Source organism: Salvelinus namaycush, chromosome 35 (genome assembly GCF_016432855.1).
Source record: "Salvelinus namaycush isolate Seneca chromosome 35, SaNama_1.0, whole genome shotgun sequence".
In the NCBI taxonomy this organism is placed as follows: domain Eukaryota; kingdom Metazoa; phylum Chordata; class Actinopteri; order Salmoniformes; family Salmonidae; genus Salvelinus; species Salvelinus namaycush.
The window spans coordinates 19787459-19859547 of NC_052341.1; the positions used below are offsets into that span (position 1 = coordinate 19787459).

General features: G+C 44.1%; 2 protein-coding genes across 3 annotated transcripts in view; both read left to right on the top strand.

Annotated features, from left to right (window-relative positions):
• Positions 1 to 15055: 15055 nt before the first annotated feature.
• On the top strand, positions 15056 to 37352 carry LOC120029863 (heparan sulfate glucosamine 3-O-sulfotransferase 6-like). Its single transcript, XM_038975170.1, has 2 exons — positions 15056 to 15876; positions 36005 to 37352. Exons 1-2 carry the CDS (start codon positions 15371 to 15373, stop codon positions 36621 to 36623), a joined length of 1125 nt encoding a protein of 374 aa, XP_038831098.1. The 5' UTR covers positions 15056 to 15370; the 3' UTR covers positions 36624 to 37352.
• A 30952-nt stretch (positions 37353 to 68304) lies between these two features.
• The window catches only part of mlst8 (MTOR associated protein, LST8 homolog (S. cerevisiae)), an 8991-nt gene continuing 5206 nt past the window's right edge, over positions 68305 to 72089 (top strand). Inside the window, exons 1-5 of one of the 2 annotated variants that reach the window (XM_038974836.1) lie at positions 68305 to 68438; positions 68951 to 69107; positions 69400 to 69451; positions 69540 to 69702; positions 69799 to 69874. In XM_038974836.1, coding sequence (XP_038830764.1) covers positions 68973 to 69107; positions 69400 to 69451; positions 69540 to 69702; positions 69799 to 69874 — 426 coding nt within the window. In that variant the 5' untranslated portion in view covers positions 68305 to 68438; positions 68951 to 68972. The remainder of the gene's footprint in view (positions 68439 to 68950; positions 69108 to 69399; positions 69452 to 69539; positions 69703 to 69798; positions 69875 to 72089) is intronic. The other variant, XM_038974837.1, reaches the window with a different exon arrangement.

The window sequence follows — 72089 nt, forward strand, 5'->3', positions numbered from 1 at the left end:
TAATGTTTGATACAGAGGTAACATTCAGAGAAGTGTGAAAGTCTTAGCTACACACCAGAAAAACAGGAATATGCACTTGATGTGCTTATACTGTACTTATTACAGTACACACCGCAGCTGCTTTTGTCCAATGGGCATCATTGAGGACAGGGACACACAAATAGTCATTGACCCTAGCAGTGAGACAGCAGGTGTGTCTTGGTTATTAGTGTACATGGGACCTACGGACCTGCATACTCCATCATTCACACACACACACACACACACACACACACACACACACACACACACACACACACACACACACACACACGCATAAACGCACACATACATACAATGCCGTCGTCATGGGAGAGTTCAAGCAGTCTGTTGTCTGATTACTGCCGTTAAAAACACCTGTAAACGTTCAAACGGAAATGCCTTGTCCCATAGGGGAAGCTACACTAAGGGTATTTACACACCTGCGTGTACAGACAGATGTAGGATCTTAATTTGATTCAGTTTGCTACAGCAGGAAAATAATCTGGCAGCAACAGAAAATGTGAATTATTATGTGGATTATAATTAATGGATATTTTTGTAGGGGTTGATACATTTTTGTAAAGGAAAATCAAGCCTGAAATTTCAAAGTGGAAATTATTACTTCAGATGCCTTTTTAAACCTTAAATACACTACACGTTTTACATTTTCTGCATTGAAGGAACAGAGTGATCAAATTAAGATCCTACATCTGTATATCCACACCACCCATCCAGGGACGTGTTTATATTTGTATTTGCATTTATTATGGATCCCCATTAGCTGCTGCGGACAGTGGACAGTCTGTTGGTGATGTGAATGGGGACGTGTTCGGCCCTACTTTCTTGTAGTCCACGATCATCTCCTTTGAGCTGTGTGCTAGTAGTTCAGACAGACAGCTCGGTGCATTCAACATGTCAATACCTTTCACAAACACAAGTAGTGATGAAGTCAATCTCTCCTCCACTTTGAGCCAGGAGAGATTGACATGCATATCATTAATGTTAGCTCTCTGTGTACATCCAAGGGTCAGCCGTGCTGCCCTGTCCTGAGCCAAATGCAATTTTCCTAAGTGGCACCTGACCACACGACTGAACAGTAGTCCAGGTGCTACAAAACTAGGGCCTGTAGGACCTGCCTTGTTGATAGTGCTGTTAAGAAGGCAGAATAACGCTTTATTATGGACAGACTTCTCCTCATCTTACAGTAGCTACTGTTGTATCAATATGTTTTTACCATGACAGTTTACAATCTAGGGTTACTCCAAGCAGTTTAGTCACCCCAACTTTCTCAATTTCCACATTATTTATTACAAGATTTAGTTGAGGTTAAGTTGCTTTTAGTTTTTGAAATGTTTAGGACTAACTTATTCCTTGCCACCCATTCTGAAATTAACTGCAGCTCTTTTTAAGTGTTGCAGCCATTTCAGTCGCTGTAGTAGCTGACGTGTATAGTGTTGATGTAACGGCAGATTTCCTCCTCTTCGTCTGAAGAGGAGGTGCAGCAGGGATCGGACCAAAGCGCAGCGTGGTTAGTGTTCATCATGTTTAATAATGACAAAAAAACGTGAACACTACAAAACACCAAAACAACAAATGTGAAAAACCGAAACAGTCCTATCTGGTGCATAGACACAAAGACAGAAGACAACCACCCACAAACCCCAACACAAAACAGGCTACCTAAATATGGTTCCCAATCAGAGACAATGACTAACACCTGCCTCTGATTGAGAACCATATCAGGCCAAACATAGAAATAGGAAAACTAGACAAACAACATAAAATGCCCACTCAGCTCACGTCCTGACCAACACTAAAACAACGAAAACACAAAAGAACTATGGTCAGAACGTGACAGTACCCCCCCCCCCCCCAAGGTGCGGACTCCAGCCGCAAAACCTGAACCTACAGGGGAGGGTCTGGGTGGGCATCTGTCCGCGGTGGCGGCTCTGGCACAGGACGTGGACCCCACTCCACCATAGTCTTTGTCCGCTTTAGTGTCCTCCTTTGAGCGGCGACCCTCGCCGCCGACCCTGGCCGGGGAACCCTACTAAATGGGCCCACAGGACTGAGGGACACTTCTGGACTGAAAGACGCCTCTGGACTGAAGAAGTAGCTCCGGACTGAAGGGCAGCTCCGGACTGAGGGGCAGCTCAGGACTGAGGGGCAGCTCAGGACTGAGGGGCAGCTCAGGACTGAGGGGCATCTCAGGACTGAGGGGTAGCTCATGACTGAGAGGTAGCTCATGACTGAGACGTAGCTCATGACTGAGAGGTAGCTCATGACTGAGGGGTAGCTCAGGACTGAGGACAGCTCATGACTGAAAGGCAGCTCCGGACTGAAGGGCAGCTCCGGACTGAAGGGCAGCTCCGGACTGGCAGGCGGCTCTGGCGGCTCCTGACTGGCGGGCGGCTCTGGCGGCTCCTGACTGGCGGGCGGCTCTGGCGGCTCCTGACTGGCGGGCGGCACTGGCGGCTCCTGACTGGCGGGCGGCTCTGGCGGCTCCTGACTGGCTGGCGGCTCTGGCGGCTCCTGACTGGCGGGCGGCTCTGGCGGCTCCTGACTGGCGGGCGGCTCTGGCGGCTCCTGACTGGCGGGCGGCTCTGGCGGCTCCTGACTGGCGGACGGCTCTGGCGGCTCCTGACTGGCGGACGGCTCTGGCGGCTCCTGACTGACGGACGGCTCTAGCGGCTCCTGACTGACGGACGGCTCTAGCGGCTCAGGACAGGCGGGCGGCTCAGATGGCGCTGGACAGACGGGCGGCTCAGATGGCGCTGGACAGACGGGCGGCTCAGAATACGCTGGGCAGACGGGCAGCTCAGATGGCGCTGGGCAGACGGGCAGCTCAGACGGCGCTGGACAGACGGCAGACTCTGGCCTGCTGAGGCGCACAGTAGGCCTGGTGCGTGGTGCCGGAACTGGTGGTACCGGACTGGAGACACGCACCACTGGGCGAGTGCGGGGAGCAGGAACAGGGCACACTGGACTCTCAAGGCGCACTATAAGCCTGGTGCGTTGTACCGGCACTGGTGGTACCGGGCTGAGGGCACGCACCCCAGGGCGAGTGCGGGGAGAAGGAACAGTGCGTACAGGGCTCTGGAGACGCACAGGAAGCCTGGTGCGTGGTGTTGGCACTGGTGGTACTGGACTGGGAACACACACCACTGGGCGAGTGAGGAGAGGAGGAACAGGGTGTACTGGACTCTGGAAACGCACAGGAAGCCTGGTGCGTGGTGTTGGCAATGGTGGTACTGGGCTGGTGCGAGGAGGTGGCACCGGATAGACCGGACCGTGAAGGCGCACTGGAGCTCTTGAGCACCGAGCCTGCCCAACCCTACCTGGTTGAATGCTCCCCGTAGCCAGGCCAGTGCGGCGAGGTGGAATAGCCCGCACTGGGCTGTGCTGGCGAACCGGGGACACCATGCGTAAGGCTGGTGCCATGTACACCGGCCCGAGGAGACGCACTGGAGACCAGATGCGTTGAGCCGACTTCATGGCACCTGGCTCGATGCCCACTCTAGCCCGGCCGATACGAGGAGCTGGGATGTACCGCACCGGGCTATGCACACGTACAGGAGACACCGTGCGCTCTTCCGCATAACACGGTGTCTGCCCGTACTCTCGCTCTCCACGGTAAGCACGGGAAGTTGGCGCAGGTCTCCTACCTGACTTCGCCACACTCCCCGTGTTCCCCCCCCCAAGAAATGTTTGGGGCTGCCTCTCGGGCTTCCTACCACGCCGCCGTGCTGCCTCCATACGCCGGTATCCCTCCTCACTCCTCACGAATCCCAGGCGGGCTCCGGCACTCTCCCTGGGTCGACCGCCCACCTGTCTATCTCCTCCCAAGTAGTGTAGTCCAGATTCTGCTCCCATGTCCATAAATCCTGACTTCGCTGCTGCTGCCGCTGCTGCCCGTTACCACGCTGCTTGGTCCTTTTATGGTGGGTGGTTCTGTAACGGCAGATTTCCTCCTCTTCGTCTGAAGAGGAGGTGTAGCAGGGATCGGACCAAAGCGCAGCATGGTTAGTGTTCATCATGTTTAATAATGACAAAAAAACGTGAACACTACAAAATACCAAAACAACAAATGTGAAAAACCGAAATAGTCCTATCTGGTGCATAGACACAAAGACAGAAGACAACCACCCACAAACCCCAACACAAAACAGGCTACCTAAATATGGTTCCCAATCAGAGACAATGACTAACACCTGCCTCTGATTGAGAACCATATCAGGCCAAACATAGAAATAGGAAAACTAGACACACAACATAGAATGCCCACTCAGCTCACGTCCTGACCAACACTAAAACAACGAAAACACAAAAGAACTATGGTCAGAACGTGACAGTTGAGTCATCAGCTTACATAGACACACTGAAAGCCAGTGGCATGTTGTTAGTAAAGATTGAAAAAAGTAAGGGGCCTAGACAGCTGCCCTGGGGAATTCCTGATTCTACCTGGATTATGTTGGAGAGCCATCCATTAAAGAATGCCCTCTGTGTTCTGTTAGACAGGTAACTCTTTATCCACAATATAGTAGGGGGTGTAAAGCCATAACACATACATTTTTCCAGCAGCAGACTATAATCGATAATGTCAAAAGCCGCACTAAAGTCTAACAAAACAGCCCCCACAGTCTTTTTATCATCAATTTCTCTCAGCCAATCATCAGTCATTTGTGTAAGTGCTGTGCTTGTTGAATGTCCTTCCCTATAAACATGCTGAAAGTCTGTAATTCTGGCTTGTAATTGTTGATAGACAACAATCACTTTTTCACCTTTTCCAAACTCTTCCATGCTTGTCTTTCATAATTAGGTCAGATATACTTGGATGTGTTGTGTCAGTGTTTGTTGCTAGCATGTCATGTCTAAATTTGCTAATCTTGCCAATGAAAAAATAATTAAAGTAGTTGGCAATATCAATTGGTTTTGTAATGAATGAGCCATCTGATTCAATGAATGATGGAGTGGAGTTTGCCTTTCTGCCCAAAATGTGGTGATCCAAAGCTTTTTAATATCATTCTTTATGCCATTTATCTTTGTTTCATAGTGTTGTTTCTTCTTCTTTTTATTCAGTTTAGTCACATGATTTCTCAATTTGCAGTTGGTGGCTTTCAGTCTGAGTAGAGAAATCCTAACTGCAATTTTAGTAATTCCTACAGTCATTTTTAATCCCACTAACATGCTAAAATATTCTAGAACATTTAAAAAAATGTTTACTCCGCCAACATTTTAATTAGCAAGACAGTGGATAGAGGGGTATATATTAGATTAAATAAAGACCCCTCTATCCACATCATTCTAAGCCTGCAGGGACCCTCACCTGTCAAATGGGACAGGATCACACCACATCTGGGCTGCGTTAGCCTCCATTTCCCCCAATGGGTGGCTGGCATATAGCCACATCCATCTTCCTCCTCTGACATGCTGTATGCTGCCCCAGACAGCACCACATAGTCCCATGTAACCCGCATAGTCCCTCAAGACCACACACACTCAGCAATGCATCAAATACCATGATACAGGGGACAGGCTGTGCCTGATTAATGGTAATGGTCAATTTACAGTCAAAGAAAATAGTATTGACATATTTCAAGTCCATATAGGATTTGATATGAAGTTAGAAATCGACAACGGAACAAGATTACTTATTGCCTTTGTGTCCTTGAAGTGGATTTAATCATAGTTTTATTACAAGAAGGCTAAGTTGTCCCTTACACTGCACTCTACTACTGTGTGTGCATATAAAGACTCACACATTCAAATGAACTTATAATTGACAATATGCTTGTCATACAACAGTGTAAAGGCACCCAATGTGTTTTCACACAGAATGCATCATGCTTTGATGTGTGTAACTAAACATCTGCAGAGTACATGTAGGCCACAGTAAATATGGAGTCACTTTGCCACTTACACAGATTTGCAGGTGTTATAGCAGGTGCAGTGAAATGCTTATGTTACTAGCTTCAACAGTGCAGTAAATGTCACGCAAATACAATACAAATAATCAAAAAACCTAAACAAGATACTGTATAAAGAAATGACAAACGGGACCAATTAACAATCCAGAGTAGATATAGAGTGAGCATTTGTCCGAATCGAGAATATAAATATGTGGTGTGTATAGACCAGAATATAAATACACCCAGAATATAAATATGTGGTGTATAGACCAGAATATAAATACACCCAGAATATAAATATGTGGTGTATAGACCAGAATATAAACACACCCAGAATATAAATATGTGGTGTATAGACCAGAATATTAATACACCCAGAATATAAATATGTGGTGTGTATAGACCAGAATATAAACACACCCAGAATATAAATATGTGGTGTGTATAGACCAGAATATAAATATAAATATATAAAGAGAATGGTATGTACAGTAGTACATTATGTAGGATGAGCTATGTCGAGAATACAGTATATACATACACTGTATGTAAACAACAGTATATAAACAGAATATGAATTGACCTGCATTAAATGGCTCTGTACAGTACATGGGGCATTAGTCTCAAGGCACAGGGCAGTGTACCGGGCAGGTAGCCAGCTAGTGATGACTGTTCAACAGTCTGATGGACTGGAGATAGAAGCTGTTTTTTAGTCTCTCGGTCCCAGCTTTGATGCATCTGTGCAGTCTCTGTCTGCTAAGAAGGTAGCAGAGTGAACAGACCGTGGCTCGGGTGGCTGAGGTCCTTGATGATCTTCTTGGCCATTCTTTCACACCAAGTGGCGTAAATTTCCTGGAGGGCAGGCAGCATGCCCCAAGTGATGCGCAGTGCAGATGCCGTACCAGGCGGTGATGCAGCTCGATGGAATGCTCTCGATGGTGCATCTCTAGAGGTTTGTGAGGGTCTAACGGGCCATGGCAAATTTCTTCAGCTGCCTGAGGTTGTAGAGGCGCTGTTGCGCCTTCTTCACCAAGGTGTCGGTGTGGTGGGACCATTTCAGGTCCTCAGTGATGTGCAAGTCAAGGAACTTGAAGTTGGAGGAAGGATCAAAAGAGTTGTGTTATCTCTGGCAGAGATTGGTTGTGGTTGTGGTTGTGGTTGATCCTTCATATTAGTAACAGTCTATTTGTCTAAGGATGTTTCGTCTCTATAGGATGTGAGTTAGGGACACAGTTCACAGATCAGTTGGAGGTAATATACAACATGCACAGTATATGCTGTAGGTAATATATTATCACAATTTTTATTATATATAGAGTATACTGTATATATCCACATTCTATTCTTTATTTGCTTGGTGAACTATGCACATCCTTGGACCTGCTTGGAGTAACCCTGAACTGTAAACTATCATGGTCAAAACAAATTGATACAACAGTAGCTAAGATGGGGAGAAGTATGTCCATAATAAAGTGCAACTCTGTCTTAACAACACTATCAAAAAGGCAGGTCCTACAGGCCCTAGTTTTGTCGCACCGTGACTACTATTCAATCATGCGGTCAGGTGCCACAAAAAGGAAATTAGGAAAATTGCATTTGGCTCAGAACAGGGCAGCACGGCTGACCCTTGGATGTACACAGAGAGCTAATATTAATAACATGCATGCCAATCTCTCCTGGCTCAAAGTGGAGGAGAGATTGACTTCATCACTACTTGTATTTATGAGAGGTATTGACATGTTGAATGCACCGAGCTGTCTATCTGAACTACTGGCACACAGCTCGGACACCAATGCATACCCCAAAAGACATTCCACAAGAGGTCTCTTCACAGTCCCCAATTCCAGAACAGACTATGGGAGGCGCACAGTACTACAAAGAGCCATGACTACATGGAATTCTATTCCACATCAAGTAAATGATGCAAGCAGTACAATTAGATTTTAAAAAACTGATTAAAAAAACACCTTATGGAATAGCGGGGACTGTGAAGCAACACAAATATAGGCACAGACACATGCATACACACACACAAACACGATAACATACGCACTATACACACACATAAACATGGATTTAGTACTGTAGATATGTGGTAGTGCTGGAGTAGGGGCCTGAGGGCACACAGTGTGTTGTGAAATCTGTGTATGTATTGTAAAAAAATAAAAATAATTTGTATAACTGCCTTAATTTTGCTGGACCCCAGGAAGAGTAGCTGCTGCCTTGGATCCATAATACATACAAATACAAATAGTATTCAATGCATTCAAGACTAAATATCTGGCATTTCCAGAGTTGCTTCTGCTAGACATGTATCGCTGCCTCATCCTATCACTACTTAGAGGAAGGCTGTGGTAGTGAATGTTAGTAAACATCACCTCTGATTCCTGTCCTGTAGTGTTATCTTTCCTATGAGAGAGATAACCTTGAAACACATCAACCGAACCAGGGGAAGACTTCAAAAGAAACAATGTCCCAGACCATGGCGATGCGGGCTCTGAAACTATTTAATCAGGTTATCTCCTCCTTCCCTCTGCAGGGACCTGGAACTATGTCTGCATCCCATATGGCACCCTATTCCCTATATAGTGTCCATAGGGCTCTGGTCCAAAGTAGTGCACTATGTAGAGAATAGGGTGCCGTTTGTGGGAGTTGTACTGAGGAAAAATATATTATGTAGCTCTATTTCTGTTCTGTTCTTTGACAAGATGATGAGTCAAGCTGTTGAATAGGCTCACAATAGTTTGGTTGATGTTAAAAAATCTATTTTTTTTATCATACAACTCATAGACCCAAGGTCCTGCAGAATCAGGATCACGTAATCACATTTGAATATCAATCATAGAGATACATTTGCTCTTTTCCAAAGAAAAACATACTGACATAAATCTCAGTCTCGTTACTCATTTTTAGTTGCTTTTTTGGTTTCTAGAAGTTTCTCTGAAATGGTTAGCCACCAATGGACACTTCTGTTTATTTATGGATAAGCTGGTTTGTGATACATTCTCTTTCTCTGTGGAAGCCATCACAGACGAAGAAGAGACCAGCATGATTACAGGCCTCTCCTTATTCCATAGATGACATCATAGATCATATCATCAAGTGGTTTGGGATTCTCTCTGTATGTGTCCCACTATGCAGTAATGTATATGAAATGCATACTGTATTGTTGAGCTTAGGCTAAGTGGTCAGATTTGTTGCAGGAGGGAAACATCAGGTCAAGAACGACCCCATGTGTACATACATGCACGCACACATGCAGGCAGGCAGGTACACAAACAGCCACACACACACACACAGTATATGTGGTACACTACACACACACACACACACTTCATGTGGGTCCATATGCTGTCCACTGCAGGTTGTTACGGGTGGTCTTATCACGGTGAATTACACCTTTCAGATAACAACCTATCAAAGCTGGGCTAATTGCTTACTCCTGTAGACTAAAGGCCAGATGCTCTGTTACCTCTGAGGTTGATTTTGTATTTGACTTGTCGTCATGATTTCATCGTTCCTGGGAGTGCGTATTGTCCATATTTAGTTGTCCAAGTTTCCAAGATATGTAACTTTCAAAATACAGAAATCATCCCCGTATGATGCAAAACGCAGCATCACATGATGCAAAATGTATCATACTGGGATGATTTCTGTATTTTGAAAGTTACATATCTTGAAAACTTGCGTGCTGACAAGCAAAACATGTTGGGACTATGTCACCAATGGACTAATGATAGAAATACCAACATAGTCTTCCTGTAACTGCTGTAAATGTGCCACTCAGTCTCATTCATCTGCTTATTCCATCTAGCAGCAGCAGCAGTAGAGACGTACTTCAGGCCTCTACATTTCCAGTGGTTCTCGCCCAATGTTGTGTCTGGATCTCCAGACTGTATCACACCTGAGGGGATATCTTATCCCAATCAAAGGAATGAGGTTAGATTTCAGATTCTAGTTGTGACAAGCTGCTGACAGCACGGTATGGTGCTGGTGCAGAAAAACTCAACTTTGAATTTAAGACCACTGTGCATTCCACCCCAGTCCCTACATAGAATGTCAGTTTTATAAGGACTTAACCCAGTAATCATGGTCAAAGTATTTGTTTTAACGTGAGGCCCTGACTGTTTTCACTCAGCATAACCCAGCTGATGGCCTCAGCTAATTCTCTTTCCAAACCTAAAGGCTGATCTCAAACAGTTTACATTAAGTTATACATATTAGTTTACAGTGAGTAATGAGTACGGTGAAACAATCAGACCAGAAGTAAACGGGAACATCTCAGGGGGCAACTTCACCCCTTCTCCTTTTACTAGAGACAATGAGGGTACATAACCACAATGCAGTGCAGTAAAGCCATTAATGGTGGTTGGTCAGGCATCACCTTGGCTCTCCCAGCAGCAGCTGCCTCCACGGCCTCTTTGTCATCTTTAATAATTTCACAGGCTGATAAACATTTGTTATTATTCCCAAAATTCTCACATCTTGCAGGAATATGTTCCTGCATAGGCATGCCTGGCACTTACTTATACCCTGAAAGCTGCTCCCGTTTGAAAGCATTTTTGCGCTGCTTGCCTGCTAGCCCTGCGATAACTATACTTAGCCAGCTAACCGCAGTACTTTGCCCTGCAGTTAGGGCTGAGAGAGAGTGAGAGAACGAGAGAGAGAGAGGATGCTGGGATCTTCAGTACCTCCCCTCCATACTTAGAAGAGACTCGTTAGTTTAGAGGCAGTTTGCTCGTTTGCTATTCAGCTGTTTTGAGCAAACATGGTTGGCAAGACTGCTCTACATAACATTATAGATGAAATCTACATAGGCCTACTGTTAAAGCTGAATGAAAACAACATCTTGCAGAGATTGGAAAGACACTAAAGTTTATAGAGACACACTAAAGTTCACTTAGGTGTTACCGCAAGGATATTTCCCTCTGGTTTCGTTGTATTCAGTGCAGCCCTTGCCATCGGCACCTCAGGGGGGTGATGATATTGATTTTATGTTTTCTAAAGAGGACTGTGAGAACAGGGGAAGCTGATAGGACATGGCTGCACCTTTCAACAACTGTCTTTTCTCTGCCGGATAAACAGCCAGGGAGCAGCCAGATCTCTTCCTTCACTACAGCAGGCTCCGGTTCCTTGAAAGGGATGAGCTGTCGGGTTCAGCATGATGTGTCATGGCCCCTTTTGTCCTGTGGTTCCTGTGTATGATCCCTTATGACAGAAGGGCTCACTAGGTGTGTGTGTGTGTGCGCGCGTGTGTGATTACTGTCCCTCAGAGTGAGGCCAGCACAGACATTCCATCCAGGTGACTCAATAGGCCAGTTTCAAGAGCACCTCTTCAAGCAGATAGCCCCATGCATTGTATCTCCTGTAGTCCTGTATTGTATAGACACAATACTGTCTTTCTCCTACGGGACAACTGTACCAGCTCACTATCTGTCATCCTCTTCAAAACGGTAAACTTGAGAAGTGTTGCTCATACAGTTTCACCAGAGACAGTGAAGTGCTAAACCATTGTGTAAAGCTTTAAAGCATTGAACAAAGCTATTATGCTGAAACAGAAAAGTATTTTTCTATCACAAAAAGGAACTGGTTGGTAGTCTGCCTCCTCCTTCCCAAGCCCTGATCCATACATTCCAACTCAATGTCACTTTCAGCTTCCATGAAAGAGGATTTTGGCTCCTCATGACACGACAAGCGATAACGTTTATATTTCTGTAAACAATAACACGTCAGTATGATCATGAAACAAGTCTCTAGTTGTGTCTATCCTCTTTAAGCCCGAGGGGATCTGAGCCGAGGAGACAGTTGAAATGGATCCTCTCTTTGAAGAGCCAGGGCAGATCGTCATAGGTACTTACCCAGGACGACAGACCATAATAATCTGTTGCCAAGCTTTATACAGCCGTTTTCTTTCCCACACCTAGCACCTTACACAGGCCGGTAGGAATTCAACACGGGAGGTGTCACTGTGTGTGTGTGTGTGTGTGTGTGTGTGTGTGTGTGTGTGTGTGTGTGTGTGTGTGTGTGTGTGTGTGTGTGTGCGTGCGTGCGTGCGTGCGTGCGTGCGTGCGTGCGTGCGTGCGTGCGTGCGTGCGTGCGTGCGTGCGTGCGTGCGTGCGTGTGTGTGCGTGCGTGTGCAATACAACTGACCATAAAACATATTTTAAATTGAGTGTTATTTATCTATTTATCAGTTTGACCAAAGTAGCAGAGAGGCAAAAAACAGAGACGCGAATCCTGCTGTTTTTCAACATTCAAAACAGATCGATATGGAAGAGTAGTCAAAGAGTCAGTGAGATAAATCATTTATTTTAGCTTTAACGACTGGATCACATTGACGGGCTGCCAGGTAACAGTAACAGGTCAATCAGGGGAGAATGACTGCCCACTCGCATTGAGGATTTCCAGTTAAAGACCGACCACGGTACTGCAGGCATTGTTTCCAGAAAAACAGGATCCCCATTATAGTGAATGGGGAAATCTCGATCTTCTAGTCAATATTCGTGGATATAAAAATAAAAAAAACACAATCATGGTACCAATAATTGCTTCTATTTCACCAGATGTATGTCCTTGAACCGATTACTTTCAAATCACACACGCAGACAAAGTTATAAGGATAATTTGTGGCTAATGGCAGTCTGCAGTACCTCATTCGGCCTTAAACTTCAGCTACTCCATGAGAGGGGGCAGCACTGAGCTAGCCTGCAACGTCACTTCCTAGAGTAGCTCAAACTGCGCATGCAATGTTTCCTTTTGCCCTCAGAACAGCCTCAATTAGTCCGGGCATGGACTCTACAAGGTGTCGAAAGCGTTACACAGGGATGCTGGCCCATGTTGGCTCCAATGCTTCCTATAGTTGTACCAAGTTGGCTGGATGTCCTCTGGGTGTGGTAGACCATTCTTGATACACACAGGTATATGTGTGTATCATGTGTGTAGCTTTACACAATGTCCGGGTTTGGCCCAGGGTAGGCCGTCATTGTAAATAAGAATTTGTTCCTGACTTGCCTAGTTAAATAAAGGTTCCAACATTTTTTTTTAATAATGTCTCAATTATCTGAAGACTTAAAAATCCTTCTTTAACCTGTCTCCTCCTCTTCATCTACACTGACTGAAGTGGATTTAACAAGTGACATCAATAAGGGCTCAGCTATGATAGCTTTAACCTGGATTCACCCGGTCAGTATATTTAATGTAAAGAGCAGGTGTTCCTAATGTTTTGTCCACTCAGTGTAGATGGGCTGTCATGTAGGGACTCATTTGTCTTCCAACCAACAGGTCAAAGTCTTCACTACCTGACATCAGTGAATCCCTGACCCTATCTCCTCTTTTTGAAATCTCAAAATGATGTTGCTGAACTTTAACAACACCATTTTAGCATTGGCATGTGCTGCACCAATCAGTTAATACAATACTTCCTTTTGTCATGTCAGACTGTGTCACCAGAGGCTTGTTTTCCACTCTGCTCACATGGTAGACCCAACAACACCACAGTCTGCTGCAGATAACGGATGTGCTGATGATTAGTTCTCACACATTAATGTTAACAGTAATTGTTTTCGGGGGGCAAAATCATAAGCAAAATGTATCATACAGCTTAGTATCGGTCTCCTCTCTGAGATCTCTGCTCACTCTTTTTACATCAATGAGTTACAAAATACACTAAACATCCCTGTCTCATCTTCTATCTGAACGGGATGTATGACATTGGTAGCTGATGAAGAGAAAACTGAGTCTGAAAGGAAGCATTCAAATGAAATGGGCTGTCCAGATCAGTCTGAAATGGGTTTCCACAAGTCTGATGATATGAACTGCAGCCATGTTATCACTACAGCATGCCTCCAATACAACACCGTAGAGTTGACTGTGGACTGATGGGCTCCAGTCAGACACAAGGAGCACAGATTGAACAAGGACAGGCGAAAAATAGGAATGTTCAAGCATTATTTCTGCCCTTAAATAAACGTGTCATTAATTGCTGTTCCTTTCTTAAACATGTATCAGAGTGCGGCTTCCTTTTCCCCTCCCCTTCTAAGTTCACTAACTATCAAGTCTGCATCTTATTAACTGTGTGCGTTCAGTTTCAACCATTCTGATTGGTAATGTCTGTGGTAATATCAACTTTACTGGCCCATCCTCCAGCCTTACTCAGGTAACAGAGGAAACCCTAGCCCTTTGACTAAACGTCTTTATTGTCGTAGAGATCCAGTTTCAGGAGTCCTTTACTCCACTTGTTGTTTTCTTTACTCAGTTACTTCCTTGTCGCTTTTATCAGCAGCAGCTGGGCTGGGTTTCGAGTACTTTGATTTCCTCCAATACTTACTGCATTGTACCTGATGAAAGAATATGTAATACCACAGACTAATGTAGTCTGCAGTAATATGAAATTACTGCAGACTACGATCATCAGCATCTTGTAGTCTAGCTACACTGCCCTGACTGTAGGCTGCTGACGTGAGAAAGTTGACCTGAGAGAAACTGATGGTTGTCTGTCTGCATTTTCACCATTGTCTCTTGAAGAGGGAGAAGGTTTGTTTATACAGCATGCTGGTCAAACACAGACCTCCAGCTGACCACTGACTGCACCTGTCTGGCCCTGTTATAGCAGGAAGAGGTTAATTTGTGTGTCATGGCTGGGCAGGCTGGCTCCATAGGGTGTGTGGCCAAGGAGGGCTAGCAGACAGACAGGTGGCTCCATAGGGTATAGCCCCTTTTACAGCCCTGGGTGGGGACAGAGGGTAACCCCTACCCCACAGCCCACACATACACACTGACCACAGTAAGCCCCAAACAGAGGGCTTTAAACAACACTTCACATAGACAAATCTAGAGATTTTTTTGGCATTTAAATGGCATAACACCATATTTCCAAACAAACTGTTATTTCTTGGAAGATAACTATATATTCTTGAATTAGCCTACATAGTCATTTAAAAAGCTATTCAATCACATTATTATTTGTGATTTATCTCAGTGTGGCAGTTATTCGTGTTATTTTCAGAATCATGGCTGAAAATGTAAGGGGAGGGAATTTGACCAACAGGGCGTGCATTCACACCCAGAAGGAAAGGGGTGTGTCTGTAATCTAGTGATGGGGGCCAGAGGACTTCGCACGAGCCAAGGGAGAGGAGCAGGGAGCAAGAGGGGACAAACTCCGTTTCTCTGAGCACTGTGCACTTTGGACAAGTTGACATTGACACAGTTAGGCCTACAAATATTTATTTAAACTAGAGTTATGTGTTATGAAGTGGATGATCAACCGTATTCATGGATTTTTTTAAAGTGCGTAATGGTACGACTTCATCAAGAAGGATGTTTTTATGGGTAACTTTATAAAGAAAGACCAGGCCTAATCTTTATTTTAAAACGCATTGAATTTATCTAATTTAAAAAGGCATGTTTTCTGCGTGTTACCCTCCAGCTCAGTATAGCGACTCATGGGATGTAGCAAATGGAGAGCTGTGTTCAACTTTGGACACCTGAAGGCGCAGTCCAAACTTTCCGTCTTCCTTACCATGATCATCATTTTCACTTACTTATTTTACTGTCTCTCTGGGTACTGTGAATCCTTACCTAGACCTGTATATGACCAACAGAAAACTTTTATCAACAAAATCTTAGGCCTAAATGATGGACTGAAGCAGCAAAAGCTCGACCCGCACAAGCACAGTTCTCCCGGCTCGGTTGTTCGCGAACTCCCCGGCTTTGACAGTGTTGACTCACTCTTGCAGGGCAATGATAACGAACTGCGACCGGATAACAACATCTCTATAGCCAATAACTTCGGTAGTAAAACTTTTCCTCAGGCAATCATCATCGGAGTAAAGAAAGGAGGCACGCGCGCGCTTCTGGAGTTTCTGCGCATTCACCCGGATGTCAGAGCTGTGGGCGCCGAACCCCACTTCTTCGACAGGTTCTATGATAACGGATTGGAATGGTACAGGTGAGTAAGGGTTGTTTTGAATTTTAATTAAATCTGTTTCTTCTTGTATGCTTTAATTTACAATAGCAGTGAAAACATATTGAATATGGCCCAAAAAATGGAAAGAGATATGATTTTCTATAATAAATAGCCTAATGTTTCACTTGAATCAGTCAATGCAGATTACCTGATACCCAGGTAAAATTATGTTATTGCACTGTGACATAGGCGCTTGGTAAATCACAAGTCATAATTTAGTAATAATTCATCCCAAAATATTGTGTGAAACTGCCTGTCATCACAGCCACCAAAAGAGAACAATGTCTGTGGATTTACTGTATATCAGGTGTATATTTTGGTGCCTTATTTTTGCCATTGATCAACTCTCCTGAACAGGCTCCTATCTTCCCCTGCTTACTTCAGTGTCACTTCATTAATATCCCCTAACGCCAAATAAGGATCCTCATTCAGAGCCCCTTGGTTCGACGGGGTATTCAGTCCCCTGCCAATAAAATGCTGTTTGTTGACGTGATGTGCTGCATTTCTAAGTGTCTATCCCTGTGTGTCCCTGGGGAGCCCTCACATGTCACCCATATCACCTGGTTAGGCAGAAGGCAGGAGAGCACATAAGGATGTGACACAGAGCCAAGAAGAGGGAGAAATCAATACAGTCTGTTCATGAATATTGCAGACGATGGGTACAAATGTAAACAGCGTCAATGGAGGGATGAAAGTCTCCAAGCATACACCTATTATTTTTTACTAAAGAAATCAGGATTACACAGAAAAATGCCTATAATGATGTACAGTACTCTTTCTAAGCATTGACAGTGTAACCTACGTCTTCTGCAAGTTACCTGACTGTACTGTCTTTCACTATAATTACTATATAATGAACAAAAATATAAAACGCAACATATAAAATGTTGGTCCCATGTTTCATGAGCTGAAATAAAAGATCGCAGAAATGTTCCATACGCACAAAAAGCTTATTTCTCTCATATTTTGTGCACAACTTTGTTTACATCCCTGTTAGTGAGCATTTCTCCTTTGCCAAGATAACCCATCCACCTGACAGGTGTGGCATATCAAGAAACTGATTAAACAGCATAATCATTACACAGGTGCACCTTGTGCTGGGGACAATAAAAGGCCACTATAAAATGTGCAGTTTTGTCACACAACACAATGCCACAGATATCTGAAGTTTTGAGAGAGTATGCAATTGTGATGTCCACCAGAGCTGTTGCCAGAGAATTGAATGTTAATTTCTCTGCCATAAGCCGCCTCCAACGTTGTTTTAGAGAATTTGGCAGTACCTCACAGCCGCAGACCACGTGCAATCACGCCAGACCAGGACGTCCACATCCTACTTCTTCACCTGCGTGATCGTCTGAGACCAGCCACCCAGATAATTGATGCAAGGTTTGCACAACCAAAGAGTTTTTGCACAAACTATCAGAAACCGTCTCAGGGAAGCTCATCTGCGTGCTCTTCGTCCTCACCTGGGTCTTGACCTGGTGAGAAGAAGCCGGAGAAGAAGGCAGACGTTTTACGTGCCCCCAACCGATTGTGTTTTTTTGTTCGTTTATTTGTGTTGTTTGTAACTCATTTTTTTACTTAGTTTGTACATAATGTTAGTTTGTACATAGTTTGTACATACCATCTCTTATGACTGAAAATAACTTCTGGACATCAGGACTGCGATTACTCACCACGGACTGGCAGAATCCTTTTTTTCCTTTAACGAGTCTGATGAGCCTGACGCGATTGATATACTGCTTTCTCGGGAACAGGCCAAGATCCCCATGATTTGCGAGAAGAGGAGGCAGAGAAAAATGGGTCGGCTGGCGGGCTGCCTTCTGAGAATTCGTAGGCGATCGAATAAACCCCCACTTCCTTCCATTCTGCTAGCAAACGTGCAATCTTTGGACAATAAAATAGATGACCTACGCGGAAGATTAAACTACAGTACCAACGGGACATTCAAAACTGTAATATCTAATGCTTGACACTATCAACATACAGCTGGCTGGTTATACACTGCACCGGCAGGATAGAACAGTGGCGTCTGGTAAGACAAGGGGCTGCAGACTATGCATTTTTGTAAACAACAGCTAGTGCACGATATCTAAGGAAGTCTCAAGCTATTGCTTGACTGATGTAGAGTATCTCATGACAAGCTGTTGACTACACTATCTACCTAGAGAGTTTTCATCTGTATTTTTCGTAGCTGTTTACATACCACCACAGTCAGAGGCTGGCACTAAGACAACATTGAATGAGCTGTATCATAAGCAAACAAGAAAACGTTCACCCAGAGGCGGCACTCCTAGTAGCCGGGGACTTACACACAGAGACACATACAATGCTCTCCCTCGCCCTCCATTTGGCAAATCTGACCATAATTATATCCTCCTGATTCCTGCTTACAAGCAAAAATTGAAGCAGGAAGCACCAGTGACTAGATCAATAAAAAAGTGGTTAGATGAAGCAGATGCTAAACTACAGGACTGTTTTGCCAGAACAGACTACAATATGTCCCGGGATTCCTCCGATGGCACTGAGGAGTACACCACATCAGTCACTGGCTTCATCAATAAGTGCATCGAGGATGTTGTCCCCACAGTGACTGTACGTAAATACCCCAACCAAACGCCATGATTACAGGCAACATCTGCACTGAGCTAAAGGCTAGAGCTGACGCTTTGAAGGAGCGGGACTCTAACCCGGAAGCTTATAAGAAATCCCACTATGCCCTCCGATGAACCATCAAACAGGCAAAGCATCAATACAGGACTAAGATCGAATCATACTACACTTGCTCTGACCCTTGTTGGATGTGGCAGGGCTTGCAAACCATTACAGACTACAAAGGGAAGCACAGCCGAGAGCTGCCCAGTGACACGAGCCTACCAGACGAGCTAAATAACTTCTATGCTCGCTTCGAGGCAAATAACACTAAAACATCCATGAGAGCACCAGCTGTTCCGGAAGACTGTGTAATCACGCTCTCCGCAGCCAGTAAGACAGTAAGACCTTTAAACAGGTCAACATTCACAAGGCCGCAGGGCCAGACGGATTACCAGGACGTGTACTACGAGCATGCGCTGACCAACTGGCATGTGTCTTCACTGACATTTTGAACCTCTCCCTGTCTGAGTCTGTAATAACAACATGTTTTATGCAGACCACCATAGTGCCAGTGCCCAAGAACACTAAGGTAACCTGCCTAAATGACTATCGACCCATAGCACTCACATCGTAGCCATGAAGTGCTTTGAAAGGATGGTCATGGCTCACATCAACACCATTATCCCAGAAACCTAGACCCACTCAAATTTGCATACTGCCCCAACTGATCCACAGATGATGCAATCTCTATTGCACTCCACACTGCCCTTTCCCACCTGGACAAAAGGAACACCTCTGTGAGAATGCTATTCATTGACTACAGCTCAGCGTTCAACACCATAGTGCCCTCAAAGCTCATCATTAAGCTAAGGACCCTGGGACTAAACACCTCCCTCTGCAACTGGATCCTGTACTTCCTGACGGGCCGCCCCCAGGTGGTAAGGGTAGGTAACAACACATCTGCCACGCTGATCCTCAACACAGGGGCCCCTCAGGGGTGCGTGCTCAGTCCCCTCCTGTACTCCCTGTTCACTCATGACTGCATGGCCAGGCACGACTCCAACACCATCATTAAGTTTGCAGATGACACAACAGTGGTAAGCCTGATCAATGATGAGACAGCCTATAGGGAGGAGGTCAGAGACCTGGCCGTGTGGTGCCAGGACAGCAACCTCTCCCTCAACGTGATCAAGACAAAGGAGATGATTGTGGACTACAGGACAAAGAGGACCGAGCACGCCCCCATTCTCATCGATGGGGATGCAGGGGAGCAGGTTGAGAGCTTCAAGTTCCTTGGTGTCCACATCACCAACAAACTGTCATGGTCCAAGCACACCAAGACAGTCATGAAGAGGGCACAACAAAACCTATTCCCCCTCAAGCCAGTGAATTATATGCGTTACAACTGGATGAGTCAACAGACGTGGCGAGCCTGGCACAGCTCATGGTATATATCCGTTACGTTTATGGGGGGTCAATTAAGGAAGACATCCTCTTATGCAAACCTCTGGAAACCAGGACAACATGAGAGGATATTTTTAAAGTACTGGTGGACAGCTTTGTGACATCAAATGGACTACGTGGTCAAGATGTGTTGGTAACTGTACTGATGGCGCAAAAGCCATGACAGGGAGACATAGTGGAGTGGTAATACGCTTGCAAACAGTTGCTCCCGACACCACTTGGATACACTGCAGCATCCACCGAGAGGCTCTTGCTGCCAAGGGAATGCTTGACAGCTTGAAAGACGTATTGGACACTTCAGTGAAAATGGTTAACTTTGTCAAAGCAAGGCCCCTGAACTCTTGGGTATTTTCTGCATTATGCAATGATATGGGCAGCGACCATGTAACACTTTTACAACATACAGAAGTGAGCTGGTTATCAAGTGGCAAAGAATTGACAATTCTTTTTAAAACTGAGAGACAAGCTTAAAGTTTTCTTAACTGACCATAATTTTCACTTGTCTGACCACTTGCATGATGATGAGTTTCTCACACGACTGGCCTATCTGGGTGATGTTTTTTCTCGCCTGAATGATCTGAATCCAGGATTACAGGGACTCTCAGCAGCTAAGAAGTTGGGGCTCTATTCTGTCTGCATTAACAAGGACAACACACAGGTCTTTCCATCATTGTATGATATTTTGTGTGCAAATGAACTCAAGCTTACAGACAACGTCAAATGTAATATAGCGAAGCACCTGAGTGAGCTGGGTGCGCAATTACGCAGGTACTTTCCTGAAACGGGTGACACAAACAACTGGATTTGTTATCCCTTTCATGCCCTGCCTCCAGTCCACTTACCGATATCTGAACAAGAGAGCCTCATCGAAATTGCTAGAGGGGGTACACACCTGGAGGTTGAATGTTTGACTATAAAAAGTTTGGGAACCACTGCTCTAGATCGACACGTACGACAGCGTGTTCTAGTTCCCGCCAATATCCAGCAACTTTGCACAGTCATTGAAGAGGAGTGGGACAACATTCCAGAGGCCACAGTCAACAGCCTGATCAACTCTATGCAAAGGAGATGTGTCGCGGTGCATTGTTTTTGGATCCACGCCTCTACCTTTTTTTTAAAGGTATCTGTGACCAACAGATGCATATCTGTATTCCCAGTCATGTGAAGTCCATAGATTAGGGTTTAATGAATTTATTTCAATTGACTGATTTCTTTATATGAACTTTAACTCAGTAAAATCTTGGAAATTGTTGCATTTTGTGTTTATATTTTTATTCAGTGTAGTTTGTGAGGCCAGGCAGATGATTAGGTAGTAGCCTACATTGTGGCACTACAACAGTTACTGGCTACAGCCTTTGATGGTGTTGGGAGACCAGTGACCTTCTAACACATCTTTTAACACCGTCACAATCCATGTAGTACTTTGTTGAAGCTGCACAGCAGCTCTCTAGTCTCTCTTCTGTCTCATAAGTGTGGTTTTAGTCTTTCCTAATCTGACGACAAGCATTGTCAACACTGTGTGGATTGGCCTGCTGTAATGACAGGTCAGGCATTAGCTCAGACAGCTCACGTTGTGGAGTACCAGCTTGTCAGTGTAGGGTGAAGTTGCCCCAAGCCAAGGCTCTGATCTAAAGTCAGTATTGGGTATTTTCCACTAATGGTAAAGGTTAGGATTTGGGGAGGGAAAGCTGATCCTAGATCTGTGCCTAAGGGTGTGATGGTTTATTGGTTCTTATCTAAGACGAAGTATGTAGTGCTGTGTTGGAGTAATGAGAATAGTGTCAAAGCACCCAAATCAGTCAGTCTAATCCCTTATCATTACCAGCTCCATCATTACCAGCTAAAAACCCATTGGATATACATTCATTACTGGACTGGAACCACTCCAGGCACCATTTAAGACAGCAGCATAAAGCATTTAGACTGGACTTGAAAGTATCACTTAAACATTATGTAATTTGACAGAGCTCTTAATTTCAAAGTGTATTATTACACTGCTGAGTTTGAAAATGAACACTGTCCTCTGTCTTCAGTTAGTAACCAAATAAAACACATGGACATGTTAAAAAGAAGCATTTGGCAAATTGTTTTAGAAGAAATGCTTATATGTGGAAAAAACTTGGCCTCTCGATGCATTTGGAAATGGTTATGTGGCTTTGTGGGAGAGGACATGTTTAAAGGGTTTAGCTCTTTCTACTCTTTCTGTGTGTGTGTGTGTGTGTGTGTGTGTGTGTTTCCATTGCATGTGTGCAAGTAGCCTAAGCGTTTGAGATCCAACCCAGTCAAGTGTCACATCTCCCTCTCCCCATTCTACTCTGCGATCCACCATTAAACCACACCTTTTCATGACAGCATGAATATCCATTATATATACTGTAGATGTCATTTCCAATATTGATGTGTTAAACTAGGGTTTCCTATTGATTGAGCTGTTGGTACCTTTACCAGGGCACTGCAGGGGAGGTTCCTTAACCGCTGAATATTCAATCTTGTTGACAAGGTGTCGTTGATCCTTCAACCACCGACATTTATACCCTACACATACTGTGAAGACTTTGAAACGTGTGGGGATTGAGGGTTCTTCAGAAGTATATTTCCTTGCATAATTCAGTTTATCATTGATCCCAGTATGCAGACAGGAATGTCCAGCTCTTATTTCTTGATTCTTCCACTGCTGAATTCCCAGGCACATTTTGAAGGTTTTGAAATAGTGTTAGAGACAGAGAGAGAGAGTTCTTTGGCCCAACGAAAAGGTTTTGGGAGGGCCTTTCATGGTCAAAGTGTCTCTGAAATAAATCAAATATATAGAATTGGACTGAACAAAGGAGACTTTGTTTCCCTGACAAGGTCCACTGGTCGGCTAGTCTGTGTCATTATTTCAGGCTATGGCGGTGTAAGGTCAAAGAGAGATCTACAATACATGCATGGCATGCTTTCAAGAAACCAAAGGAATGTCTTCAAGACTGATGTCAATATGCAAAATGAAATAGGGGAAATATAACTGAATAATCAAACATGATTTGATAAATTGGGTTGGGATGGGTATGGATTTTCAATCTGGAGAAAAACCTAAACGCCCAACTCAATATTTTGACAGCTCGTCATTGGACGACCTTTCACCTTCCATATGTTATGCCCTATCCAATCAGATGATAGTTAATGAAATAAAGGGACATGTATAGGAGATGTGAAAATGATAACAATATGAGTATTTAGTATTGGACAAATGGAAAAGTCCATTGGACTTCCTTTCCAACCCTCTTAGTGTGATAGAACAAGGGACTGACTATTCCAAATCAATGTCCTCAATAGCCAGATGCCTAACCTAATTAGGTCTATATACATGATTAGCTAACTGATCATTTGCTCAGTGAATAGAACTACATGGCAATGTATTAGTTCAAAGGGACTTAGTTCAAACGGTGTTCCCTATACAGTTTACCAATTACTGCTGCATTCGCACATACTGTATATTAATATTGTTGTGGAATTGTTAAGCTCAGTGTGACAAAAAGGTATGTTTATTTTTTAACTAGCAGATGTAGGCTACTTGGATGCTCATTTACTATAATAATGTAAGACTAACCCAGAGATGTTTTCACTAGCCTTTTCTACCTTCTTTCCCCTCATTATAAACTAATCCATTTTAAACAGATAGAGCAACAGAGCAATGACAGTATTGATCCAGTAGCCTGGATTCCTGTCAGTCCGCAGGTCTCTAACATGGCTCCCAGATTACAGTGACTGATTAGGGTTCATATTTGGTGGAGTGTAAAAAATGATCCCCCACTCCGTCCCTCCCGACCTCATCCTCCCATGTCCCTGTCACAGCAAGATGAATGTCACAGCTATAACAACCTCACATAGCACTACACCTCTTTGGAATCATAATACACACCCAGTCAGCGCTGAAAACCAGAGGGAAATGTCTTCTGTTTTCTGTAAAGCTGTGATTATAAATTTGTGGACTAATGACATTTTTGTTATCAGAGACTGTAGTAGGCCTAGTCATTGTAGCGACTGTAGAATAGTGATACAAGTGTGACAGTCGAAAAGGGCAGCTTTGTTTTTGCACCAACACCAGAGCTGCTCTGCTTAGTTACACAAGGGATGAATCCCTACACTTCAAACTGTCTAAACGTATGTTAACCAGGGCCCAGTTCCAATCAGAGTCTGCTTATTTGCCCTCGTCTATCAACAAGGGCAGTGGTTGGATTATAATTCATCCAGGAGCTGTCTGGCGCATAATATTACCCAGGACCCTTTAGGTTGACCCTCTACCCACATCACCCAGCATACCATCTTCTGTTTTAGCCTGTCTGGAGAGGCTGGTGAATCATTGACAGCTCAGTGTGTATTGTTGTCTCAGCCGTGGCCTCTGCCTTCTGCCCTGCCTGACCATCTCTGTTTAATGTCTGACTGACTGACCGACTGACCGTCTGGCGGGGTGGGTGAGAGGGTAAGGAGGGCAGAAGGGTGAGGGTGAAGTGGAGAGAGCGTGAGAACGTAGACTCGCTATAGGAATCATAGGAACACACCTTTCTTTGTTATAAAAACAAATTAGTTTCCTGGACAATAGTTATGTTTAATTGTGAGGAAATGTGACTGATTAAAATGAGAACTCTGTCTGAAGGAGAACTCTGTCCTTTTCAGTTCGGAATGTGAACATTATCTAGGAAGTTCAAAAAAAGAAATCTGAAAACCAAAGAAATGCTTTCTCATATGCCGACATCGCTCTCTCGCCCTCTCTGTTGTGCTGTGTGTTTTAGAGACTCTCTCTCTCTGTTGTGCTGTGTGTTTTAGAGACTCTCTCTCTCTGTTGTGCTGTGTGTTTTAGAGACTCTCTCTCTCTGTTGTGCTGTGTGTTTTAGAGACTCTCTCTCTCTCTCTGTTGTGCTGTGTGTTTTAGAGACTCTCTCTCTCTGTTGTGCTGTGTGTTTTATAGACTCTCTCTCTCTCTGTTGTGCTGTGTGTTTTAGAGACTCTCTCTCTCTGTTGTGCTGTGTGTTTTTAAGAGACTCTCGCTCTCTGTTGTGCTGTGTTTTTAAGAGACTCTCGCTCTCTGTTGTGCTGTGTGTTTTTAAGAGACTCTCGCTCTCTGTTGTGCTGTGTTTTTAAGAGACTCTCGCTCTCTGTTGTGCTGTGTGTTTTAGAGACTCTCTCTCTCTGTTGTGCTGTGTGTTTTAGAGACTCTCTCTCTCTGTTGTGCTGTGTGTTTTAGAGACTCTCTCTCTCTGTTGTGCTGTGTGTTTTAGAGACTCTCTCTCTGTTGTGCTGTGTGTTTTAGAGACTCTCTCTCTCTCTGTTGTGCTGTGTATTTTAGAGACTCTCACTCTCTCTCTGTTGTGCTGTGTGTTTTAGAGACTCTCTCTCTCTCTGTTGTGCTGTGTGTTTTAGAGACTCTCTCTCTCTCTGTTGTGCTGTGTGTTTTAGAGACTCTCTCTCTCTCTGTTGTGCTGTGTGTTTTAGAGACTCTCTCTCTCTCTGTTGTGCTGTGTGTTTTAGAGACTCTCTCTCTCTGTTGTGCTATGTGTTTTAGAGACTCTCTCTCTCTCTGTTGTGCTGTGTGTTTTAGAGACTCTCTCTCTCTCTGTTGTGCTGTGTGTTTTAGAGACTCTCTCTCTCTCTCTCTCTGTTGTGCTGTGTGTTTTAGAGACTCTCTCTCTCTCTCTGTTGTGCTGTGTGTTTTAGAGACTCTCTCTCTCTCTCTGTTGTGCTGTGTGTTTTAGAGACTCTCTCTCTCTCTCTGTTGTGCTGTGTGTTTTAGAGACTCTCTCTCTCTCTCTCTGTTGTGCTGTGTGTTTTAGAGACTCTCTCTCTCTCTGTTGTGCTGTGTATTTTAGAGACTCTCTCGCTCTCTCTGTTGTGCTGTGTGTTTTAGAGACTCTCTCTCTCTCTGTTGTGCTGTGTGTTTTAGAGACTCTCTCTCTCTCTCTCTCTGCTGTGCTGTGTGTTTTAGAGACTCTCTCTCTGTCGTGCTGTGTGTTTTAGAGACTCTCTCTCTCTCTCTGTTGTGCTGTGTGTTTTAGAGACTCTCTCTCTCTGTTGTGCTGTGTGTTTTAGAGACTCTCTCTCTTTCTCTGTTGTGCTGTGTGTTTTAGAGACTCTCTCTCTCTCTCTGTTGTGCTGTGTGTTTTAGAGACTCTCTCTCTCTCTCTGTTGTGCTGTGTGTTTTAGAGAGTCTCTCTCTCTCTCTCTGTTGTGCTGTGTGTTTTTGAGACTCTCTCTCTCTCTCTGTTGTGCTGTGTGTTTTAGAGACTCTCTCTCTCTCTCTGTTGTGCTGTGTGTTTTAGAGACTCTCTCTCTCTCTCTGTTGTGCTGTTTATTTTAGAGACACTCTTTCTCTTACACACAAAAACACACACACAATTTACTGGGTCAGGATTGGCCCCTTAATAATGACAAACACTATCTTTCCCAGCAGCTGCAAGCCCTGTGTTCTGCCAACTGTAATCCCATTCCTAAAACAAGTCAAGGATGGGCTACAACCACAAGGAGTGGGACATTTAACAATTTAGGAAGTGGCATTCACTGCAGTCCAGTATTGAGTCTTCTCATTGGTCTAGAGTTGGGTAGACGCCAGATGGCCAATGGTTGGAGTCCATTAGAGAGTTCTGAGGTGTACTTGGAATTTCAATTAATTTGGAAAAGGTAGGTAATTCATGGAAAAATGTGGGCGTTTTATTTTTCCCTCACCAACAGTGTTACGGTAGCAGACACTGGGGAAAGAGTAATGCAGCATGATGTATAGCAGTGGAGGCTGTTGGGGAGGACGGCTCATTATAATGGCAGGAACGGATAAAATGGAATGGCATCAAACACATGGTTTCCATGTATTTAATACCATTCCACCTATTCCGCTCCAGCCATTACACGAGCCCGTCCTCCCCAATTAAGGTGCCACCAACCTCCTGCTACCCACATCCGGCGCCGACAGAGATGGCCGCCTCGCTTCGCGTTCTTCGGAAACTATGCAGTATTTAGTTTTTTAGGTATTATTTCGAACACTGTTACCCCAGGAAATCTTAAGTCTTATTACATACAGCCGGGAGGAACTATTGGATATAAGAGCAACGTCAATTTACCAACATTATGACCAGGAATACGACTTTCCCGAAGCGGATCCTCTGTTTGGTCCACCACCCAGGACAATGGATTGGATCCCAGCAGGCGACCCAAAACAACGGCGCCGCAGAAGGGGCAGACGGAGCGGTCTTCTGGTCAGGCTCCGTAGACGGGCACATCGCCCACCGCTCCCGAGTATACTACAGTACTTGCCAATGTCCAGTCTCTTGACAACAAGGTAGACGAAATCCGAGCAAGGGTTGCCTTCCCGAGAGACATCAGAGATTGCAACATTCTCTGCTTCACGGAAACATGGCTCACTCGGGATACGTTATCAGAGGCAGTACAGCCACCTGGTTTCTTCACGCATCGCGTCGACAGAAACAAACATCTCTTTGGTAAGAAGTGCGGGGGTGTATGCCTTATGATTAACGAGTCGTGGTGTGATCATAACAACATACAGGAACTCAAGTCCTTTTGTTCACCTGACCTAGAATTCCTTACAATCAAATGCCGACCACATTATCTACCAAGAGAATTCTCTTCAATTATTATCACAGTCGTGTATATCCCCCCCAAGCAGACACCTCGACGGCCCTGAAAGAACTTCATTGGACTCTATGTAAACTGGAAACCACATATCCCAAGGCTGCATTTATTGTAGCTGGGGATTTTAACAAGGTTAATCTGAAAACAAGGCTCTCTAAATTTTATCAGCATATCGAATGCGCGACCCAGGCTGGCAAAATCCTGGATCATTGTTATTCTAACTTCATCGACACGTACAAAGCTCTCTCTCGCCCTCCTTTCGGCAAATCTGACCACGACTCCATTTTGTTGCTCCCAGCCTATAGACAGAAACTAAAACAGGAAACGCCCGTGCTCAGGTCTGTTCAACTCTGGTCCGACCAATCTGATTCCAAGCTTCAAGATTGCTTCGATCACGTGGACTGGGATATGTTCCGGATAGCATCGAACAACAACATTGATGTATACGCTGATTCGTTGAGCAAGTTTATTAGCAAGTGCATCGGTGATGTTGTACCCACGGCGACTATTAAAACCTTCCCCAACCAGAAACCATGGATTGATGGCAGCATTCGCGCAAAACTGAAAGCGCGAACCACTGCTTTTAATCAGGGCAAGGCGACCGGAAACATGACCGAATACAAACAGTGTAGCTATTCCCTCCGCAAGGCAATCAAACAAGCTAAGCGTCAGTATAGAGACAAAGTAGAGTCGCAATTCGACGGCTCAGACACGAGAGGTATGTGGCAGGGTCTACAGTCAATCACGGACTACAAAAAGAAAACCAGACCCGTCGCGGACCCCGATGTCTTGCCCCCAGACAAACTAAACAGCTTCTTTGCTCGCTTTGAGGACAATACAGTGCCACCGACACGGCCCGCTACCAAAACCTGCGGGCTCTCCTTCACCGCAGCCAACGTGAGTAAAAAATTAAACTTGTTAACCCTCGCAAGGCTGCTGGCCCAGACGGCATTCCTAGCCGCGTCCTCAGAGAATGCCCAGACCAGCTGGCTGGTGTGTTTATGGACATATTCAATCAATTCCTATCCCAGTCTTCTGTTCCCACATGCTTCAAGAGGGCCACTATTGTTCCTGTTCCAAAGAAAGCTAAGGTAACTGAGCTAAACGACTATCGCCCCATAGCACTCACTTCCGTCATTATGAAGTGCTTTGAGAGACTAGTCAAGGAACATATCACCTCCACCCTACCTGACACCCTAGACCCACTCCAATTTGCTTACCGCCCCAATAGGTCCACAGACGACGCAATCGCAATCACACTGCACACTGCCCTAACCCATCTGGACAAGAGGAATACCTGTGTATGTCACGCCCTGACCATAGTTTGCTTTGTATGTTTTATGTTTTGTTTGGTCAGGGTGTGATCTGAGTGGGCATTCTATGTTGTTTGTCTAGTTTTTCTGTTTCTGTGTTTGGCCTGATATGGTTCTCAATCAGAGGCAGGTGTTAGTCGTTGTCTCTGATTGGGATATATTTAGGTAGCCTGTTTTGTATTGGGGGTGGGTGGTTCTGTAACGATCTTCGTTGGGAGAAAGAGAGGAGGACCAAAGCGCAGCGTGGTAAGTGTTCATGATTAATATTTAATGGAACAAAACTGAACACTGAAATACAAAACAATAAAGTGAACAAACTAAAACCGAAACAGTTCCGTGTGGAACACACAGACATGGAAGACAACCACCCACGAAACCCAGGTGAAAAAAGGCTACCTAAGTATGATTCTCAATCAGAGACAACCAACGACACCTGCCTCTGATTGAGAATCATACCAGGCCAAACGAAAAAACCAACATAGAAAAACGAACATAGATAACCCACCCAACTCACGCCCTGACCATACTAAAACAAAGAAATAACAAAAGAACTACGGTCAGAAGGTGACAGTGTAAGAACGCTGTTCATCGACTACAGCTCAGCATTTAACACCATAGTACCCTCCAAACTCCTCATTAAGCTTGAGACCCTGGTTCTCAACCCCACCCTGTGCAATTGGGTCCTGGACTTTCTGACGGGATGCCCCCAGGTGGTGAGGGTAGGAAACATCTCCACTTCGCTGATCCTCAACACTGGGGCCCCACAAGGGTGTGTTCTCAGCCCTCTCCTGTACTCCTTGTTCACCTATGACTGCGTGGCCATGCACGCCTCCAACTCAATCATCAAGTTTACAGACGACACTACAGTGGTAGGCTTGATTACCAACAATGACTAGACGGCCTACAGGGAGGAGGTGAGGGCACTTGGAGTGTGGTGTCAGGAAAATAACCTCACTCTCAACGTCAACAAAACAAAGGAGATGATCGTGGACTTCAGGAAACAGCAGAGGGAGCACCCCCTTATCCACATCGACGGGACAGTAGTGGAGAAGATGGAAAGTTTTAAGTTCCTCAGCGTACACATCATGGACAAACTGAAATGATCCACACAGACAGCGTGGTGAAGAAGGCGCAACAGCAGCAGCGCCTCTTCAACCTCAGAAATTTGGCTTGTCACCAAAAACACTCACAAACTTTTACAGATGCACAATCGAGAGCATCCTGTCGGGCTGTATCACCGCCTGGTACGGCAACTGCTCCGCCCACAACCGTAAGGCTCTCCAGAGTGTGGTGCGGTCTGCACAACGCATCACCAGGGCAAACTACCTGCCCTCCAGGACACCTACACCACCCGATGTCACAGAAAGGCCAAAAATATCATCAAGGACAACAACCACCCAAGCCACTGCCTGTTCACCCCGCTATCATCCAGAAGGCGAGGTCAGTACAGGTGCATCAAAGCAGGGACCGAGAGACTGAAAAACAGCTTCTATCTCAAGAACATCAGACTGTTAAACAGCCATCACTAACATTGAGTGGCCGCTGCCAACATACTGACTCAAATCTCTAGCCACTTAATAATTAAAAATTGGATGTAGTAAATGTATCACTAGTCACTTTAAACAATGCCACTTTATATAATGTTTACATACCCTACATTACTCATCTCACATGTATATACTGTACTCTATACCATCTACTGCATCTTGCCTATGCCGTTCGGCCATCGTTCATCCATATATTTATATGTACATATTCTTATTCATTCCTTTACACTTGGATGTATAAGGTAGTTGTTGTGTAATTGTTAGATTACTTGTTAGATATTACTGCACGGTCGGAACTAGAAGCACAAGCATTTCGCTACACTCGCATTAACATCTGCTAACCATGTGTATGTGACCAATAAAATGTGATTGGATTTGATTTGATGTATAGTATTAGATGATAATGTTTAACTTTGGTTCAAAAGGGCTTTGGTTTTATGAAGTGCACAGAAAAACACACTTCAACCTGGCTCAGAGAATCATTAGAAGCCCTTGTGAAATATTCATTTAGAACAAGAAGCACAGTACTGTTTTAAAGGTGGGGGTTCTCTTAAAAACGGGGTTTCTGTAGTTCTTTGTAAAGAATGACTACAGTGCAGTGCGTGCTTTCACACTGAAACCCTGTAAGTAATTTAACCAATCTAATTATTACAGTAACTACACAATTTGGTGAGAGATCACTGGGGTCAGGCTGAGGGAGGAAGGAAGTGACCCTCCAGTTATCTGTCCATCTCTCTCTTCCTCCTCCTCTTGTCTGTTCATCTGTTCATCTCAGGGTGTGGGCCCCTGGCCCATGGTCACCCACTGATAAAGCCGCACAGCTAACAGCTAACCCACTGTGGGCCAGGCAGGAACACAGAGGAACACAGGCTGATTTTCCCATTCGATAAGACGGAGGGGTGCAATTACAGCAAGGAACGCACACTTTTTTCTGTCTTTCTCTCTCACACATACTCTCCCGTCTCTTGCTCTCTCACACTATTATCTCTCCAATTCTCTCTCTCCTTTTAATTCTGGAGTTGGAATGTCAGGCTTTATCCTGCAGTAGACAGTCTGGAGGCTTGAGCTGTTTCCCCCTTTCTCTCTCTATGTCTCTATGTCTCTATGTCTCTATCTATCTCTCTCTCTCTCTCTCTCTCTCTCTCTCTCTCTCTCTCTCTCTCTCGCTCTCTCTCTCTCTCTCTGTCTCTCTCTCTCTCTCTCTCTCTCTCTCTCTCTCTCTCTCTCTCTTTCTCTCTCTCTTTCTGTCTCTCTCTACACTGTCATTATCTCTCCCAAGGAAACTGTGAGACCGCTTCCCACTGACTCTTCTCAAAGTTGCCTGCTGTAATAATCTCTGTATTAACTGTCATGTTCACTTTTCCCCCTCGTAGACACATTCTTTAGGACTTTCTTTACCGACCTACCTCACTGATGTAGGCCTAAACCGCCTCAACAAATAGAACTCTCCCCACTCTCTGGCTGCTGTATTAAACCAGCGTGGGTGTGTAGGTCGACAGCCTTGGTGTGTACGTTACAACATTAGACTCTACTATGCTATGCTACTGTACTGCGCGCACACACACACACACACACACACACACACACACACACACACACACACACACACACACACACACACACACACACACACACACACACACACACACGCTTTATTGGTCTCTTTGTTGTTTCCTGCTGACTTTGACTTCTAATTACTCTTCACTAACTCCTGAGGCCTCCATTTTCTTCTCCCAGGAATGACAGATGTTGAAGATGCATGACGCCCCTACACACACACGCATGCTAATGCCCAGATGCTGCGTTTTACGAGTGAGCTCACCTACTTAGTACAAAAACGATCAAGTCAATATTTGTCAACATTAAAGTTTCCACAATTAGTGTGTAGCTTGTCTTTTCCCCTTGTTTTTGAGATGACATTGACACACACTCAGGTTGGTGTACTTAGTTCAGTCTCTACAATACGGTCATAAACAGTAGCCTATTAACCTGAGGTATTTTACAACAGGGCCTAATAGAGCTGAGGGCCACCCAGATGGTGAGTACAGCAGGTCTATGGAGATAAACACACATCTGTGGACCCTCTGACCTGCATTCTTGCTCCAGATGCTAACAGTGCTACCGCTAGGCTAAGGTGTGATCAAAACAAACAGCAGGTCACTTAGCTAGCCTCCGCTAACCTGGCTGCCGTTGGAAACCATACAGAGAGCAACAACATTTGATAAAGAACCACAACAGCAGTTGAATAGGTATACACTCTAGTATATGGTCTCACTTTAATACTGTGAGATAAGGCTGACTAGGTTAATGTGTGTCTCTCCCTCCCTCCCTCCCGCTTGGGTTTGTGTTGTAGCCAGAGAGTTATGTGATTACAGGTTTTGGGGCTCCCGGGTGGCGCGGTGGTCTAAGACACTGCATCTCAGTGCTAGAGGCGTCACTACAGACCCTGGTTCGATTCCAAGCTGTATCACAACCGGCTGTGTTTGGGAGTCCCATAGGGCGGCACACAATTGGCCCAGCGTCGTCCAGGGTCGGCCCGGGGTAGGCCATCATTGTAAATAAGAATTTGTTCTTAATTAACTGACTTACCTTGTTAAATAAAGGTTAAATAAATAAAAAAATTAAATAAAGAATGTAAACATGATGGCAATGAAAGCCGGGACAGTCCAGCATGGATGCCATTAGCTTGTTTGGTCAGAATTAAACATTCAGTTACTGTTGAGTACTCACTACACAAACAGCCTGGCACCTCCGTATGGCAGGCCAAAATAATTATTGTAAAACATTACATTTTTTACAAAAAGAAAGAGCAAAAGAAGTATCAAATTAAATAAGTATAATTCTTTAGTTGTAATGGGTTGTAGTGGTAGTCTCCTTTATATCTTGAAATGAACAGAGTTATGAAGTGATAGAATTATAGCACAATGCTGTCCTATGTAACTGATCAGCCACCGTGGGAGTCGTTCAGAACACAGGAAGACAGGAGAGAATGTGTAGAGATATGTCCCTCTAAAGCTGAATCCCAGTGGAGTTGTTGCTCTTGAAAGGAGGTTTTCTGTGTTACTCTTTGACCTCTTACATTGTAATATTAATATCAACATGCTATAGGCCTAGTTGGGGTGAAACGTTATCTACATGATTTTATTTTTCTTTTGCTTAACCTTTATTGAACCAGGAGATCCAATTGAGATAAATCCTCTCTAAAACCTAACACCTAACAGATTCCGTTACTGCTTCTACACCTGCATTGCTTGCTGTTTGGGGTTTTAGGCTGGGTTTCTGTACAGCACTTCGAGATATTAGCTGATGTACGAAGGGCTATATAAAATAAACTTGATTTGATTTAGTATGAGTGTTGTCTATATACCTGATCCTCATATCCACTCATACCCAGGCTGTAGTAAAAAAAAAGAGGTGGTCTGTTGTAAAAACATTAGCCATGTTTTCAGGATTAGCTTCATGGCACATTCGTGGTGGGGATGTCAGATTTGGATCAGAGAGGAGTATGTTCCCCACACAGCTCAGGCCAGAGCCCTGCATTTAGAGACCAGAGACCAACCACGTTGATGACAGCTTTTGGAATGCGTCTCAAATGGCACCCTATTCCTTATAGAGTGCACAAATTTTGTTCAGAGCCCTAGTGCACCATACTATAGTGAATAGGACGCCATTTGAGACCCACTCTCAGTCTCTACCACATGGCTATGCTACGGGGGGAACCATCCGTGGAAATTAAATGAGGGATTTTCTGAGGAGTTGGAACGTTCCTTCATGCTTGGATTTCTAAAACATAAACCCGCCGTGAGATTTGAATCCCCTCATTTTAAATGAAGGTGGTCCTTTTCTGAGGAGAGTTGGAAGGATTCCTGTTTTGTGTCCTTAGGATTCTAAAATGGAACTTCTGGGATTCCACTTTTGATAGTGTTCCAACATTAGGTTCCAACTGTTAAAGGACACATTTTTAAAGGTTAAATAATGGTTAAATAATAATTCTTTTTAACAATTTGGAGACTATTAGCTGTCTTTCATCTCTTTAGCTCATCATCAGATTCTTTACTGCTAACCTGGGTGCCAGTCTATTTCTCATTTGTTGGCTAAAGTAGAGTCAGACTGGTGCTGGTCTGTTGGGGAGTTTATTGCCGTGTCAGTGGTATACGATAGACAGTGCATGACATAGTATACAGTGCATTCGGAAAGTATTCAGACCCCTTGACTTTTTCCACATTTTGTTACATTACAGCCTTATTCTTAAATGGATAAAATTGTTTCCCCCTCATCAATCTACACACAATGCAACACAATGGCAAAGCAAAATCAAGTTTTTATAAATTTTTGCAAATGTATTAAAAATACAAAATATTCAGACCCTTTACTCAGTACTTTGTTGATTACAGCCTAGAGTCTTCTTGGCTACAAGCTTGGCACACCTATATTTGGGGAGTTTCTCCCATTCTTCTCTGCAGATCCTCTCAAGCTCTGTCAGGTTGGATGGGGAGCGTCGCTGCACAGCTATTTTCAGGTCTCTCCAGAGATGTTCTATCGTGTTCAAGTCCGGGCTCTGACTGGGCCATTCAATGACATTCAGTCTTGTCCTGAAGCCACTTCTGCATTGTCTTGGCTGTGTGCTTAGAGTCGTTGTCCTGTTGGAAGGTGAACCTTCACCCCAGTCTGAGGTCCTGAGCGCTCTAGAGCAGATTTTCATCAAGGATTTCTCTGTACTTTGCTCCGTTCATCTTTCCCTCAATGATGACTTTCCAAATCATGTCCAATCATGAATTTACCACAGGTGGACTCCAGTCAAGTTGTAGACACATCTCAAGGATGATCAATGGAAACAGGATTCACCTGAGCTCAATTTCGAGTCTCATAACAAAGGGTCTGAATACTTATGTAAATCATTCTAAAAACCTGTTTTCGCTTTGTCATTATGGGGTATTGTGTGTAGATTGATGAGGGATTTAAAAAAAACATAACGTAACAAAATGTGGAAAAAGTCAAGGGGTGTGAATACTTTCTGAAGGCACTGTATTTGTCCAGGCAGCCAGGGCTCAGCCCAGCTCTCAGCCCATCTCTCAACCCAGCTCTCAGCCCAGCTCTCAGCCCAGCTCTCAGCCCAGCTCTCAGAGCTGCTCTGACAGGCTTGTGAAGGAGGAGGAAGTCCTGTGGAAATGACTTTTCACTGGTTATTATGGTTTTGTGGTTTCCCTTAAGCACCCACTCATTGACTTCCTCTCCATCTGACATGCATTTCAGCGAGGCCAGCGTCTAATGTAGATGTTTATATTGATGTAATCACAGACCTAACCAACTAATTACAAAGCTAAATCAGAAGCCCTCAAGGCTGGGGAGCATCAAAGGGGACGGTTGGAACACTCCAATAACGCATGGAATATTAATATTCCATTAAATGTTGTAATATAAAACATGTGGAAGCAGATTTGGTCGTGTTTATGACACACAAACCAGGTTCCAAAGGTCTTAAAGTTTGTTGCATTCCCTGAAGCTTTTAGTGGATCAGTTTACCAAATGTTTGGGAAACACTAATCAAATCTTTCCTCTTCTCTCCTCTCCTCTCAGAAACTTGATGCCTCGGACGTTGGAAAGCCAGATCACCATGGAGAAGACACCAAGCTACTTCGTCACCAAGGAAGCTCCTCGGCGTCTCTTCGCCCTGAGTCGTCATACCAAGCTGATCGTGGTGGTCCGAGACCCCGTGACCCGGGCCGTGTCCGACTACACTCAGACGCTGTCCAAACAACCCGGTCTTCCGTCTTTCCAGAGCCTGACCTTCCGGAACTCCACCACGGGCCTCATCGACACCTCCTGGAGCGCCGTGCGCATCGGGATCTACGCCAAGCACCTGGAGAACTGGCTGCGCTACTTCCCCCTCTCAAAGTTCCTCTTCGTCAGCGGGGAGCGGCTGGTAACGGACCCGGCTGGGGAAATGGGCAGGGTGCAGGACTTCCTGGGGCTGAAAAGGGTGGTCACGGACAAACACTTCTACTTCAACCAGACCAAGGGTTTCCCCTGCCTGAAGAAGCCCGAGGGGAGCAGCAGGCCTCGCTGTCTGGGGAAGTCTAAGGGAAGGCCTCATCCACAGATCTCTCCAGAGGTGCTGCTCAGGCTCAGGGAGTTCTATAGGCCATTCAATATGAAGTTTTACCAAATGACAGGCCATGACTTTGGCTGGGACTGATGGAAATGGGACGGGATAGAGCATAGACATGTGTCTCACAGAGGATCTACAGGCCTTGTAATGGACACTTAACCTGAGGTTTTGCCAAATGACAGGTCCTCGTGACTTCGGCTGGGACTGATGGAAACAGACAGACTAGTATATTTTGGTTTTTAAAGAGAGGGTTTAAATCTCCTTGTATAAGCATATGTGATTTTCCTAGTATGATTGTTGTGTCACTACAATGTATTAAAAAATAAATATTCTGACAAAACTGCTCCACGAGCCTGCCAAATATTCATCCCAAATATGCTAATACTATTTCAATAAACTAGACTACAATAAGCCAAGTGCATTTCTAAAATAATTGTATTAATGACAGATCATTTTTACTGTTATCCCATTCTCATGTTTTAAAATGCAATTGCAAAGATGTTTAGGTGACATTTTTTTAACAATGCAGAAGAATACTGCTGGTATAAATGCTGGACTATGTTCTATTCTTTTCTTAACAAAATATATTACTGATTTACTCTGTGTGCTGTAAAATTGCTATTATTTATGTTGCAAGTGTTATGCTATTGAGAATTGTGGTATATGCTATATCTGTATCCCTTATCTTTCTTCATTGTTTGTTTCATACCGGACGCTATCATACACAGGACGCTATCATACCGAACTCATAAACTGTACCCCTCCTTGACTGTACATTTCTGGAAGCATAATTTATTAAAATGACAATGTTTGAGATGTTTTATCTACTACTTTTGTATTTGAAGATGCTGATATTACTAAAGCCTTTATTCTAAAATGGACATCCTTTTTTCATCATATAAATCAACATTTCAGTATGAAATGCCTTTCTATGAAATATCCACACCATATGATACACTGTTCAGTCCCACCAGACCACAGAGAGGGAAGGCAGATAGGGTGGTGTGTGGTGGTGTGTGGTGGTGGGGGTCATACGGCCCCGGAGCCTCCAGGGCAAAATTTGAAGTTAACGCAGAAAGGAAGCTTTCTGATGTGTAAGCAATCAATTGGCCGGGGTCATTGGAGACCTTTGGGATGGCAATCTTTGACCCCTGACACTCTGTTGACCTGTATGCCTCGCCTCCATAAACTGCTGACCACCCCAGTGCTACGGCGTTGGCCAGTGGAGTCGCCCAGGCCCAGCCATACTCCCTGGGTGCTTCCCAATATAGTACACTATATGGGCTCTGGGATGCCATTTGGGACGCAGATTTACTCCCTATTTTAGAGGATCCATTAATATTGCAAACTCAACCTCCGGGACCCGGGCTGAAGGGAGCTGAATCAATAACTGCCTGTTTAGTTTATAGACTATGGCATATGTGCTTATACGTACCATGTCCCCTTGTCACAGTGATTTAGGCCAGGGTCGGACACAGGATGCTATCACACATTTGTAAAGTATTATTTAACGTGTGATTTATCGCTCATACACATCTAATCGATGTAGGGCCTAAGTAGAAATTTATGAGGATATCATTTTGGCCCATGATTTGGAGCCTTATCTTTATTGGCCTACATACTAATATACTTACTGACTGTTTGTGGTTTATACTTCATTAATTTGGTGTCTTATTTATGTAGTCATGAAGAACTTAATTCAATCAGAATCAGAATCACCTTTATTCGACAAATACATTTGCATGTACAGGAATTTGACTCAGTGAAATAGTGCTGCCACAATAAACTGAGTATACAGACAGACAATAAACAGAATATACTGACAAGATATAGACACAGAATTAACACAATCCACATACTGTACAGTATGTACACCAGTGGAGGCTGCTGAGGGGAGTCCTGCTCATAATAATGGCCGGAATGAAGTGAATGGAATGGTATCAAACACATGGTTTTTATAAGGGCACAGGGCGAGACCCAGATGCAGACACGGGAGGCAGATGGTTTGAGTCTTTGATATTTATTATATCCAAAAGGGGTAGGCAAGAGAATGGCCGTGGACAGGCAAAAAGTCAAATCCAGTTCAGAGTCCAGGAGGTACAGCGTGGCAGGCAGGTTCGAGGTCAGGGCAGGCAGAATGGTCAGGCAGGCGGGTACAGAGTCCAGAAAACAGGCAAGGGTCAAAACCGGGAGGACTGGTAAAAGAGAATAGAAAAGGCAGGAGCACGGGAAAAACACACTGGTTGACTTGGAACATTCAAGACGAACTGGCACAGAGAGACAGGAAACACAGGGATAAATACACTGGCACAGAGAGACAGGAAACACAGGGATAAATACACTGGCACAGAGAGACAGGAAACACAGGGATAAATACACTGGTACAGAGAGACAGGAAACACAGGGATAAATACACTGGCACAGAGAGACAGGAAACACAGGGATAAATACACTGGCACAGAGAGACAGGAAACACAGGGATAAATACACTGGTACAGAGAGACAGGAAACACAGGGATAAATACACTGGCACAGAGAGACAGGAAACACAGGGATAAATACACTGGCACAGAGAGACAGGAAACACAGGGATAAATACACTGGTACAGAGAGACAGGAAACACAGGGATAAATACACTGGCACAGAGAGACAGGAAACACAGGGATAAATACACTGGCACAGAGAGACAGGAAACACAGGGATAAATACACTGGTACAGAGAGACAGGAAACACAGGGATTTATACACCAGGGATAACAAGCGACACCTGGAGGGGGTGGAAACAATAACAATAACAACAAATAACAAGGAGAAACTGATCGGGGTGTGACAGGTTTCATGTGTTTGATAACATTCCATTCACTCCATTCCAGCCATTATTATGAGCCGTCCTCCCCTCAGCAGCCTCCACTGGTGTACACAGTGAACACCAATCTAAAAACGACATACTACACTATGAACACTATACGCTACACTATGAATTGTGCATGTTCATTTCATTGCCATCAGTCCCTCTATTTCTATAATCTAGGTATCTCATAACACTGTGAATTTACTGGATTTAAGGTATCTGATACATGATAAAATTGCCTTGACAATCACCTTTTCAATCATTGGTTGTGCTAAAAAGGAGAGCCTGGTGATTAGAATGGGCAGGTCAAGGTTCAACAATGTAGAAGTGGGGGATGAAGAGGGGGAATGAACAAGAGGGGAACAAGGTTAAAAAATTGATAACAATACAACAACAAAAAACAGCGACAATAGCGGCTTGTGTCTCTTTGGGTATAGAATGTTGAAAGTCAGAGGATTCCATTCATGAAAGAAGAGAAGGAGGGGAATGTACTTGAGAGTTCCCCCAGCTAAAAGTTCCCTTTATGTTTCAGTACTAGAGCCCTGAAAGCAGATAGCCATCTATTCACCAGTTGACTGGATACATTGCATTGAGGGTCGGACATATTAATATGCAAACAGCCAGACAGGCTCAACGCAAGGTATGGAGAGCGCGCTTTTGAGATTTCGCCTCATACACCTCTCCCCATACATCTCACTAGTGCTCCCTGTGAAGGCCTGACTACTGTGTAGCCATAGTCGGTGAATAAGGCCCGTGAAGGCAGGGTCCAGGGATTAAGCCAACCTGGATAAGGCTGGAGCCTGGAAGTCACCCCAGCCCTCAGATCACCTCAGATGAAAGTGATTAGTGACCCTTGCAGTGGAGGTCAAGTAGCTGCCAATTCAGGCCAGCCTGCCTGTCTGCCTGCCATGGACACTCTGCTTCAACACAAGACATTATGAGGAACAGACAGAAGAATGCTGTCCTCCTCTGTTGAAAATTCGTATGAATTCTAATAGGTGACAGACATCACAAAGGGCTGCTAATCCAATCCTCATTGCCTGCCTGCCTGTTATGGACACTGTTTAGCTTACATCAGTCTTCTGCTGTTGTAGCAGGAAGGGGCGTTTGGCAAGACTATTATTACTGTTAAGAGGCCACTACAATGCCAGCCCAATTGTTCCTAACTGTGACCAACTGGTCAAAATTAATTTCACCGTGACCAAGACAGGTACTGGACTGGAGGTTTGTTTTGGGTTTGTTCAGTCATGGAGATTCATGTTAAACTCATCCCAATAACAGTATTCACCATCTATAGCTGAGGGTAAGTCCAGCATGCTTCAATATAGGGGCACATATCATTGTGTCCACATACTATAGGTCAAATCTATTATTTTCCCTGATTGAGTTGCCATACACAGTCTTCACTCTTCACCCCTCAACTGACTAGAGCAACTGCCCACTCCTCGGTCTCTCCTGGTCCAGGATAGAGCCCTCTCTGTGGGGGTCTGATCTGGCCCTGGTGACCCTGGAGCCTGGAGTTCATGGTGAGAGAGCATTCCACCACCAAGTCACCTCTCTGACCGATATACCCTCTACAGGCCAGGCTATTCTCAGAGAGACAGGGAGAAAGTGACAAATATCTTGAGAATTTTCTGGACTATGCAGTCTGATTAATTGTCTGAAATACTGAGGGTGAGAAATTGGAGGGAAATGTATTTTTCTAATATATTATGGCTGAATGTGATATTTTTTTGTAGACTGTTGAACATTACTGTAAAGCATTCTGGTATTCTTTTGGTTTCCACATGTGCTTCTGGTTTCCACATGTGCTACAGCAACATACATGTAGTAGAAATAAATAGAATACAGGACATGAAGTCAACTAAACTTAATTCAAAGGATCATGCTAATTAGATGTACAGTGTTTCTGAGTCAACTGTTGCTCTTTAACATCTGTGCAGTGTCATGGGTAGTCCCCGTCAGACAGACATACTTGTACTACAATGGATATGTTCAACATCCTCTCTATCCTAAACATGTACCACATTATAAACATGTCAGGTATTCTATCTCTATTGGAGGTGTTTATGGTTAGTTATGGCCAACATGTAAAGTGTTTTAAGACACAGGTAAAATGTACTATGGACAAGAAGAGCCACATTCAGAGTACCCAAACAAGTAGGCTGGATCGAAACTGGCCTCAACACGTGTACCCTTCCAGATGCAAGAACATGGCAGTCTGAGCAGATGTCAAACAAATATGTCTCTCTGATGATATGTTTAATATGAGGGTTCCTTCTCTCCATTGAAGACTTCAGTCTATAATTACAACATTAAGGCTGGTGGAAACTTAAGATCACATTCCTCCATGCACCAGAAGATTATTTAGCACCTGTGTTTCCTTTATAATTAGCTGATCAAACGCAGAAAGTCAGGCAAACATCTGCTGTAATTATAAATCAACCAAGAAAGAAACAACTGAATCCTGCACTGCCGTTGCCGTTTCAGCTGTTATTGAAGGGGCTCCCTGATGACAGCTTGTCTAATGAAAAGGCCTCTCATTGATTTGTCCATATGTTGAGCAGTGGACATTGGGGTTTCATGACCATGATATCCGCCTGCCTGGTTACTTCACTGACCGTTAAAAGAGGAATCAAAGACATGAGAAAGAGGAAGTAAGAGCTATGGAGAAATATCAGCACAGGGATCAACAGATCATCAGACAAGAGGAGGATCTGAGTTAATTGATGATAAAAGCTGATTCAACCCTTCATGAGATGAAGCAGGGAGAGAGAGAGAATGCAGCAGCCAGCTCGCCCTCAGGGAGTGTCATTAACGGTAAATGAAGCTTACCCCTGAGTGGATATTCATGAGTGACCTCTGACCTCTTCAGTGCATTTTAAAGATCTCTGCCCTCTCCATCTGAAACTATAGCAAAACTAATGCCCAGAGACAGATTTCCGTGTGTGTGTGTGTGTGTGTGTGTGTGTGTGTGTGTGTGTGTGTGTGTGTGTGTGTGTGTGTGTGTGTGTGTGTGTGTGTGTGTGTGTGTGTGTGTGTGTGTGTGTGTGTGTGTGTGTGTGTGTGTGTGTGTGTGTGTGTGTGTGCTTGTGTAAGCTAGGAGGACAATGTCTGTTCAATAGAACGGTTGAGTGGCTTCACTTCCCTATAGTACCTATTATTACTATCCTAGGTCTCTATGTTCAGCCTGTGATTATACGGATGTTTCCAAAGCCTACGCTCACCACCTGTCCTGTACTCTGCCCACTACAAACCCCCTGCACTGCTCAGAGGAAACAAGGGACTCCCTCACCCCCCTTCCCTCACCCCTTTCAAAACTGGTCACCCTCCAAAAAGTAAATTAGATCCAATGCCACTTAACAGATGTTCAATGTTCCTTGGAGAGGGAATCAGATCTCCTCTGGTCTGGTGGATGGAAGGTGATGCCTCAGACTAACGTTCTATGGTCTGGATGGATTGGCCTCTCTATTGTTCTCTCTGAGGAGGGAGACATGGTGCCTGATCAGCTATCAGCCACTTCATTTCCATCTAAGTGAGGAGAGAGGAAGAAAGGAGAGAGGGGAAGGAGAGAGGAGGAAAGGAGAGAGGGGAAGGAGAGAGGAGGAAAGGGGAGAGGGGAAGGAGAGAGAGGTAAGGAGAGAGGATGAAAGGAGAGAGGAGGTAAGGAGAGAGGGAGCCCCTAGGTCATTCAGTGGATGAAGCAGAACACTGGGGACCTGACATAGGGGCATGTTTAAACTAATTCACAACACAGTGAGGTCACTTCGGTCCCAGTTGTATAAACATAAGTGTTTTCAATTTACTAGATTCACTAGATGGTGTAGAAGTCAAAGATGATTTATTCAAAATGTATTCTCCTGTGTGTGTTTATTTTATCATGTTTTTTTTTTTTTAGATATTAAATATTTATCCTCACAGATCACCAGACAAAATGGGCAGGCCCATACAAAATGCTGACACTGCTCACATTGAATAAGTATTTTCTCCAGCGATTAGTGACCAAATCTGAGACAATGTCCACTTCCTGTGGGCATTCCTTGGCTTCGGTTCATTACCACATCTCTAGGTCAAGAAAAAGACAGGCAAAATATTGTACCTCTAGCCCCCAGGGCCTGAACTACATCAGAGAACACCTCCCAAACTCTCATTATTTAATATTAAGGTGCCTGTGTGAGAGGCTGATTGGGGGTCAGAGATTTATGACGATATTCAATAAGACCCGTGTCACATATGGCCTTGGAGCAGTGGATTTGCTGCCTGCCTGCCTGTGTGTGTGTGTGTGTGTGTGTGTGTGTGTGTGTGTGTGTGTGTGTGTGTGTGTGTGTGTGTGTGTGTGTGTGTGTGTGTGTGTGTGTGTGTGTGTCAGTGTGTAGATCATCATCTCAGGAGAGGGGGACACTGGATTGAGGAAAGTAGACTTCATAGATTTGTACCACACACTGTCAAATACAGACACACACACACACACACACACACACACACACACACACACACACACACACACACACACACACACACACACACACACACACACACATGCCTAATGATAATGTTTATAGACACCATCAACAACCATCAGGATCAGAAACAATTGTCTTCACCATTAAACAGTTTGTGATGTCAAGAAAATGACAAGAGAACCGAGGGTACAATTAATTATTATTCATGTCATTCGGTCTCCCATTCTGTCTGCCATTGTCATACTTTGGAAATAAAGTCATCCTTAGGCCAAATGTTCCCTAAAGACAATAGATCACTCTGACATTCTGTGATTTGAGGGATGAGAAAAACCAGACATTGACAAAGTCAAACAACTGAATATATGAATACTAATTGCCCAATATTTTAACTGTCACTCCAGATGCCCAAAGACAGACAATTGCAATGATATCCTTTCACCACACAAAATTGTAAACAGACTGTTTAAACTGACATTAAACTCTGGCATTACGCTATGGCCGCATTTGCAATGTGCATATAGGCTAGCTACCTAGAACCCTGACTATGGAGTATTCTTACAGTTTTTTCCAACTGCTTACTCACGTTTTCAAAACTGTCTCCTTTTTTCAAAACTCTACACACAATTCCCAAAACTGCACACACAAAATGCAAAATGCCTCACATCTCCTTCAAAATGTAACACTGCATTCAAAATGCCATAAACACATGTCAGAATGAAGCATTTGCATCAAATGGCAAACACTACTTTCATAATAGTACATTTTTGGATATACCATGTAAACACTGTTGTTCTAAATCTAAAGCTCTTTCATAGGCTTATATCTACATTTCAATACAATGTTCTACAGTGAAAGTAATCTGCTGAGAGGGGTAACAAGTACACTGTAAACACCAATGCAATGTAGAAACAGAAAATATTTATTAGGCCAAACATTACTGTTGTATACAGTAGCATACAACAAAACCATAAACATATGTAAACCAAAAGTATATTCTTTAGAATACAGTAAAGAACACAATTGTGTGTGTGGGGTCCCGGGGGGGCAGTCCAGGAATTGGTAGGCGGGGGCAGTCACCAGTGCTAAGCTACGCTTCATCTCTTCTCCGGCCTGGGTCTGGCCACAATACTTCGTCCACATCACAAGATACGTTTTCTCTTGCCAAACATCGAGGGAAGTATCTCCTAGCATGGCGTATCCAACCTTGGACAGAGGCAACCTCTACGTCCCCACATGCGTCCTCCATTGCCTGGAGAAGCGGCATGCGGGCATAGGGTTGGCGATCATACACTTTCCAGCGCCAGGCTGAGAAGAATTCCTCTATGGGATTTAGAAAAGGTGAATATGGGGGTAGGTACAAAACTACAAATTGTGGATGGGTGTCAAACCAGTTTTGGACCAGAACAGCCCGGTGAAAACTAACATTGTCCCATAAAACCACAAATCTAGCAGGCTCCTGATCTGGATCAGGGACAAGCATTGTGTAAATTGCATCCAGAAAAGTGAGCATATGGCCGGTGTTGTACGGACCCAGTGTGGCATTGTGATGGAGGACCCCGTTTTGAGTGATGGCAGCACACATAGTTATATTACCCCCACGCTGTCCAGGGACATTGGTAATTGCCCTCTGTCCTATTACATTACTTCCGCGGCGCCTGGTTTTGGTGAGGTTGAAGCCAACCTCATCCACATAAATAAATTCATGGCGAATTACATGGGCATCCAGCTCCAATACTCTCTGTAACAGACAAAAGGGTATACAGATGAGTAAATATTGTATGTCTGAAGTACTGGAAGTAGTGTTGCACCCATACCTCTACAAAGTCATGTCGCATATTCTTGACTCTGTCAGAGTTTCTCTCAAATGGCACCTTGTAAAGTTGTTTCATCATCACTCGGTGCCGTTGGAGGATGTGTTGTATGATCGACAGGCTTACAGCATTGATGTTGTTAAATATGGTGTCATTATTCAAGATATGCTCTCTTATCTCTCGAATCCTAATTGCATTGTTGGCCAAAACCATATTTATAATTGCAGTCTCTTGTACATCTGTAAACAAGCGTCCTCGTCCTCCATGATGTCTTTGCCTTTCCACTCTGTACAGAATTCAAACACAGTATGTGTTCAGCATAGGAACTGTAAACAATGTACAAAAAAATGTAGTACAGCATGATAACCAACCTCATTCATTCAATGCAGTGCAGTAAATGGATGGCTTAGAGTTACAAATGTTTATGCAATACTATGCAGTCATACGTATTTTACAGTACATTACTGTAATGCTAAAATAGTCATTAGATAGTTGCATACCTGTTCTCATTTCTGAAGGTTCGAATTATGGACGCCACTGTAAATCGACTCAAGTTGGGCTGGACTCTCAGTCCAGCCTCTCTTATGGTCAAACCGTGGTTGATCACATGATCAACAAGTGTTGCCCTAATCTCATCAGAGATGGCTCTCCTTCCTTCTCTTCTTTGCCCTCGTCCTCTTCTTCCTCTTCCTCTCCCTCCTACTCATCTTCCTCTCTGTTCATTTTTGGCATCCATTGTTCAAAACAGGTAATCTGACCTATGACCTATTTATAGGCCTATACTACAGTAAAGCAGTGATTGGTTAGTGATCAGTTAAGCTATTAGTGTTTGCACATGTGAGGAGTGTGTGTGTGACCTGGTGAATAAGTGTAGCATTTTGATTGGTTGTTTTTGGAAAAGGAAAGCAAGTCACTTCCTGTTAGATTTTTGTGTTTTAGGTAGAGAATTGTGTGTAGTGTTTTGAAAAAAGTGTTTTATGCAATTGACAACTGAGTCAAAGGCTGAGAAATAGCTTATAGTTTTGGATATTTGGTGTGTAATTTTGCACTTTGAGTGAGAGGTTTCAAAAATCGTGTGACATGAAAAGATTTTGTGTGTAAGCAGTTGGAAAAAACTGTAAAACTACATCAGTCCACTGTAACACACTGACTAGTGCCAAGGGGTTTTAGAGAACTCCTCCAGAAACAATAGGTAACCATCTATACCATGGAGACGAGACACACTGCAATCAGAGACCTTTCACACTCCCAGCGATCGATCAGCAGCTGGCAGCCTGATGACCATAATGCTGTCCAGTGTCCAGGCCACTATCTGACAGTCAGGTTCAGGTAATAGAGCATGTCCTAATCCACACATGGCCAGGCTCAGGGCCTGCTGGGATCAATACACAACTAAAAGAACAGGTAATATGATATTGATGGGCTCCCGATGATAAGGGGATATGGAGAAGGGTTGGTGTGTGTGTGTGTGTGTGTGTGTGTGTGTGTGTGTGTGTGTGTGTGTGTGTGTGTGTGTGTGTGTGTGTGTGTGTGTGTGTGTGTGTGTGTGTGTGTGTGTGTGTGTGTGTGTGTGCGTGTGTGTGTGTTTAATTTAATGTGTATTCTAACAATATAAATGTATCTTTACACAGGCTGACATTCCCATGTGTTTCTAACCACTACATACTCTGTTTCATCTTGCCTGAGTTGATCAAGCTGACGTATTGGTGTGTTCAGACTAATGGAAATCAATGAGACAGAGAGTGTGCTGTTAATAAGAGCAGTGCATTTGCTCTTACTCAAGACAAACCAGTTGATAAGACTGAACAGTAGCCACAGCCCCATCTGAGTAATGGGATAGCTCATCAGAAGTGCTAAATGCCATCATTACAGTGGAATGGAAGACAAGCATCACAGTAAGTAATTCACAGTAGATTCACTATAGTCCTTCACTTCAATAGGTTTAACTGTGACTACACGCCTGGTGATACGTTATTACATGTAAAAACATGACATCTAATAACATGACAATAAAATGAGCAACATGTTTTTGCCTTATTTGGTTAGGAAACTAGAAGTTGTCTAAAGCAATAACATACTGGCATCAAGGATCCATACAGGCAGGGTGGCATGAAGGTCAATTTGGAAACCAAATATGATGTGACACTCAGCAAGACATAAATAGTACATTTAGGGACCAAATATAAGATGACGCAGACAGTCTATGAGGGAGAGCGGAGCCAGGGCCCCAACCTACCGTGCTGTACATCTAACCTGTCACCTCACAGAATGGAAGCTGCTTTAAGGACAGAGATGTCGCTCCCTCTAGGGGCAGCCGTGATTGCTTCTCTGCCAACCCACTAGAAACCTCACTTTCCCTGGCACAGTGAGTAGGGGTGGTGTGTGTGTGTAGGGGCTGATTGAAAGACAGAGATGTCACTCGCTCTAGGGATAGGGGTGAGGTCTTCTCTTCCCACCCACAAAGACGGTTTCACTTGTCACCGCTTAGCGCTTACACTGATATATCTTAATTTCTTGGTATTTGTGTGGGGGGGGGGTTCTTTTTGGTTATTGTATTGCTTGATATTACTGCACTGTTGGAGCTAGAAACATAAGCATTTCGCTGCACCTGCAATAACATCTACTTAATCTGTGTACGCGACCAATAGTATACATTTTGATTCAACACTATCTATACATATTCTGAGGAGCTGTTATATTCTGAGAAGCCAGTTATATTCTGAGGAGCTGTTATATTCTGAGAAGCCAGTTATATTCTGAGGGGCTGTTAAATTCGGAGGGGCTGTTATATTCTGAGGAGCCTGTTATATTATGAGGGGCTGTTATATTCTGAGGAGCTGTTATATTCTGAGGGGCTGTTATATTCTGAGGAGCCTGTTATATTCTGAGGAGCTGTTATATTCTGAGGAGCTGTTATATTCTGAGGAGCCTGTTATATTCTGAGGGGCTGTTATATTCTGAGGAGCCTGTTATATTCTGAGGAGCCTGTTATATTCTGAGGAGCCTGTTATATTCTGAGGAGCTGTTATATTCTGAGGAGCTGTTATATTCTGAGGAGCTGTTATATCCTGAGGAGCCTGTTATATTCTGAGGAGCCTGTTATATTCTGAGGAGCTGTTATATTCTGAGGAGCCTGTTATATGCTGAGGAGATGTTATATTCTGAGGAGCCTGTTATATTCTGAGGAGCCTGTTATATTTTGAGGAGCTGTTATATTCTGAGGAGCCTGTTATATTCTGAGGAGATGTTATATTCTGAGGAGCCTGTTATATTCTGAGGAGCTGTTATATTCTGAGGAGCCTGTTATATTCTGAGGAGCCTGTTATATTCTGAGGAGATGTTATATTCTGAGGAGCCTGTTATATTCTGAGGAGCTGTTATATTCTGAGGAGCCTGTTATATTCTGAGGAGCTGTTATATTCTGAGGAGCCTGTCTAGGATCTGCGGTGTCTGTAGACTCGCTGTGTGTTCCGTGTCTCTGACGTCTGTAGATATGCTGTGTGTTGCTGCAGTAGTAGGGTTTGTGACGTCTGTAGACTCGCTGTCAGTTCTGTGTCTGTGATGTCTATAGACTTGCTGTGTGTTCTCCCCCCAACCACTGTACGAATCCCAAGGGCCTGCTCAGTAATTACTGGGAAGCCTTGCTCTTCCACCAGTCAAATTCCTGCACTCTGTCATCTCTCCAATCCCTGGAATGGCTATTGGCCGCACTTGTGCTCTACTTCAATGGGATAAGTCCATAATTCGTTCCACGCTTTTTTATTAAAACCCAAGCCACACTGTTATTAATGCTTCATGAAGGGTTGCCTATAACAGAATGTGATTGCTACCATATGTGACATAACGACCAGTACCAGCATACCATCCAGCGGAGATTAACTGAAAGAGACGGGTGAGACCGACCCTTTCGGTCTAATAGCAGAGTTGGATTTGAAAGAAGCCAATGTGTCATTGAAAAGGGCAAATTAGTGAGACATTTAGTTCTTGGAGGAGGGACATATCGATGCTACTACAGGATTCCATATTTTACCATCATTTTCACAACCTTACCAGTAACAGATTCACAGATGCTCTCTCAGCATTATTTCCAGTGTACCACAGAATCCGATACCGTCCACCTTCAATAAGCCACTTGAGACCAGGATGGATAACCTGGACTGAAGATAGCACACAGAGGCTGTGATGTCCTTGGGAGATTCATGGTGTTTTGGGCTGGTGTGATACATCAACAGTGAAACTGAATGACTCCCCCAACCAACCCCTCAGGAGCACATCTTCCCCTGAGGGTGACAGGCAGCAGAGATCTATAGTAAATGCTGAGAAAAACCCTCCATAGCGTTATTCGGGCGATTGACAGATTATGCTAGAAATACTGAATATCAATAGGTTAAGGGACCTTCATATCATTATGTATTTAACCCTTTGTGGGCGTCAACACAATGTCTGGGTGCAGGCATCACTTCACTTGCATCTTGCCTCAGTTTAGAGTGGCTTACACACGATTTTGCTTATGCAACAATAACACAAATATAATTGGTGATTCACGTAAAAAATCTTATTTTCAAACATGTTACATACTTAAGCTAGCATATCGAATCAGCTCATAAACAGTGTAATAATTCCACATCCTGTTATTGAATGACATTATTGTAAGAGCCTAACTCACCATGAAACTGAACTCACCATGTCCCACTTCATACCCCCCTTTTTGTGTTCGAGAACTAAATGGACTCATTGTTCAGCGGAGCACATGCAGCAGAGAGAAATGAAAGCTTCTGTTTCAACTGTTCTCACAAATATAATTGAACAAATGTGTGTTCCTTCTTATTTGGCACTTCAAAGGCTTGTTTTATTGAGAAAATGAAGAACTCTGGGGTCAAACTCAGAGTGAGATAGTTCTGAGGAGAACAAACCTAAACATGATCTGTTCTGACTCTGAATGCATCTCAGATAGAGACGGGCTGGACCTTTGATGCTGGTGAAATACTGCACTGGGTCTTTCCACAGTAAAGATGAAAACAGAAGAGAAATCTCTCTAGGTAACGTCATACTGAGAGGCAGTCACTGCAATTCAAGCTGGAGTTTTATTTTGAGTGGATAAAAAGTGAGTATTGAGTGAGGTGAAAGCAGTTTATACAGGTATAAACTAATGCATAATGCAAGCATGCACAAGCACACTCACTAAAAGTAGACCAGCTAATGTCTCAGCATTGATGTGCTGATTGCTGACATCATGCAGTGTAATGTCACTGCTCTCTACCTCTTCACTGGTTTTCTTCAGCACCTTATTAAGATTATTAATAAGGCCTCCGCCAAAATAATACCAGGTCTATTGAACCTGATAGACAACAGACAGAGAGCATTGTTGGATTAGGCCCAAATGGCTACACACTATACTGTAGGCCCAAATGGCTACATACTATACTGTAGGCCCAAATGGCTACATACTATACTGTAGGCCCAAATGGCTACATACTATACTGTAGGCCCAAATGGCTACATACTATACTGTAGGCCCAAATGGCTACATACTATACTGTAGGCCCAAATGGCTACTGAAGGCTTAAAGAAAAGCAGTTGCACAGGTGTTAGGAATATTCGAGAGAAGTATACATAGAGTACCTCTATTGTACTTGAGACTTTTTCCACTTTAGAAACACACCCATTCACGCACCACCATGTTCCTTGGCCAGTGCTTGTAAAATGCTATATTTTCTGGTTTGATTTGAACTCTACAGCATCGATGTAGTGGTCATTGTATTACCATTTTGCACCACTGATTAGACTCTTGACAATAGTTCCATTGTTAGTCTGTGGATTCTAACTCTTTGCTCCACCTGTAACCTAACCCCTGGAAATGTTAAGTAGTTAGCTCTCCCTCCAGTTGCCAAATGGCACATGACTGTACCACAACTTTGCTTCTCTCCCCCTGTTTGGGAATATGGAGTGACAGATAACGGTATTACTCATATAACCAAGATAAAAACTACATTGGACAAGTGTTCAAAAATCATCAGATGCGGCCTACTACAAAATGCTTTCACTGGAGGGTTGAGTGAGGACAACTCTGACAATAGCCTTACCATAGAGACTGCTGTAGTCCCAGTGGATAACATGGACCTGGCTCTGGGCTGGTCAGAGTCACAGGTCAGGTGTAACATGGCTGCCCTCTGGGCCACTGAAATAGGTTAACTGGTTTGATTCAGGAGGGTGAACGGTCAATGGTCAGGGGCCAGCAGACCACTCCAGTCCTCCTTGGTGTGGACTCATGGGAACCGAGTCAGACGACCCTCAGACGAGGGGCCAGCCAATCACAGAGCATTCCATCAGTGCCTCTGTTTGAAAGCCTGTGTATTTCCTGCTCGACTCAGAATGAGACATGTAAGCAATGTCACAAGTGGCATTCCAAAGCATCCAATAGGTGATAAATGTGATTTCTAAATTCATACAAATGATGAATTAAAGTGTATAGGACCTAGTCTAGTAAACGTTGATTCTTGTAACGGCTGTCCTCCTCCTCTTCTTCCGAAGAGGAGGAGTAGTGATCAGACCAAAATGCAGCGGGTTTTGAAAACATAATGAATTTATTAACTGCCGAAAACGAACACGAAAACAAACACTTGGAATGATTACAAAATAACAAAACGAACGTAGACTGACCTAAAACATGAGAACTTACATATAAGTCGAAGAACGCAGGAACAGGTACAGACTATGACAAACGAACGAACAAACGCTACAGTCCCGTGTGGTACGAACAAACATACAGACACGGAAGACAACCACCCACAAACAAACAGTGTGAACAGCCTCCCTTTATATGGTTCTCAATCAGAGGAAACGTCAAACACCTGTCCCTGATTGAGAACCATATAAGGCTAATTACCAACGACCTAAACATAGAAACACAAAACATAGAATGCCCACCCCAACTCACGCCCTGACCAACTAAACACATACAAAAATAACAGACAACAGGTCAGGAACATGACAGAACCCCCCCCTCAAGGTGCGAACTCCGGGCGCACCCCTAAAACTCAAGGGGAGGGTCTGGGTGGGCATCTGTCCGCGGTGGCGGCTCCGGCGCAGGACGAGGACACCACTCCACCATTGCCTTTGTCCCCCTCCTTAGCGTCCTCCGAGTGGCGATCCTCGCCCCCAACCCTGGTCTAGGAACCTTCACACCGGTCCCCCCTAGATAACTCAGGACATAGAGGTAGCTCAGGACAGAGAGGTAGCTCAGGACAGAGAGGTAGCTCAGGACAGAGAGGTAGCTCATGACAAAGAGGTAGCTCAGGACAGAGAGGCAACTCCGGACTACTGGCAGCTCCGGACTGAGTGGCAGCTCCGGACTGAGTAGCAGCTCCGGACTGAGTGGCAGCTCCGGACTGAGTGGCAGCTCCGGACTGAGTGGCAGCTCCGGACTGGGTGGCAGCTCCGGACTGGGTGGCAGCTCATGACTGGAGGGCAGCTCATGACTGGAGGGCAGCTCATGACTGGAGGGCAGCTCATGACTGGAGGGCAGCTCATGACTGGAGGGCAGCTCATGACTATAGGGCAGCTCATGACTGTAGGGCAGCTCATGACTGTAGGGCAGCTCTGGCAGCTCCTGACTGGCTGGCGGCTCTGGCAGCTCCTGACTGTCTGGCGGCTCTGGCAGCTCCTGACTGGCTGGCGGCTCTGGCAGCTCCTGACTGGCTGGCTGGCTCTGGCAGCTCCTGACTGGCTGGCGGCTCTGGCAGCTCCTGACTGGCTGGCGGCTCTGGCAGCTCCTGACTGGCTGGCGGCTCTGGCAGCTCCTGACTGGCTGGCGGCTCTGGCAGCTCCTGACTGGCTGGCGGCTCTGAAGGCTCATGGCAGACGGGCGGCTTTACAGGCTCAGTACAGACGGGCAGTTCATACGGCGCTTTGCAGACGGACAGGTCAGACGGCGTTGGGCAGACGGGCAGTTCAGGCGCCGTTGGGCAGACGGGCAGTTCAGGCGCCGTTGGGCAGACGGGCAATTCAGGCGCCGTTGGGCAGACGGGCAGTTCAGGCGCCGTTGGGCAGACGGGCAGTTCAGGCGCCGCTGAGCAGACGGGCAGTTCAGGCGCCCCTGGGCAGACGGCAGACTCTGGCCGGCTGAGACGCACTGTAGGCCTGGTGTGTGGTGCCAGCACTGGTGGTACTGGGCTGGAGACAAGCACCACAGGGAGAGTGCATGGAGGAACCAGAACAGGGCACACTGAGTTCTCGAGGCGCACTATAGAACTGGTGCGTGGTACCGGGACTGGTGGTACCGGGCTGAGGGCACGCACCTCAGGGCGAGTGCGGGGAGAATGATCAGTGCGTACAGGGCTCTGGAGACGTACAGGAGGCTTGATGCGTGGTGCCAGCACTGGTGGTACTGGGCTGGAGACACGCACCACAGGGAGAGTGCATGGAGGAGGAACAGGGCTCTGAAGACGCACAGGAGGCTTGGTGCGTGATGCCAGCACTGGTGGTACTGGGCTGGGGACACGTATCTCAGGGCTAGTGCGGGGAGCAGTAACAGGACGCACAGGAGGCTTGGTGCGTGGTGTAGGCACTGTCTTAACCAGACGGCTAGCACGCACCTCAGGACGAGTATGGAGAGCTGTTCCCGGTGACATTAACTCACCAACACGTTCAGTCGGACGGATGCCATGCCTCATGCACCAAACCAGTACATCCCTCATAACTCTCTCCTCCAATTTCTCCATTAACTCCTTTACTGTCTCTGCGTCACTCACCTCCAAATCCGCCCTCACCGGCTCCTTATGGTAAGCAGGAGGAGTTGGCTCACGTCTCCTGACTGACCCAACTACACTTCCCGAGAACCCCCCCCCAAGAAATTTTTGGGTTTGACTCACGGGCTTCCAGCCTTGTTTCCGTGCTACCTCCTCATATCGCCGCCTCTCCACTTTCGCTGCCTCCAGCTCCGCTTTGGGGCGGCGACACTCCTCTGGTTCTGCCCAGGGTCCTTCTCCGTCTAGGATTTCCTCCCATGTCCATTCCTCCTTGTACACCTGCTGCTGTCGCTGCTGCCCGTTAACCCGCTGCTTGATCCTTCGTTGGTGGGTGGTTCTGTAACGCCCTGACCAACTAAACACATACAAAAATAACAGACAACAGGTCAGGAACGTGACAATTCTCCATTATGTTGAATAAAACATAATAGTACATTAGCATACATGAAGATTTAACATACTTATTTTTGTGTAATTTAGTATTCGGTGCAGTCAATGGAATCACAAACCCTGTTAGGAAATGCCTAATGAAGTTTTCATTTGTAATATGATAATTGAATACCTAAATGACTCTCGAATGTCGGGCTACATGCCTTTGCATGGAATTATAATGTTGATCACTGCCACTATCAACATTACTTCAAAGCTGTCAAATAAACTATATTTGATATATAATATAGCATATTGTCATATAACAACATACAGGTGTTTTAGCATACATTGTAGCCATTTATAACATAAGGCTCTTAAGTAGCCTATGTATACAGTGCATTTGGAAAGTATTCATACTCCTTAACTTTTTCCACATATTGTTACATTACAGCCTTATTCTAAAATGGATTAAATAGTTTATTTTCAATCATCAATCTACACACAATACTCCATAATGACAAAGCAAAAACAGGTTTTTTGAAATTATTCACATTTTTACTCAGTACTTTCTTGAGCACCGTTGGCAGCGATTACAGCCTCGAGTCTTGGGTATGATGCTACAAGCTTGGCACACCTGTATTTGGGGAGTTTCACCCATTCTTCTCAGCAGATCCTCTCAAGCTCTGTCAGGTTGGATGGGGAGAGTCGCTGCACAGCTATTTTCTCTCCAGAGATGTTCGATCGGGTTCAAGTCCGGGCTCTGGCTGGGCCACTCAAAGACATACAGAGACTTGTCCCGAAGCCACTCCTGCATTGTCTTGGTGTAACAGTTTTGCTTCCGTCCCTCTCCTCGCCCCTACCTGGGCTCGAACCAGGGACCCTCTGCACACATCAACAACTGACACCCTCGAAGCATCGTTACCTATCGCTCCATAAAAGCCGCCGCGGCCCTTGCAAGGGAAACAACTACTTCAAGGTCTCAGAGCGAGTGACATCACCGATTGAAACGCTATTAGCGCGCATCCCGCTAACTAGCTAGCCATTTCACACCGGTTACATTGACTGTGTGCTTAGGGTTGTCCCTGTTGGAAGGTGAACCTTCACCCCAATCTGAGGTCTTGAGCACTCTGGAGCAGGTTTTCATCAAGGATCTCTCTGTACTTTGCTCCATTCATCTTTCTCTCGATCCTGACTAGTCTCCCAGTCCCTGCCGCTGAAAAACATCCCCATAGCATGATGCTGCCACCACTATGCTTCACCGTAGGGATTGTGCCAGGTTTCCTCCAGACGTGACGCTTGGCATTCAGGCCAAAGAGTTCAATGTGGGTTTCATCAGACCAGAGAATCTTGTTTCTCATGGTCTGGAACAGCGGGCCTAAAGGCCTGACTGGTGGAGTGCTGCAGAGATGGTTGTCCTTCTGGAAGTGTCTCCCATCTCCACAGAGAAAGTCTGGAGCTCTGTCAGAGTGACCACCGGGTTCTTGGTCACCTCCCTGACCAAGGCCCTTCTCCCCCAATTGCTCAGTTTGGCCGGACGGCCAGCTCTAAGAAGAGTCTTGGTGGTTCCAAACTTCTTCCATTTAAGAATGATGGAGGCCACTGTGTTCTTGGGGACCTTCAATGCAGCAGACATTTTTTGGTACCCTTGCCCAGATCTGTGCCTCGACACAATCCTGTCTCAGAGCTCTATGGACAATTCCTTTCTACTTCATGGTTTGGTTTTTGCTCTGACATGCACTGTCAACTGTGGGACCTTATTTAGACAGGTGTTTGCCTTTCCAAATCATGTCTAATCAATTGAATTTACCACAGGTGGACTCCAATCAAGATATATAAACATCTCAAGGATGATCGATGGAAACAGGATGCACCTGAGCTCAATTTCGAATCTCATAGCAAAGGGTCCGAATTCTTATGTAAATAAGGTATTTCTGTTTGTTTTTTATAAATTTGCAAAAACCTGTTTTGTCTTTGTCATTATGGGGTATTGGGTGTAGATTGATGAGGCATTTTTTTTATCCATTTAATGATAAGGCTGTAACATAACAAAATGTGAAAAAAGGGAAGGGGTCTGAATACTTTCCGAATGCACCATATCTTGCATGACATCCCGATTTCAAATATGACGTGAACTAAAAACAGAAAACATGGTTCGGCATATGAAAATCACCACCAGTCAGTATCTGATCCAAAAACACAACACACAGCGAAAAGGATTACAGTAAGGAACTTGACTGACGACAAACAATGTGGTTTCCAATTACACCTTGTGTTTTCCATTCAGCTGTGAAACACACTGTATTGTGTTCCAGCTCCAGCTTAGTGTATCAAAGCAGCTCCCACCATTTGGTGAAGGGAGGAGCTGTCATAGCTGTCTCATCAAATACACACACCAACGACTGAGAGGCAAGTACGATCATCTTAGGTCTCAAAATAGGGACAATACCGTAGCCTGTGGCACTGCTGTTATCCCCTCTTTGTAATGAAAACATCTCAAATGTCAATGCTACGGAACAGAACAGCCAGGCCGTGCCAGACTTTGATATTCTACTTGTAGATCGCACCTGTGCATCATCGCCAGTTTCATCATTGTTCATGTAGGTTTTGTGTTTGTACAGCTGCCTGCTCTGCATGACCGTTCTTTGGAAGGTTTATTAAACATGGTTGTATCTGAAAGTTAAAGCTTAATTCTAGCCAGAATCGTACTGTGGCTAGATCTACAGTATAACATTTAGAATAAAATCTCAAACTGAGTGAGTCAAAGGTGGAGAGGCATAGCCTTCACATATTTGGTTTGCCCATAGTCTATAAGGATTGGGCTGCTTGCAAAACACAGGTCAGTGATTGAGATGTATTTACCTCATAAAAAAGATAGAGCCCATCTCATAGCCTCTTTTAATGCTCTGGCTATAAACTGCTCTAGGACATCATGGGCCTCCTCTATGAGAGTGTAATGTAATGTCTGGCTATTACAAAGTACACTGTACTTACTACTGAGGTAAAGTCTACATGTGGAAACCGGCTGGTTTACATCATGACAGTTCAGTAAGGTCATGTCTCAAAAGGGTCTGGATTGACGTAGCAGGCTACTGCAGTAGACCCATTCTCCATGTCAAGGACTAGGTCTGAAGCCAAGGGAATTTATTAATCCTCAACCACAAGTCATAAATCCTTTCAATAAGTAGTGAGAAGTCCTTGGATGCTGCTGATAAATCTTTATCTATTTTTTAAATGAATGCCAAGAAAAATGGGCGGTGGAGAAGAACATTACAGAGAGGAAGTTGTGTCCAAGGAACAGTTTTATCACATAAGTCAGGGATGGGCAAAATTTCAACATTTGGTTGTCCATCAGTAGTTTTTTATTGCTATGTCAGTCATTGACAGTCACTCACCCATGTCAGCAAAAACATTTAGATTAGTAAATTATAGCCAGCTATCTAAAATTGTAGTAATCATTGTCGAATTACCGTCTGGGGGGCTCCCATTGATTTTGTTAGTCAGTAACACTCAGATATCATATTAAAAAATGCTAACATTTCTCCCCACTCTATGCAAAACTGTGTAGAATTGCAGGAAATTAGCTGTAAAACTGCAAGTGTTTCTCTCCATATGGCAAAATGAGTAGAATTGCAGGAAATGTGTTATAAAATGGCTAAATATTCTCTGTGCCCCATGATAAAATGTGTAGAATTGCAGCAAACTTGCTTTACGACTGCAACATTTTCTCTAGGACCATGGCAAAATGTGTAGAATTGCAGGGGAAAAAAAGATTATAAACTCCGCTGTCAAGAGAGGTGCCGCTAAATTGTTTTGCTCGCATGGTGCGTGGCCCAACTAAACAAAATTGTGTTAGCTCAAAAGGCTAGGGCCGGCTCTGACTGCATGTGTGGTTATGGATGTGGGCAGTGGTGGAAAAAGTATCCAATTGTCATACTTGAGTAAAAGTAAAGATACCTTAATAGAAAATGACTCAAGTAAAAGTGAAAGTCGCCCAGTAAAATACTACTTGAGTAAAAGTCTAAAAGTATTTGGTTTTCAATATACTTTAGTATCAAAAGTAACTGTAATTGCTAAAATGTACTTAAGTATCAAAAGTAAAAAGTAAAAGTATAAATCATTTCAAATTCCTTATATTAAGCAAACCAGACGGCACCATTTTCTTGTTTTAAAAATGTACGGATAGCCAGGGGCATACTCCAACATTTAGACATAATTTACAAACGAAGCATGGGTGTTTAATTAGTCCGCCAGATCAGAGGCAGTAGGGATGACCAGGAATGTTCTGCTGATAAGTGCGTGAATTGGACCATTTTCCTATGCTGCTAAGCATTCAAAATGTAACTAGTACTTTTGGGTGTCAGGGAAAATGTATGGAGTAAAAAGTACAATATTTTCTTAAGGAATGTAGTGAAGTAAATGTAAAAGTTGTCAAAAATATAAATAGTAAAGTAAAGAACAGATACCCCAAAAAACTACTTAAGTAGTACTTTAAAGTAAAGTACTTTACACCGCTGGATATGGGTACACAGACAAACTAGCCACTGTGGCATGATGAGCTCAGTTTTGTTGTGGGCCCCATTTCCATCAAAATTTCCCATCCTTGATACAAGCCTTACAATCAAAGAACAAGCACATGATGTAAAGGCCTAAAAGAATACCTTGGTTGAAAGAATCAGAATAAATCCAGTTTCACAACAACAAAAAAGTAAAACGATGCGCTCTCTCAATGCAGATGAGACAATAGCATCAGCCATAGAGTACCATGTGTTAGTCTATCATCCATCCACAAGGGTGCAGTGGGTGGGTTAACAACATGGCTCGAGGGGGCGGGCTTTTTTTGCAGCAAAAATTCACTTAACTCCTGAGGCAAAGCAGGTAATCTCAATGGCTTTTTTAACAAATACTAAGGGTACTTGTTTTTTATATATTAAAAACTCAGCAAAAAAAGAACAGTCCCTTTTTCAGGATCCTGTTTTTCAAAGATAATTCGTAAAAATCCAAATAACTTCACAGATCTTCATTGTGAAGGGTTTAAACACTGTTTCCCATGCTTGCTCAATGAACCATAAACAATTAATGAACATGTACCTGTGGAACGGTCGTTAAGTCACTAACAGCTTACAGACCGTAGGCAATTAATGTCACAGTTAAGAAAACTTAGGACACTACTGGGCCTTTCTACTGACTGAAAAACACCAAAAGAAAGATGCCCAGGGTCCCTGCTCATCTGCGTGAACGTGACTTAGGCATGCTGCAAGGAGGCATGAGGACTGCAGATGTGGCCAGGGCAATAAATGTCAATGTCTGTACTGTGAGACAGCGCTACAGGGAGACAGGGCGGATAGCTGATCATCCTCGCAGTGGCAGACCATGTGTAGCAACACCTGCACAGGATCGGTACATCCGAACATCACACCTGCGGGACAGGTACAGGATGGCAACAACAACTGCCCGAGTTACACCAGGAACGCACAATCCCTCCATCAGTGCTCAGAGTGTCCGCAATAGGCTGAGAGAGGCTGGACTGAGGGCTTGTAGGCCTGTTGTAAGGCAAGTCCTCACCAGACATCACCGGCAACAACATCACCTATGGGCACAAACCCACCGTCGCTGGACCAGACTGGACTGGAAAAAAGTGCTCTTCACTGACGAGTCGCGGTTTTGTCTCACCAAGGGTGATGGTCGGATTCGCGTTTATCGTCGAAGTAATGAGCGTTACATCGAGGCCTGTACTCTGGAGCAGGATCGATTTGGAGGTGGAGGGTCCGTCATGGTCTGGGGCAGTGTGTCACAGCATCATCGGACTGAGCTTGTTGTCATTGCAGGCAATCTCAATGCTGTGCGTTACAGGGAAGACAACCTCCTCCCTCATGTGGTACCCTTCCAGCAGGCTCATTCTGACATGACCTTCCAGCATGACAATGCCACCAGCCATACTCCTCGTTCTGTGCGTGATTTCCTGCAAGACAGGAATGTCAGTGTTCTGCCATGGCCAGCGAAGAGCCTGGATCTCAATCCCATTGAGCACGTCTGGGACCTGTTAGATTGGAGGGTGAGGGCTAGGGCCATTCCCCCCAGAAATGTCTGGGAACTTGCAGGTGCCTTGGCGGAAGAGTGGGGTAACATCACAGCAAGAACTGGCAAATCTGGTGCAGTCCATGAGGAGGAGATGCACTGCAGTACTTAATGCAGCTGGTGGCCACACCAGATACTGACTGTTACTTTTGATTTTGACCCCCCTTTTGTTCAGGGACATATTATTCCATTTATGTTAGTCACATGTCTGTGGAACTTGTTCAGTTTATGTCTCAGTTGTAGAATCTTGTTACGTTCATACAAATATTTACACATGTTAAGTTTGCTGAAAATAAACGCAGTTGACAGTGAGAGGACATTTCTTTTTTGCTGAGTTTATTTGACATAGTTTGTTCATTGACCTTCAAGAAAATTTAGCCTGCAAAGGTGAGTCGTGGTAGGTAATCTGGCAGGAAGCAGTTGCCAGAGCAGTTAGCTAGCTAGGCCAATAATGTCACATTTGCCAGTAATTATTTACTAACTCACACAGGTTGGATATCAGACAGGTGTGTTTTCTATTCATCTTATTTCAGCAGCTTCTCCACCTTAGAACAGGATACACATTTTTTCTAAATGGCATACAACAGGCAAGCTCAGTACTTTGTTGCCCTTTCTGATTTACATCAAAACACAAGACATAGTTTTGGGTGGCAGGTAGCCTAGTGGTAGAGCGTTGGGCCAGTAACCGAAAGGTTGCTGGATTGAATCCCCAAGCTGAAAAAAATCCTCAAGGTAAAAATCTGTCCTTCTGCCCCTGAACAAGGCAGTTAAACCACTGTTCCTAGGCCGTCATTGTAAATAATCATTTGTTCTTAACTGACTTGCCTAGTTAAATAAAAAAAATTATGTGATATGATACAATTGATACAGTAGCCTAAGTTATGTGGACTCATTGTCATAAAAAAATCAATACCTTGAAGTTAAATAAACTGTCAAGACTACATCAATAATTTTGAATCGTGACTGTTGTATTGATTTGGCTAAATATTTTGAAGCCTACAAAATGTTGAAATATCTATTGTGTTTTTCAGAGAGTGGCTGGAGTCATCATTGGAAAAACTGATGTCAAAAGCCATCCAGACAGGAAAAGTTGAGGATTCAATTTCATTATATTTACCCCATAATTTAATACTGGGGAATACTGGGATCAAATAGTCTATATACATTTTCAAGTATTCATGATTGGTATCAAATACAGTGAGGCCTCTTGACTTTGTCTGTCCTCCCCAAGCATAGACTTTCTCCAAGGCATGCCTGCACTGTAGCCTACTGTGCTCAAGTTTATTACTTGCTCACTAGTATCCTCTTCTGGCAGGTTTCTAAACTGAACTCTCTCCTTTCTCATAATTTCAGGTATTGGTTTTGACCAGTGGCGACCCGTCATTCATGGCAGGTGAGGCAAAGCCCAACATTTTTAGCATTTAAAAAAAAATATATATATATATATTTTTGGGGAGCTTGCCTGTTTTTCATGTTATTTTGGCATTAATACGTGTCACATATCAATTTGCAAACAACGTAAAAAAATATTTTAAATTGAGTTAATAAAGCCGCATAAAACATGGTCTCTTTTTTGTTTTCTGGAGTAAGGCAGCTCAAAAATGCAGGTGTTTCAGCCTAGCTCAGTGCTTTCTGTGGTGGTGGGGCAAGCCAGCAGAAAATACGAAGCTTTGCGCCATGATTGGCTTCGTGTTCTGTCACTCATGGGGACACTACGTCACCACCAAGTCTAAGTGTAGACCTAAAAAATTCTAGCCCTTTGGTGCTGTCATAGAGTTACATTAGAAGTGCCCATCCAAGAAGGCTCAAGATCATTGGCCACAGATAAAATGACATCAAATCACATTATATGTACAGTAGCTTTGATTAGACTGATCATGTCAACATCATACTTTCAAAATCTTAGCTAGCAGTCATCATCATGAATCAAGTCGACAATCTACTGGCAAATCCTTTTCAATCCTTGTCATATGAAGAGAAATAATGAAGAGAAATTACAAATAAAACATATCTGTCGCTCATCGGCCATTGGACATAAACATTACACAACAAGTTGGAAATTGCAAATTCAACAGTGAGTGGTTTGGAAGGAATCAGTGACAGTGGCTGTGTGGTCCCAAATCTGAGATTAAGGGGCTCTTTTCCAAGTTTAAAATGATAAACATTCAACATTGGCCATGCTGTCAATGAAGCATGATTTGTGCTGCGCTCATAACAACTGTAAACTCAAAACTTTACTTCAGTGAGTTCAAGACAACTGCGAAGTCGGGAATAAACAAGCTACGAATGGGAAAAAACGCTTTGAACGGTCATCCAACTCAGAATGTAAATCCGGCCTCTTTCTAGAGCTACAACCTGAAGATCAATGACGTCATCATGATTCAACCTTGTTTTTTCCCCCAAGTTCCCAGTTGTTTTGAAAGCACCATAAATCCAGAGAATGCCAGACTTTGATGACAAAATTTGGCCACGCAGGACCGATGCGCCACCTTCCTGTTCAAGTGAGCACAGTACAACAAGGTGAGTCCAAAAATGTATTGTATGCTGCTGCATAAATTATGTAATATGCCAGGGAGATATGTATACTATAGCTAAGAAAGTAGTACTAAGTGTATGTTGTGTAGTAAGATGTTAGTAGCCCATGTGCCTCACCCTAATAATTTGGTATATTTACCATCTTAATTTTGCCTACTGTTCTGACTTGGTGGTGCACATGTAGCCTATGGCCTGTTTTAGTGAAATGTAATCATATAATATTGTAAGAGCTTTCATTGTCTGCGTATATGCCCCATTTATTTATCATATGGTTTGGACTTGGTGTACAGGGAGAACACTAAGAACGGCCCATGTTCTGAATTCTGTCGCTTATAAGGGCACAAGGCACAAGGCAAGACCAAGATGCAGACACAGGAGACAGATGGTTTGAGTCTGATATTTATTAATAATCCAAAAGGAGTAGGCAAGCGAATGGTTGTGGACAGGCAAAAGGTCTAAACTGGTTCAGAGTACAGGAGGTACAGTGTGGCAGGCAGGCTCGAGGTCAGGGCAGGCAGAATGGTCAGGCAGGCGGGTACAGAGTCCAGAAAACATGCAAGGGTCAAAACCGGGATGACTAGCAAAAGAGAATAGAAAAGGCAGGCACACGGGAAAAACACACTGGTTGACTTGGAACATACATGACGAACTGGCACAGACAGACAGACAGAAACACAGAAACACAGGTTTAAATACCCAGGGGTTAATGGGGAAGATGGTTGACACCTGGAGGGGGTGGAGACAAGCACAGGTGAAACAGATCAGGGTTTTACACGCTGTACATTTCAAAAGTTCTAAACAAATAGTTATATTGACTACGTCCGTCCTAGCTCACTCATTAATGTCTTAATCGAAAATACGGGTTGCCTCTTATCCGCTTGTTGTCCCCTTATGCCATAGTTTGTACATCTCAATTGTCATTAGAAACCACATTTCTTTAATAAGCAAGTCAGCCATATCAGCTATGTTTTCTTAAAAGGCAGTAAATGAAGCTGAATGAACTGTTTCGCTACCTGACAAGACTCTGCTAATAGTCAGGTGTAGCAGTGGTAAGATTTTGGGACTGCTGTTGGGACATCTTTATGTAGGCCCTAACATTTTGTGGGCACCGTTTGTCACCGTTATAGTGCAATTCTGTCCTACCAAGCAAAAAGGCATTAACTGCTCATAGTGTGGAACTGAGAAAAATTGCTTTTATTTACCTTGGTTTCACAGTAGCTTTATGCAGTTACTGCTAACATGACCCCCATTTTCTCCAGAACACAATACAATAGAGGCAGGATACTTGTCCACATGATTAAGCATGGATTTAATGTAGCAAAAAATGACAAAAACTAATTTTTGACCAAATGAGCAGTTACTGCCTTTTTGCTTGTTAGGGCAGAATTAATGTATTGTTTAGTGTTATGTAGTGGATTTGCTGGCATGCATCCCACTTTCCCCCCACTAAGACTTACATGCTAAAATCACCACTGGTTTTGACAGATTCACTTTTGGCTTCACAATCAAGGACTCGCCAGACTATTTCATTAATGTCTCCTCGTGGGGCAATGATGAATACATCAATGGGCTGTCTAACACTTTCAGCATAGGAGACTGTGGTGAGATTATACATTCAATTCAATTATATCGCTATGAAGATAGATAATAGATAATGTACAAATACAATGTGTCAGTCTTTATGATATTTCTAAGACATTTATAATTACAATAATTTATCTGTATTTTATCCCCCTTAAGTTATTATAGAAAATCCTTTAGTTGCTACCAAAGATCCTGAGAAAGAGGACAGATTCTGCCCCTCAACTCCCAGGTACTGTAGTAAAGTGGTTAGTTCTCTTTTTAAACATTACTATACTTGAAGTAATATAAGTAACAAAACCAATTTCTCTGTCTCAGCTTCTACAGGTTGCTGGTAAGTGAAGCTCACTCCCAGCTATCAATATGCTCTGACATAGAAATGACAAACAGGCTGCTGCCTCTGCTCCACCTGCCTGTGAAGAACTCCAGGGACTTCTACTCTCTGGGAGACATCGTGGCCAATGGACAGAGCCTGGATGGGAATGTCATTGACATACTTGCTGCTGTTCAGTCGGTAAGATCTGAGAGTGCATAGAGTAAAGTAGGTCTTGAGTATGGTACTATCTGGTAGGGTTGTGTAAGAGCCATAAACTAGGCCCTGTCATCACATGTCCAGCAGTATAAGTACCATATGTATTAGAAACACTAAAAGCTTTCAGCAAAAAAAAAGAGAAGTGTTGTAAATAATTTCCAAACCACTATTTCTGCCCTCTAGATTGCAGAGCCAAAGTATTTCACCACAGCCAATGGACACAAAGGGCAGAGTCTGGAAGTTAAGCTTTTTGATGATTCTGTCACATCCTTTCCCTTAGTATGATAGGAACTAAGATGTACCACTGTACCCCTTCTTCAATATCCCCATCCTCTCCCATGAGTAACCATAACAACCTCTGTATCACACAGCTGGGACAGAGAGGTGATTCAGCTAGTTTAGACTAATACCAACAGAAACAGGTTGGTATACAGTGGGCAGTACCAAGTCAATGTTCAGGGGTACAAGGTAGTTGAGGTAATTGAGGTAATATGTACATCTAGGCAGGGTTGGGTAGGTTACTTTCTAAATGTAATCTGTTACGGTTACTAGTTACCTGTCCAAAATTGTAATCGGTAACACAACTTTTGGATGAACTAAACTAAGTAATCTGATTAATTCAGTTACTTTTAGATTACTTTCCCCTTAAGAGGCATTAGAATAAGACAAAAATGTATGTTACCAATTGAACCACATCTATTGCAGGATAAATCAATGTTAAAGTTTATATAGTTGGCCATATGGATGTTACATTTTACTTTATGGGTTGGTTATGTAGGCTTCTTCTAACCCATCGCTCATTCCAATAAATGTTATAGCCCTTGATTTTCAAGAATAGGACTTGAAAATATGGAAGTATAGATGAGCCAAATTGTTTAACTTGAGCATAACCCCAAAACTAAGAACTTATTAGCCAGCCCTACTCTGTTGTTTATGGAATGGCATGCTTTGAGCACTTTCAGAACAGGTGTGTATATATACTGAGATCATGTGACACTTAAGATTGCACACAGGTGGAATTTATTTAACTAATTATGTGACTTCTGAAGATAATTGGTTGGACCAGATCTTATTTAGTGGCTTCATAGCAAAGGGGGTGAATACATGGATGGATGCAGTCTATCACAGTGCCATCTGTTTTGTCACCAACGCCCCATATACTACCCACCACTGCAACCTGTATGCTCTCGTTGGCTGGCCCTCGCTTCATATTTGTCGCCAAACCCACTGGCTCCAGGTCATCTATAAGTCTTTGCTAGGTAAAGCCCCACCTTATCTCAGCTCACTGGTCACCATAGCAGCACCCACTTGTAGCACACGCTCCAGCAGGTAAATTTCACTGGTCACCCCCAAAGCCAACACTTCCTTTGGCTGCCTTTCCTTCCAGTTCTGCTGCCAATGACTGGAACGAACTGCAAAAATCACTGAAGCTAAAGACTCATATCTCCCTCACTAACTTTAAGCACCAGCTGTCAGAGCAGCTCACAGATCACTGCACCTGTACACAGCCCATCCAACTACCTCATCCCCATACTGTTATTTATTTTGCTCCTTTGCACCCCAGTATCTCTACTTGCACATTCATTCATCTTCTTGAATACAGCATATTCAATATGGCACCATACTATAAACATAATGGCGTAAACCCTATGTTGCATCAAATTAACACTTTCAGTTCAACCCAGACTGTCATTACATTGAGTAGTGCTGTGAATTCAAACCCACACACGAGGGAGTCTTTTTAAGCAAAGGCTATTCTCCACTCAGTGATTTACAATGTCCTTGAAGGGTTGTGATGTGTCTAGCTAATGTCTCTCAGGAACTTCTTCTTCCTCCCTTTCACAGAAAAGTATGACTATGTTGGCAAACTTCTGAAACCTGGAGAGGAACCCACCGAGTACACTGATGAGGTGGTCAAGGACAAAAAGGACTAAAACTCACAAGTGCACAAGGGAAATTCAGATGCCTTAATTTTTTTCACATAATGTGATGCATATTGCCTTATGTTGTGGCCATTGAGCAAAATGCTTTCTCCTGTATATGTTTTGTATTATCTCGTCATGAACCCTTACCTGGTATGCTATGTTTATATACCACAGACCTCTAATTTACCAAAATACAGCAGATTTTAGGTTAAGGCTACTATAACTTTTGAATACTGTAGTTTTTTGTAAAGCATTCTTGCCTGATTTAGGATGTTTTCGTAAATTCGCTCTAGCTATCTACTCCGATTTCATAGCCCTTGTCAGTGTGCCAGAGCGCAGAATAACTGATGAATTTATGAATGCTCAGCACCAGTTGAATATGGCCTGTAAACGACGGCAAAAAAAAACTATTTAAATTGTTGCCAGCAGGACAGTTAGTCACCAGCGCTTTGGATGTCATGAAAACAGCCTAATCAGCTCTGCGAGGGGAAGTAAAATGGTCAGAGTGAGGTGTTCTCTCATTTGTCTGGAAGTAGCTAGCAAGTTAGCCAACGTTAGCCAGTTAGCTTGGATGCTTGACTGCCGTTGTGAGGTCAGAACGCTAGGATCAACCCTACTCCTCCGCCAGAGCGTCCAGTGTGCGCTCTGAACGCTCCGAGAGCGAAACGCTCTGAATTTACAAACGCGGACTCTGGCACTCCAGATTGAATTTATGAACGCACCCTTTGTCTATATTATATTGTTACTTTGAAAAAATAAACAAACATATCGAGCTACCTAGCTATCAGACACATTTTAGTATATGAAGCCAGTAGGCGGTGGTAATAGACCAGTAAGGAAGAAGCTAACCGGAACCAATGTAGTTTGAACCCGGAACCTAGCGTAAAGTACTTATTGTAGTGAGGGAACTATTAGTCCGACGCCGTACAGTATTTCCGGAAAAAACACAAGCAAGGCTATTTACAGCTTTCACATCACTTTTGTCATTAAAATATTACATATCTTGGAGGTAAGATAATATTTTTCTTTGCTAGTGCCATTTGCACACGATTTGTCTGGATGTCATCCATGTCACCAAATGGTTTAACAAACTAAATAGACAAGGCGACTAGCTAGCATAGCTAGATAACTTTGCTCTAGTCCATCGCGCGATGACAATACGAGTTGCCCTTGCTCTCTGGCACGTTAAATTGATTATTTCATAGAGGATTTTAAGATTTATTTTAATGACCGACTGACTTTAATATATTTTAGAAACTCACTAAAGTTAAAATGTTACTACTGTGCTGGAGAAACACTAAATGTAGCTCTGGTTGACACGATATCAAATGCATGCGCATGGACCAGAGTTACTAAAGGATAGCTCCACTTACGTCTGGCAAGTTGTTGACGTGCTGTCAGAAATACTTGATAGCTAAGTAACAGTGATATAAAGTTATTGTTCACAGGCATTATTACTCACTGCATTATTGCTCTTCAATGCCTCCAATATTTGACACTGTTTTACGGCTCCTTTTGCAGTGACAACATATAGCACTCGAGCATGAACGTGAACCAGGGCCAGGGGACAGTGGGGAGTGATCCGGTGATTCTGGCCACCGCTGGATATGACCACACAGTGCGGTTCTGGCAGGCCCACAGCGGCATCTGCACCAGGACAGTCCAGCACCAGGACTCTGTATCCTTACCTTCGCCTGCTTCACTCAAATCTATCAAGAGAGACATTTCTTGCTGGTTTTGCCTTTATTTCGTTTCAAGATCCCATGTCATTGTTGGTTGTAAAAACTTAGAAAGGCCTCCAACTCCTTGATTAGAGATATTTAAATATTTTAAAATAAACATCCCCTAGTGAGCACAATATGTTGATAACATATTTTCAAACAAAAATACGTATTTTGATCCTAGGGCCGTTATTGCACAATCATTATAGCTTAGCTACCTTTAATTATTTTCTTAACCAATACTTTCAGCAAGTGAACTCCCTCGAAGTTACTCCCGACAGAAGTATGATTGCTGCTGCAGGTTTGTGCAGAAATAAAATATTCACACCCATACTCATCATAATCATTAACATGGTACTTGACTGTGTATCTTTTCTTCTATTCCAAAGGTTATCAACACATCCGTATGTATGATCTAAACTCCAACAACCCAAACCCGGTCATAAACTATGATGGCGTCAGTAAGAACATTACGTCAGTGGGCTTCCATGAGGATGGCCGCTGGATGTACACAGGAGGAGAGGACTGCATGGCTCGCATCTGGGACCTGAGGTACTCTTGATAATATGGCGACTGTCGCTTCCTGCTGTGTTTCTGCCTGCCTACTATGGAATTCTCACCAAGCTACATATATTGCTCTGGTCCTAGGTCAAGGAACCTGCAATGCCAGAGGATCTTTCAGGTCAATGCTCCCATCAACTGTGTATGCCTTCATCCCAACCAGGTAAGTCAGTGTCTCAAAAGCGATTAATGAAATATGCCACCACTAGAGGGAGCACTGTGACTGATACAGTACTGTCTGAGTTGTACCAAAGACGATACAGTATGAAGGTAGGCTAAAACTGCTTCTCCAAAATAAATCCCTGATCACACTTGTAGGCGATGTCATAGCGACGTTGGCTAGCTAGGCTTATGCGTAGAAACACGCCATTGGGTCTAACTGTCGTCTCACGCCGAACTGCGCATGTGCAGGCCGTCAAATCAAAGGCACTCCTTCGATATAAAAGTTGTTTTGACTTAAATGAAAACGTCAGTTTGTCACTTTCACGAGGTTGGAATAATAACATGTTCAATTACTTAAGACATTGGCTCAAATCTAGGTTGTCCCTTTAGATTTTGAGAAAATGAACAACATTGACTTCTCAAACCCCAGCCTGGTTTGTTCCGCAAGTGTTCCTGGAAGGCTTGCGATGTTGCGCCTCTGAGTTCAGAAACTCTGTGGTTGTACTGTAACTGTTGATAAACACCTAGGTTAATCCTTGCCTTCTATAAAGCGGCAATCAGCAGTTGAAACAAAACAAAGCGTACTCAAATCAAACGTTATTTGTCACATGCCGATATTATTGCGGGTGTTACGAAATGCTTGTATTCTTAGCTCCAACAGTGCTGTAGTATCTAATAATACACACATCTAAAAGAATGGAATTAAGAAACATAAATGTTAGGACGAGCAATGTCGGAGTGGCATTGACTATACAGTAGAATAGAATAAAGTATATACATATGAGATGAGTAAAGCAGTATGTAAACATTATTAAAGTGGCCAGTGATTCCAAGTCTATGTATATAGGGCAGCAGCCTCTAAGGTGCAGGGTTGAGTAACGGTGTGGTAGCTGGCTAGTGATGGCTATTTGACAGTCTCATGGCCTTGAGATAGAAGCTGTTTTTCAGTCTGTCGGTCCCAGATTTTATGTACCTGCAATGACCTCATCTTCTGGATGATAGCGGGGTGAACAGGCCGTGCTTCAGGTGGTTGATGTACTTGATGATCTTTTTGGCCTTCCTGTGACATTGGGTGCTGTAGGTGTCCTGGAGGGCAGACAGTGCCCCCGATGTTGCGTTGGGAAGACCGCACCACTTTCTGGAGAGCCCTGCGGTTGCGGGCGGCGCAGTTGCCGTACCAGGTGGTGATGCAGCCCGACAGGATGCACTCAATTGTGGATCTGTAAAAGGGTCTTTAGGGGCCGAGCCGAATTTCTTCAGTCTCCTGAGGTTGAAGAGGCGCTGTTACGCCTTGTAACCCACACTGTCTGTGTGGGTGGACCATTTCAGTTTGTCAGTGATGTGTACGCCGAGGGACTTGAAGCTTTTCACCTTCGCCTCTGCGGTCCTGTCGATGTAGATGGGAGTTTGCTCCCTCTGCTGTATCTTGAAGTCCACAATCAGCTTTTTCGTTTTGTTGAGGTTATTTTCCTGGCACCACTCCGCCAGGGCCCTCACCTCCCTGTAGGCTGTCTCTTCATTGTCTGTAATCAGGCCTACTACTGTTGTGTCTTCTGAACATGATGATTGAGTTGGAGGCGTGCGTGGTCACGCAGTCATGGGTGAACAGGGAGTACAGGAGGCGGCTGAGCATGCACCCTTGTGGGGTCCCTGTGTTGAGGATCCGCGAAGTGGAGGTGTTGTTTACTACCTTCACCACCTGGGGGCGGCCCGTCAGGAAGTCCAGGATCCAGTTGCACAGACTTAGGGCCTCGAGCTTAATGATGAGCTTGGAGGGTACTATGGTGTTGAAGGCTGAGCTATAGTCAATGAACAGGATTCTTACATATGTATTCCTTTTATCCAGATGGGATAGGGCAGTTTGCAGTGCGATGGCGATTGCATCGTCTGTGGATCTATTGGGGCTGTAAGCAAATTGAAGTGGGTCTAGGATGTCAGGTAAGGTAGAGGTGATATTATCCTTAACTAGCCTCTCAAAGCACTTCATGATGACAGTAGTGAGTGCTATGAGGCGGTAGTCATCTAGTTCAGTTACCTTTGCTTTCCTGGATACAGGAACAATGGTGGACATCTTGAAGCAAATGGGAACAGCAGACTGGGATAGGGAGAGATTGAATATGTCTGTAAACAATCCAGCCAGCTGGTCCCTGCCACTGTTTCGGTAAATAGCTGAGGGATTGGGCTGGAGAAACGTAACCACTCTCAAATTCATGGAC

Coding starts and splice junctions, on each gene's coding strand:
- LOC120029863 (XM_038975170.1), top strand. CDS start 15,371: ATGGGATGTAGCAAATGGAGAGCTGTGTTCAACTTTGGACACCTGAAG. Junction 15,877..36,004: donor AACGGATTGGAATGGTACAG/GTGAGTAAGGGT, acceptor CTCTCCTCTCAG/AAACTTGATGCCTCGGACGT.